This window comes from Callionymus lyra, chromosome 2, assembly GCF_982586985.1.
Source record: "Callionymus lyra chromosome 2, fCalLyr1.hap1.1, whole genome shotgun sequence".
Classification (NCBI taxonomy): Eukaryota; Metazoa; Chordata; class Actinopteri; order Syngnathiformes; family Callionymidae; genus Callionymus; species Callionymus lyra.
Genome location: NC_141819.1, coordinates 2061721 through 2133809, shown reverse-complemented (window position 1 = coordinate 2133809; position 72089 = coordinate 2061721). Strand labels below are relative to the sequence as shown.

The following is a 72089-nucleotide window of genomic DNA, read 5'->3' as shown; positions in this document are numbered from 1 at the left end:
ACAAACACTCGTCTAAATATGAAACAAACGTAAACAAACACTCGTCTAAATATTAAACAAACGTAAACAAACACTCGTCTAAATATGAAACAAACGTAAACAAACACTCGTCTAAATATGAAACAAACGTAAACAAACACTCGTCTAAATATGAAACAAACGTAAACAAACACTCGTCTAAATATGAAACAAACGTAAACAAACACTCGTCTAAATATTAAACAAACGTAAACAAACACTCGTCTAAATATTAAACAAACGTAAACAAACACTCGTCTAAATATTAAACAAACGTAAACAAACATTCGTCTAAATATGAAACAAACGTAAACAAACACTCGTCTAAATATTAAACAAACGTAAACAAACACTCGTCTAAATATTAAACAAACGTAAACAAACACAAGTCTAAATATTAAACAAACGTAAACAAACACTCGTCTAAATATTAAACAAACGTAAACAAACACAAGTCTAAATATTAAACAAACGTAAACAAACACTCGTCTAAATATGAAACAAACGTAAACAAACACTCGTCTAAATATTAAACAAACGTAAACAAACACTCGTCTAAATATGAAACAAACGTAAACAAACACTCGTCTAAATATGAAACAAACGTAAACAAACACTCGTCTAAATATTAAACAAACATAAACAAACACTCGTCTAAATATGAAACAAACGTAAACAAACACTCGTCTAAATATTAAACAAACGTAAACAAACACTCGTCTAAATATTAAACAAACGTAAACAAACACTCGTCTAAATATTAAACAAACGTAAACAAACACTCGTCTAAATATGAAACAAACGTAAACAAACACTCGTCTAAATATGAAACAAACGTAAACAAACACTCGTCTAAATATGAAACAAACATAAACAAACACTCGTCTAAATATGAAACAAACGTAAACAAACACTCGTCTAAATATGAAACAAACATAAACAAACACTCGTCTAAATATGAAACAAACATAAACAAACACTCGTCTAAATATGAAACAAACGTAAACAAACACTCGTCTAAATATGAAACAAACATAAACAAACACTCGTCTAAATATGAAACAAACATAAACAAACACTCGTCTAAATATGAAACAAACGTAAACAAACACTCGTCTAAATATGAAACAAACATAAACAAACACTCGTCTAAATATTAAACAAACGTAAACAAACACTCGTCTAAATATTAAACAAACGTAAACAAACACTCGTCTAAATATGAAACAAACATAAACAAACACTCGTCTAAATATGAAACAAACGTAAACAAACACTCGTCTAAATATGAAACAAACATAAACAAACACTCGTCTAAATATGAAACAAACGTAAACAAACACTCGTCTAAATATGAAACAAACGTAAACAAACACTCGTCTAAATATGAAACAAACATAAACAAACACTCGTCTAAATATTAAACAAACGTAAACAAACACTCGTCTAAATATGAAACAAACGTAAACAAACACTCGTCTAAATATGAAACAAACATAAACAAACACTCGTCTAAATATGAAACAAACATAAACAAACACTCGTCTAAATATGAAACAAACGTAAACAAACACTCGTCTAAATATGAAACAAACATAAACAAACACTCGTCTAAATATGAAACAAACATAAACAAACACTCGTCTAAATATGAAACAAACGTAAACAAACACTCGTCTAAATATGAAACAAACATAAACAAACACTCGTCTAAATATTAAACAAACGTAAACAAACACTCGTCTAAATATTAAACAAACGTAAACAAACACTCGTCTAAATATGAAACAAACATAAACAAACACTCGTCTAAATATGAAACAAACGTAAACAAACACTCGTCTAAATATGAAACAAACATAAACAAACACTCGTCTAAATATGAAACAAACGTAAACAAACACTCGTCTAAATATGAAACAAACGTAAACAAACACTCGTCTAAATATGAAACAAACGTAAACAAACACTCGTCTAAATATGAAACAAACATAAACAAACACTCGTCTAAATATGAAACAAACGTAAACAAACACTCGTCTAAATATGAAACAAACATAAACAAACACTCGTCTAAATATTAAACAAACGTAAACAAACACTCGTCTAAATATGAAACAAACATAAACAAACACTCGTCTAAACATGAAACAAACATAAACAAACACTCGTCTAAATATTAAACAAACGTAAACAAACACTCGTCTAAATATGAAACAAACGTAAACAAACACTCGTCTAAATATGAAACAAACATAAACAAACACTCGTCTAAATATGAAACAAACGTAAATAAACACTCGTCTAAATATGAAACAAACATAAACAAACACTCGTCTAAACATGAAACAAACATAAACAAACACTCGTCTAAATATGAAACAAACGTAAACAAACACTCGTCTAAACATGAAACAAACATAAACAAACACTCGTCTAAACATGAAACAAACATAAACAAACACTCGTCTAGATAAAACAAAGATAACATTCTACAAACACAAACTGCTACTTTATGAAACTCACTTCTTCACGAACACATTCAGATCCAAACGTGTAACATTAACTGGAGAAACAAACTTTTAAAGCGTGTTAAACTGTTTTCACTGGTGTCACACAAGTAACGGTCCTACGGAAACATGCAAAAAGGTTCCTAGCGAAAGCAATAATATCGCTGCAATAGTATAAAAGTCTATAGTAATAATAATAATAGTAATAAAACAACTTACATGCTCATCTTCCGAGCGTTGAATTCACTCTTCAGGCTCCACTGGTTTATAAAAAGTCAGGCGCTTATGTCACGATCCGATCAGGGCAGGAGACCCAGATGCGGAAGTCAATATATCCACGGAGGAGAAGTTCAGAAGAAAGTCTTTAATAAATCCAAAACGATCCGTAATAGGAATGAATAGGAACAAAAACAAACAGGCACTCGGTGTGTTGTCTTCGGTCAAGCTTCAATGAGCAGACGAGGCGTGATATCTGGTTTGTTAATATAAACTTGATTCTTTACTAACATGGAACCATTCTCTTGCTACCTTGAACAGACCAACAGGCGGGGCTTCCACGCATGCGCCTCACTGCTGTGGCATGCTGGGTAATGGAGTTCACATGTTATTATACTCATAACATCACATCTTTCCCCCTATAAAATAAATGATATATACCTCTTAAAACAAAGCCATGCTTTTTTCTTACCTTGGTATTTATCATTATTTTCAATCTTTATCGTAACTTTACTTGTAAACAACTTTTCTATTTAACCACTTTTTCTGCAATAGAAAAATAATAAAGTGCAAACTTTCTAAGCATCATAACACACCTAGAATCATGTCAACATTTTTTCTTTTTTTTTTTACATTAACATTTCTTTGAACTTAAACGTCCATGTTGCTTTTTCGTCTAGCAACTTGTAAACAAGAGTCCTTAGCAACTCTCGATCAGCCTCTTAGGGGCTGAACATGTCTTACAGGTCTGGACAGTCTTTCAACAGCTGGCGACGCAGACGCTGCTGTCAGATTACAGTCGGTGTGGTCAGTCCCACTGTTAGTTGACTCTGTAGATTCCGCCGTGTCCTGATGAACCATTTCCTGAGCTGTAGTGTCCTTTTCAGTCAGCTGTCGTTAAAGATCCGTGCGGTTCCTTCTCAGCGAAAATCCACTCTCTGTCTGGATCCTGTAGGAGCGTGGGGCAACTTCCTCCTCCACCCGTCCTTTTTGTCTCCATGCACCTGTAGAGATGTCTCTGAGTCGCACTACGTCTCCTCGCTTCAGCATAGCCAGGTGTTTAGCAGTTCTGTCATACAGCTGTTTTTGTTTCACTTTTTGTTCCTCCCTTGCGTTTCTGACTTTGTGTGAATTTTTCGGCGTCAGCAGGTCCTCATTTACTGGTAGGTTGGAGCGAATGCGTCTACCCATCAGCATTTGGGCTGGTGACAGTCCATTCTGTAGAGGTGTACTCCGGTAAATCAGTAAACTTGTCTGAAAGTCCTCTCTGTCCTCTGCTTTCTTCATCATTGTTTTTACTGTCTTTACAGAGCTTTCTGCCAAGCCGTTTGACTTTGGATAGGTTGGACTCGATGTAGAGCACATATGTCAAAGTCAAGGCCCGCGGGCCAGATCTGGCCCGCTAATTGATTATTTATGGCCCCCTGGATGATATTTAATTACTATTACAACCGGCCCGCAGGCCACAGCCGTCCGCTGGTGTTTTGCACGCACCAACACTACATTTCCCACAATGCAACGGTAGCCCGCGAAGTCACTGCAGCGCGCACAAGCGGCTTCATTATTCATCAGTAGTCAGAGCAGAGGTCAACTTTCTGATACCCCCCTCCTCAAAAATGGCTAAACGGAAGGTGGACGCTGAGAACAGGGGGTTTCAGGACAGGTGGGAGGCAGAGTACATGTTTACGGAGGTAAAAGGCAAACCTGTGTGTCTTCTGTGTGGAGAAAGTGTGGCTGTAATGAAAGAATTCAATTTAAGAAGGCACTATCAAACGTCTAAGAAACACACAGACAAAGACAAGAATATGGAATATGAACAAAAGCTACAGAAGGTGGAAGAATTAAAACGAGGCCTTAAGTCCAGACAGGCTATGTTCACATATGCTAAATCACAAAGTGAGGCTGCTAGGCTGCTGTCAAGGCTAGCTTTATTGTGGCAAAAGAGGTCGCAACATCAGCCCGGCCCTTTGCAGAAGGAGAGTTTATCAAAAACTGTATGCTTGAAGTTTGTGACGCAGTGTGCCCAGACAAAAGACAACTATTCGCAAACGTGAGCCTGAGCAGAAATACCGTTGCTGAGCGCGTAGACCAGCTTTCCACCAACATAAAAGAACAGCTTGTGAGAAAGGGAAAAGATTTCATCACATATTCTCTTGCTGTGGATGAGAGCACGGACACATCAGACATTGCCCAGTTGTCAATTTTTGTCCGTGGAGTAGACTCCAGTCTGAGCATAACAGAAGAGTTTTTGGCATTACGTCCTATGCATGGCACAACTACAGGACAAGATCTGTATGAAGAGGTATCCAGATGTGTAAATGAGATGGGGCTGCCTTGGGAAAAACTCGTGGGATTAACCACAGACGGAGCACCCGCAATGTGTGGGCACAGGAGTGGTTTGGTGGCAAGGATGCGGGAGGAAAACGTCACAGATGAGCTAACAGCGTATCACTGCATCATACACCAGGAGTCGTTGTGTGGCAAAGCCTTGAAAATGGAGCATGTAATGAGCACCATAACGCGAGCAGTTAACTTCATCAGAGCCAAAGGTTTAAATCACCGCCAGTTCAAGGCATTTCTGGAGAATCAGAATCAGAATCAGAAAACCTTTATTAGTCCCGCGAGGGGAAATTCGGTTTAACAACAGCAAGAGAAATAAAAACACCCAGAAATAAAAACGAGAAAGAAAATCTAAATAGAATAAAAGATAAATCTGCGTTATATAATATATACACAATCATATTTACATAAATAACAAGAGGTGCAGTTATATAGTTATCTTGGTGTGTTCTTGTTGTGGAGTCTGATGGCAGCAGGAGGTACTGCAGTACCTCTCCCTCACACACCTGGGATGGAGCATCCTATCACTGATGGAGCTCCTCAATGCCCTCAGTGTGTGCTGGAGAGGGTGAGACAAGTTCCTCCTCATGGAGCCCAGCTTGCTCCGCATCCTCCCTCCAGTCACTTCCTCCACAGGATCCAGGGGGCGCCCTAGGACGTAACCGGCCTTCTTAATAAGGCTGTCCAGTTTAGCCCTATCCTTTGCTGTCATGCTGCTAGATACAGCAGGAGTTAGATACAGAGTATGGTGACTTGCCGTATCACACAGAGGTGCGATGGCTAAGCCGGGGAAAGGTGCTTCAAAGATGTTTTGAGCTGCGTGAGGAGATCTGTCTGTTCATGGAAAGCAAGGGGAAAGACACAACAGAGCTCCGAGATGAAACTTTCCTGTGTGAAATGGCATTTCTCTGCGACATCACGAGCCATCTGAATGTGATGAATCTGCAGCTGCAGGGACGGGGACGTGTCATCTCTGATATGTACAGTACAGTGAAGGCCTTTAAAACCAAGCTGAGTCTGTGGGAGACGCAGATGCGGAAAGAAAACTTAAGCCACTTTTCCAGCTGCCAGACCATGAAAGAGAAGCTCTCTACCACCGTGTTCCCGTGTGCACAGTTTGCCGATAAACTCAGCATACTTGCCGCCGACTTCCGACGCCGATTTGCTGACTTTGAAGCCCAAAAAAGCAGGTTTGAACTGCTCAGCAATCCTTTTGCAGTTGATGTAGAAAGCGCACCACCAAATCTACAAATGGAGTCGATTGAGATACAGTGCAATGACACACTGAAGGAAAAATATGAGAGAGTGGGTGCTGCCGAGTTTTCACGTTCTATCCCCGACACAATGCCCCAGTTGCGCATCCAAGCCGCTCGGACGCTCTCCATGTTTGGCAGCACATACCTGTGTGAACAACTGTTCTCTTTGATGAAGCTAAACAAAACATCACAGAGGAGTCGTCTTACTGATAATCACCTTCACTCAATCCTGAGGATTTCCTCAGCTCAGAGCCTAACCCCGAACATTGATGAACTTGTACAAAAGATGAGACACCTCCAAGTATCAGGCTCAGCCTCAGACAAGTGAGCATCACAGAGCAGTAACATATTTTCAGTTTTTTAATTCAGTTACATGTTTACATTTGTTTCTACAAGACGTGATTTTTCTTTGAAGGAAGTATTGTTTTGTCTGTGTGCCATAATTTTTGTGGACTCAGGGAAAATTGCAGATAAGAGCCATGAGAAAGAATACAACTGATTTGATTTTTTTATTTATTTTAGTTTGAAGGTGTGTTTCCGTTTTTTGTACGTGTTCCTCTGTTTTGTCTTGACAGACGCTGGCAGGTGCGCGGCTGGTGATGATTGAGTGGCGGGTTCTTCCCACAGATAAGGAGCATCTCTAACCGGAAGAACTCGCCAGAGTATTCAGTTTCCTGACCAGGTTGGCATCTCAGATCTCTACGTGCTCGTGTTCTGAATGAACGATCTTTTGAGAACCCCTGACGTTGTCAGCTCTTTACTTTACTCACGTGAGTCTTTTTGTCTTTTTGTTTTTAGTTGCTGTTCGAGACCCCGATCTCCAGCCGTGCCCTGCCTCCGTCCCGAGCGTCTGTTTTGTTTTTTGTTCCGGTCCGTTCCGACCGTTTGGATCATTAAAAGACTTTATTCTGAGCTATTCCTCCGAAGGATTATTCGCACTTCCGCATCTGGGTCTCCTGTCCTGCTCGACTCATGACACATAGAGCAGCACAATAATACATTTTCAGTTTATAATGCATGCACTTTTATTTATGCATTTATCTTGATATTAAGAAACACATTTTGTTTTTAAAAACAATTTAATTTTTCGCTGTTTGGCTGTTGAAAATGTTTTCCCTTGAAGTTACTGACAGAGCCATAACAAAATATTGCCATATTCATTTAATCATTAAATAATGTACACTGTGTTAGGTCTTGGTTCAATAGGCTATGTGCAATCATTTCGATATGTTTTAATAAACATTGAACCAGTCCGGCCTTCGGCTTGTAGCACATTTGTTTTTTTGGCCCTCGGTGTGATTGACTTTGACATCCCTGATGTAGAGTGTTGAAACCCCCATTCTTTGGCAAAGGCAGCAAACTCGCAGCTAGAAAACTGGGGCAAATTATCCGACAACAGTTCACATGGGACACCATGTCTAGCGAAGACAGTCTTGAGGTAGCTGATAACTGCTTTGCTTGATGTTGACTGCAGCGCTCCAACTTCAGGATAGTTTGAGAAATAGTCGGTGACCACTATGTAACTCTTACCATCACAGTCAAACAGGTCAGTGCCAACCTTGTAGTAGGGTCTGCGGGGCACTGGATGCATCATCAGCGGCTCAGCTTGTTGTCTTGGCCTGTAGGTGCGACACAGTTCACATGACACTGTCGTCTGGCTTATATCTAAATTGATTCTCGGCCAGTACATCACTTCTCTAGCCCTGCGTTTACACTTGACTTCTCCAAGGTGGCCTTCGTGAATCTTTTGGAGCATTTGTTTACGTAGTGAGGATGGAATAACGTATTTGCTCCCTTTCAACACCATGTCATCCACCACTGTGAGCTCTGCCCTACAGTAGTCTTGTATTTGCACAGGGCAATCCTTTTTGTTTCCAGGCCAGCCTTTCTGTACTGTGCTCTTGAGTTCTTTCATTGTTTCATCTGCGTTAGTCTCTCTTCGTATTTGTTCCGTTCTGTCTGCAGTTACTGGCAGAGACGTCACAATCATGTCCACATATGCCTGTATGTCTGCACTGTTCTCACAGTCTGCAGGTTCCTCTTTATCCACTGCTCTAGACAAGGTGTCGGCGGTGAACATGTATTTTCCTTGTGTGTATATCATGTCGTACTTTTGCAGCCTGATCAGCATGCGCTGTATCCGTGCAGGACAGTTATTTAGAGGTTTGGCCATGATGGACACTAAAGGTTTATGGTCAGTTTCTACCTCAAAAGATTGACCATACACATATTGATGAAAACGCTCACATGCATACAAACTCGCTAACAGTTCTTTTTCCATTTGAGCGTACCTGGACTCGGCGCTTGTCAAGGCTCTGGATGCATAAGCGACAGGTAGCCACTGCTCCCAGGCCGTACTGTGACGCGTCTGCTGAGATCCTGGTACTCTTCTTTGGGTCATAGAACTTTAGCACGGGTTCCTGTGTGAGAGTCTCTTTCAGTTTCACAAAACATTGTTCCTGCTCATGGGACCAGATCCATTCATTCTTTTGTTCGAGAAGACTCCTGAGAGGTGCCGACCGTGTTGACAACTGTGGGACAAACTTGGCGAGATAGGTGACCATCCCTAAAAACCGTCTGACCTCATCTTTATTGTTTGGTCTTTCCATGTTGTTGATCGCTGATGTTTTTCTCGGGTCAGGCTTCACCCCCTATTCACTGAGAACATCTCCCACAAAGGTAAGTGTTTTTACACCAAACTCACATTTGTCTTTGTTAAGTTTCAGATGAACTTCTCTTGTCTTGTCTAGCACTTGTCTCAGTCTTTCGTCGTGTTCTTCTTGAGTAGCCCCCCAGACAATAACATCGTCCATCATCGTCTCTACTCCTGGAATGTGCTCAAAAATCATGTGAATAGTCTTATGGTATACTTCAGGCGCTGACAAGATACCGTACGGCAGACGAAGAAACCTGTACCTGCCCTCCAGGGTGTTGAACGTACACAGTCTCGAACTCTGCTCGTCTAGCCTCAGTTGCCAGAAACCTGACGAAGCATCTAGTTTACTGAACCATGTAGCTCCAGCAAACTGTGCCATGATTTCTTCTCTGGTTGGTAACTTAAAGTGTTCTCTTCTGATTGCTCTGTTGAAATCCCTAGGATCCAAACAAATCCTTAGAGCACCTGTTTTCTTTTGCACAATAACCAGCGAGCTGACCCATTCCGTTGGTTCATCTATTTTCTTGATGACCTCTAATTTTTCCATGCGCGCTAGTTCCTCTTTCAGTTTTTCCCGCAGGGCAAACGGGACTTTCCTGCAGAGATGCACAACAGGAGACACACCTTCATCCACACGTATCTTATGTTTTCCAGGTAGACATCCAAGTCCTTCGAAACAGTCTTTATACTCCTCCATGAGTGAGTCATGATCATTTGCAGTACCTGGTGATGTCACAACAAACACTCTTTTGACCAGACTGAGCTTTGTACATGCACTGAGTCCCAGGATTGGTTGTACGCTCATATCCACGATCAGAAGCTGTGCTCTTATCTGCCGCCCCTTGTGTTTGAAGGTTGCGATGCATCCGCCTTTAATAGGAACGTTCTCCGGTGTATCCAGTGATTTTTGTTTTTAAAGGATGAATTTTGCTCTTTACTGTCAGTGTTTTGTAGTCTTCCAATGACAGCAGGTTTACATGAGCACCTGTGTCTAACTTGAATGGTATTATTGTTTTATTCACCTCAATAGGCACAATCCATTCCTCTTTTTCAGTTGTACAAGCTTGCGCCACATCCACAATAAACTCATCATACTCCTCTTCTCCCTCATCGACTGTGTGAACTTTTTGTTTTAGAGCTGCTTTGCAACATTTAGCATAGTGATTGCTCCTTCCACAGTTGTTACGGGATTTTACAAATGCAGGACAAGATCTTGGCTTGTGGCTGCCTCCACATTTACCCCATTTGAACTCAGTTGATTTCTCATTTTGGTCTCTCTGTTTGGTAACTGTTTTCTTTTTCCATTGTTCTTTATTTATTGAATGCACAGTTGTCTCACCTCTCCGAAGCTCTTTTGCTTGTGCTCGAGTGGTTTCAGCTGCTCTGCACATACTGACACACTTGTCTAGTGTCAGTCCTGACTCTCTGAGCAGTCTTTCTCTGAGTGCATTATCCACTGTTCCACAAACGACCCTGTCTCTCACTAATGAGTCTCTTAAGGGGCCGAATTCACATGTCTTGCTTAGCGTGTGAAGCTCTGCTAAGTACTGGTCAAATAGTACGCCTTGCTTTTGGTCATGGGTGAAAAACGTGTACCTCTCAAAAGTCACGTTCTGTCTAGGCACAAAGTATTCTTCAAACTTTGTGTTAGATTGGAAATTATTCTACACTATACGTATACGCCATAAGTTAAATTAATGCTAAAAAGATGATCAAAATATAGAGTATAAAATACTAGCCTCATCTAAGAGCTTAAAAGTTTAAATACACATTCACAACCAACATTTCACTTTCATACTGATATACACTGTCTCAAGGGTAGCTTGAAACAGACTAGAGATTATTCAGCGATTTAATGAAGGACTGTCTGTCTGCTCTGTTCACACCTGTGGACGTGAAACAAAAGGGCAACACGGAACACACCCAAAAAAGGGGGGCTGGAAGACAAAGGAATCCGCCCACACAACAGGGAAGCAAGGATGTTGCTCTCCAGGTGACTCGAGACAGGAACTAACATCAAAGAACCACTGCCCCGGAACAGACGCCCCCTGGACAGGAAACTTTCCCTTAAATATAGAGAAGACCCATAACCCAGGACCGTCTTTCCCGGAGCTATCGACCTGTACAGCTGCCGGCAAAGAGCGAGTCCGATCGATCGTAAAAGTTTGTATGTTTGTTTGTTTTGAAGCGGTGAATAAACGACCGTACACTCTGAATTGATCCTTTTTTCTCCATAAAGCAAAGTATTAAGACCCGGAGGTGACGTCGTGTTGGAGCGACGGAAACGGACTCCGGTTTTATCCGTTTTATTTGTCATTAGCTCTGTCAAAGTCAGATTAGCTTCATTCAGCTGAAAGCTATTATATATGTCCAATGCATCTTCTCCCATAACATGCAAAAGAATGTGAGCTTTCAGTTTTTCATCATCACCCCCAGCTCCGCTTGCTGCTAGATATATATTAAATCGTTGCTTGAAACGCTTCCAGTCATCAGCAAGGTTCCCAGTCATTTGCATGGAAGTTGGTGGACTAAGCTTATCCATGACTGCACGTCGGGGTATCGGGACTTACACAGCCCTCTCCTGGTGCTGGTTATCCTCCAATACAGGTACGAGATCCTCTTCTACTTGTTCGATCCGTCCCTCGTCCTCGCTTTACTTCTTCTGCCGCTCGCAGCCATCACACACCGAAGCAAACTCTGTTAGCATGTAGCTTTATTAGCCCGTAGCACTCACGCGACCGGAAACTTTTTCTTCCTCTTTCCGTGGCAAATCTTCCGTCCGAAGCTGCTCACGGCCACTTCTGACACCATGTGTTGTCTTCGGTCAAGCTTCAATGAGCAGACGAGGCGTGATATCTGGTTTGTTAATATAAACTTGATTCTTTACTAACATGGAACCATTCTCTTGCTACCTTGAACAGACCAACAGGCGGGGCTTCCACGCATGCGCCTCACTGCTGTGGCATGCTGGGTAATGGAGTTCACATGTTATTATACTCATAACATCACACTCGGGACGAAGGCAGGGCACGGCTGGAGATCGGGGTCCCAACAGCAACTAAAACAAAAAGACTCACGTGAGTAAATAAAAGTGCTGACAACGTCAGGAGTCTCCAAAGGATCATCAAAGTTCTGATTTAAAGGCGAGGAGCGAGATCGAAGGGAAACGCAATACTCTGGCGAGTTCTTCCGGGTAGAGATGCTCCTTATCAATAGGAAGAACCCGCCACTCAATCATCACCAGCCGCGCACCTGCCAGCGTCTGTCAAAGGAAAACACAGGACACATACAAACGGAAAACCACCTTCAAAATAAAACAGGAAGAACATAAACATGACAGCTTAGACGGACTTCAGGAGGATATGATGAACATCAGCAGAAAGGTTTAATAATTGTGTTATTAATGCTGCGATATCATTAAATAAAGTGATCATGTCAAAAATAACATGACAATCCAAACATTTGTATTAAACTGCCGGAGATGAAGTATTGATTTAACAACTTTATTTTGAAGTTGCTTAAAAAAGGGGCGGCATCCTGTGTAATCAAGTTCTCTTACACGCACTACTAGATCTGTCACACTTACTATCAAGTCCTCATGCACTTATTTACAAGATCTCTTACACTCACGATCAAATACTCGTATACGTACAATCAAGTACTTATACACGTACTATTAAGTGCTAATAAAGAGTTTGAAAGTAGATGTGAGCAAGTTTGATAGTAAGTGTGAGAGGTCTTGGTAGTACGTGTGTTTTTTTAAAGCGAATCATTTTCAAATTTTACACGTAAAGTTTTATATTTTTATTCCAAAAATGAATACAATATTTTGATGAACTCAATATACTCAGTACGTTTTTTTAATTAAATGTAAACATGTAGGTATAATAGTGTAAAATAGTATAATAGTGGTGTATTTCGAAGTTGATCAAGTACCTCAGAACTCAAAAATAACATTTTGAATTATTGAAAAAAACAAAAAAATTGTAATATTCTATATGAATAATACACATTTTAATGGAACTAATATCACTCATTCATTATTTATTTATATGACATTTTATGGCAATGTCTCATTTTTCAAAAAAATTAATGTTTTTAATTCATTCCAATTATTATTATTTTTTATATTTGTTTATAGTTTTCTGCTTGTGATTCATAGTAACGGAACATATTGTTAAGTTCACAACATCATCCTCTGAACACACCACAGTGTGTTGATCGTTCACAGAGAGAATAAGAAACATTAGTTCAAACTTGAGGACGGAAGTCAATCAGTGTCAGAATATTGAACGCTTTCATGTTTCAAATGTTGACACTTTGAATTTTATTCTTGAAATGTTACTATTTTAAAGCTTTTTTAAGATTTGAATTAAATATGTTTTACATTGAAAGGTACATTTTGTATATAAATATATATAATATATATAATGGACAAAATAATCTAACATATTTATCTTCTTAATTAAGACTTATATTCTATACAAAAACATGTTTATACATCAGAACCAGAATTATTATTATTTCAATTGCTAGTGAATTGTTCCACCAACAGTAAAAAAAAACAACGTTAAACCTAAATAAAAATGTAATTATGTATAAAGTGCAGAAAATGTGCAAAATGGAAAGTATGGACTGTTGCACTAATTTTGTGTTATTTGTATTAATTAATTCATTATTAACATGTACTTTTGTGTTATTTGTATTAATTAATTCATTATTAACATGTACTTTTGTGTTATTTGTATTAATTAATTCATTATTAACATGTACTTTTGTGTTATTTGTATTAATTAATTCATTATTAACATGTACTTTTGTGTTGTTTGTATTAATTAATTCATTATTAACATGTACTTTTGTGTTATTTGTATTAATTAATTCATTATTAACATGTACTTTTGTGTTATTTGTATTAATTAATTCATTATTAACATGTAATTTTGTGTTATTTGTATTAATTAATTCATTATTAACATGTACTTTTGTGTTGTCACCACATAATATCCACGCTTGTGTTTACAACAATAAAAGTAGTTTTGATTGTGATCTTAGAACGATAGGTGTAAGAAAGTACATATAAAGATGTCGATGTTATATTGAATAAAACAAAGAATATTGCATTTAGAAAATGTGTTTTTGAATTATTGGAATTAGAATATTGAACTCAATGTGTCAAATATATATATAATCTATATATTGATATATTTAGAATAAATGATTCAAAAAGATAATTCATTGATTTAGATTAACATTTCAATAAGAACAAATAATCAATCAATCAAGTTTATTGATAAAACACTTTAAAAACAACAGTCGATACAAAGTGTAGTACAATGACATGAAAGTACTAAGAAAGCAGTTAAAACACAAAAATAAAACAATGTCCAATAAAACAAGTCAAAAGCACTAAAAACAGCTCAGAGTCTCACGCTGTGTTAAAAGAGAATAAAAGTGTGTTTTAAGAGGAGATTTGAGTGAATAAAAATCAATGTTTCTATATGTACATTTTTAAAATACAGCATAACTCAACATAACACTGAATCCAAGGATCTGGTTTCTCTGATACAAGATATAGTTTGTGTTGAACTTTCATCTTTACTTCTTTGGAGAAAATCTTTTTTTCACAAAATCCAATTCCTTTCAGACTGTAATATTGAATCAAACAAATGTACATCAATTCATCAATTCATTATTCAATAACATCCAATGAGATACTGTAGTAACCAGGATATATTTGTAGTACTGTGGAGTACTTGAGTAACGACTGCTGCCATCATCACCGGATCATGAAGGTGTTTATTAAAGAAGATTTAAAGAAGACTCGTCATCATCAGGAACAATCCAATCACAGAGGTTCTAATCCAGTCACATGACGTCACTGTGTCTTCACTGCGGCACAAACGACAAACGTTCTCAGAGACGTTCATCCAAACATTGAAGCTTCATGTGATGATGTCACTCCTGGAGACTCACAATCTCACTGGCGTCTACTTCAGCTTCACAAACTCACACGAGGACCAAACATAGACTCCAGCATGAAGAGGTTGAGAGAAGCTGGTCTGGACTCTGTGGAGGAGAGTCATGGTCTCAGAGACGCTGTAGAAGGACAGAAGACCTGCAGAGTGATCCAGGTTCACCCCCACTGTGGAGGGTCTGACTCTGGAGACTTCAGTTCTGATGTTGTTGTGTGTAAATAAACAACCAGAGTCGTAACAATATAAACTCCAAGATTTGTCATTCCATCCAAATATACTTTCTATTCCTGATCTGCTGATGTTCTTGTATGAAACTGATACATCAACATCTCCTTCTGTTCTCTTCACCTCCCAGTAACAACGTCCAGTCAGAGACTCTTGACTCAAGACCTGATAACAATAATTTTTGAATCTGTCTGGATGATCAGGACGAGGCTGACGTTCTTCCATGTTTGTCACTTTCTTGTTTCCTTCAGACAACATCAACCATGAGTTTGCAGTGTTTGGATCCAGAGTGATGTCCTGTGAGTGTGTGAGGAACTGCTCTCTGGTCTCTGGAAGGAACATCATGGAGATGTTGGTCCACATGTCTCTCAGAAGGTCCTGGACTTGGTCTCTGCAGGCTGACACGGCTGCTGTTACTTCCTGGAAGCGACGGTGAGTTTGCTCAAGGGTCGTGGAGGAGGTCGTGTCTTCACTGACCTCTGAGAGTGAGGTCGTGTCTTCACTGACCTCTGAGAGTGAGGTCGTGTCTTCACTGACCTCTGAGAGTGAGGTCGTGTCTTCACTGACCTCTGAGAGTGAGGTCAGGTTCTGCAGGAAGATGGTGTGACTGTCGGTGAGTGACAGCTGCTGCAGCTCAGCCTCTTTCTTCTTCAGCTCAGAGATCTCCTGCTCCAGCTGCTCCTGAAGTCCTCGGACTCGAGCGTCTTCAGTCTCCTGCAGAGATCTGATCTTCTGCTCCACGTCAGGCATTCTTCTCTGGATCATCTGGATCATCTGGACGAGGGTCTCCTGACTGTCCTTCACTGCTTCCTCAGCAGAGACTCTGATGTTCTTCTGCTCCTGCTGGAGCAGCTTCACTTCCTTCTCTCTCTTCTGGATCTTCTGCTGGATCCTTCCTAGACTCTGATCCAGGTCTTTGTCTCTCTCCCTCCTCTCTGCTGTGGTCGAAACGATGTCATGATCTTTGTGTTGGTCCTCAGCACAGAGATGACAGATGACCTGCTGATCAGAACGACAGAACATCTTCTTCTCCTCCTCGTGTTCAGAGCAGATCATCTCCTGGAGCTGCTTGGACGGCTGGACCAGCTTGTGTGTCCTGAAGGCCGGAGCTTCTCGATGAGTCTGGAGGTGAAGGTCACAGTAGGAGACCAGACACATCAGACAGGACTTGAGGGCTTTCATCTTCCTCCCAGTGCAGGCGTCACAGGTCACATCTTCAGGTCCAGCAGAGCAGAGGTCCTCAGCTGCTCCAGTCTTCTTCAGCTCCTCCACTAACTCTGCTAACACAGTGTTCTTCTGGAGGACAGGTCTCTCGCTGAAGCTCCGTCTGCACTGAGGACACTCGTAGATGTTCTTCTCCTGCCAGTGACCTTCAACACAGATCTTACAGTAGTTGTGTCCACAGTGAAGAGAGACTGGATCCTTCAGTAGATCCAGACAGATGGAACAAGATCTCAGATCAACTCTAGTCTCCATGTCTCTGCGACTGAAACACTCCTTCACAGGTGAACTCTTTTATAGTCTCAGTCACAAGTCTCTGCCACGATCTGCTCCAACCTGTTGATCCACATTATTAAACTTCCTGGAAAACACCTGTTGTTCAGGACAAAGACACACCTTGATTCTAACACACACACACACACACACACACACACACATACACTCAATCACACACACACACATATCACACACACACACACACACACACACACACATACACTCAATCACACACACACACATATCACACACACATATACACACACACACACACACACACATACACTCAATCACACACACACACATATCACACACACACACATATACACACGCAAACACACACACAGACGCACCCACAGACACACACACACACACACACACACACGCACACACACATACACACACACCCACACACACACACATACACACACATGCACACACACACTCACACATACACACACGCACACACACACACACACACATATACACACAATCACACAGACACACACACACACTCACACACACACACATACACACACACACACACACATACACACACACGCACACACACACACACACACACGCACACACTCCCACACACACACACTCACACACGCACACACACACATATACACACGCACACATATACACACACACACACATACACACAATCACACACACATATACACACACTCACACACATATACACACACGCACACACACACATATACACACACACACGCACACACACACACACACATATACACACGCACACACACACACACACGCACACACAGACGCACACACACAGACACACACACACATACACACTCCCACACACACACACAGACACACACACACACACACGCGCACACACACACACACACAGACACACACACACACACATATACACACACACGCACACACACCCGCACACACACACGCACACACACACGCACACACACACACACACACATATACACACAATCACACAGACACACTGTAAATCTTTTTTTTTTTAAGATTTGTATTAAATATGTTTTACATTGAAAGGTACATGTTGTATAAACACAGTATATATAATGGACAAAACAATCTAATATATTTAGAATAGAATAGAATAGAATAGAAAGGCTTTATTCATCCAGAGGGAAACACACTTTCACAACAGCGCAGTTTAAAAAAATAAAGTGCAAGGGAAAAGAAATAATAAAAGAGATAATACAAAATAAAAATAAAAACGATCTTAAGAATATACAATTATTTACAAAATTAGAAATTTAACACTATTAACAAAATAAAATAGAATAAAAATAAAAACGGAGAAAAAAATAAAAAATAAAAAACACACGAGAAGAAAAACACACTACGGATTAGCACCAGGATATTTAAAGTAGAGAGTTAAATATCCTGACACCAGTTGGGATGAAGGACCTTCTATAACGCTCCGTCCTACACTGGGGGTGCCTGAGCCACTGAAGGAGCTGCTCCTCCACGGTCAGGTGCAGTGGGTGGAGAGCGTTGTCCCTGATGGAGGAGAGTCTGGAGAGTGTCCTCCTCTCTCCCACCTCCTCCACCGAGTCCAGCGAGCGGCCCAGGACAGAGCCGGCCCTCGTGACCAGCCTGTTCAGTCTCTTCCTGTCCCGGTCCGTGCTGCCTGCTCCCCAGCAGACCACAGCGTAGTGGATAGCAGAGGCTACCACAGAGTCATAAAAGGTCCTTAAAAGTGGTCTGCACACTCCGAAGGACCTCAGTCTCCCCAGGAGGTGGAGGCGACTTCGGCCCTTCTTGTACACGGCGTTGATGTGTGTGGACCAGTTCAGTTTATTGTTGAGGTGAACACCCAGGTATTTGAAGCTGTCCACCAGCTCAATGTCCGAGCCCTGGATGCTCACCGGTTGATGTGGTGGGGACTTTTTCCTGAAGTCAATCACCATCTCCCTTGTCTTCCCGGTGTTTAAGCAAAGGTAGTTGCTCTCACACCAGTCAACAAAGTCCTTGATGACTGACCTGTACTCCAGCTCACCCCCCCCAGACACGCAGCCCACAATGGCCGAGTCGTCAGAAAACTTCTGGAGGTGACAGCTGCTGGAGTCATAGGTAAAGTCCGCCGTGTAGAGGGAAAAAAGGAAAGGTGACAGCACTGTCCCTTGAGGCACCCCGGTGCTGCAGATGGTCACCTCAGACCTGCAGTCCTGCAGCCTCACATACTGCGGCCTGTTGGTGAGGTAGTCTATCGTCCATGCTGCCAGCTGTGTCCCAACTCCTGCGTCCTCCATCTTTTTCCTTAGCAGCGCCGGCTGGATGGTGTTGAAAGCACTTGAGAAGTCAAAGAACATGACTCTCACAGTGCTACCGGCGGCTTCCAGATGAGACAGTGCCCGGTGCTGCAGGTAGATGACGGCGTCATCCACCCCCATCTTTGGCCTGTAGGCGAACTGCAGCGGATCCAACGCAGAGCTCACCGTCGTGCGTAGCTCGCGGAGTACCAGCCTCTCCAAGGTCTTCATCAGATGGGAGGTCAGGGCGACTGGTCTGAAGTGGCTCGGCTCCTTCGCATGTACCGCCTTGGGAACCGGAACCACACAGGAGGTCTTCCACTGGACCGGGACCTTCTCCAGTTTGAGGCTCAGGTTGAAGATGTGTGTGACCAACTCACAAAGTTGATCAGCACAATCCCTGAGCAGTCTGGGGCTGAGTCCATCTGGTCCAGCAGCTTTCCTGATCTTCAGTCGCCTTAATTCTCTCCTCACCTGTTCCGATGTAACAGAGAGAGGTGGCTGTGGGGGGTTGGGCAGCTGAGGCAGTAGGGCTTGTTGGGGTGGAGAAAGGTGGCTTGGAGGTGAGAACAGTTGGGGGGAGGGGGCTGAAGCAGGGGAAAAACAGCTTTGTGAAGAGTGAGGGGCAGAGGTGGAGGGGGGAGGGGGGCCCTGATCAAACCGGTTGAAATACTGGTTCAGTTCAGTGGCCCATCTTTGGTCTCCCCCTGCTGTGGCTCTGGCTCCACTCTGGCCATGACCTGAGATGTTCTTCAGGCCTTTCCACACATCCCTAGTGTTGCCCTGCGCCAGTTGCTCCTCCAGTTTCCCCTTGTATTCGTCCTTGGCCATCCTGATCGCCTTCTTGAGTTCACGCTGGACCTCCTTAAGCTCCTCTCTGCTCCCTGAAGCAAACACCCTCTTCTTCTTGTTCAGCAGAACTTGAAGTTGAGGGGTCACCCATGGCTTGGTGTTGGCAAAGCACCGCACCTTGCGGGTCGGTGTGACGTTGCCCTCACAGAACTTTATGTAATCTGTGGAATGGTCATTGAAGGTGTCGATGTCATCACCATGAGAGAACACGCTCCAGTCTGTAGACTCAAAGCAGTCTCTCAGCCTCTCCTTGGCTTCATCATTCCACATCTTAACAGTTCTTTTCTGTGCAGGCTGTCTCCTCACCATGGGAGTGTATTCAGGTCGCAGACGTATCAGGTTGTGATCAGAGCGGCCGAGGGGGGGCAGGGCGGTGGAGGTGTAGGCACCTTTTACGTTTGCATATAAAAGGTCCAGAGTCTTGTCCTCCCGGGTGTGGCACTTCACGTATTGTGTGAAAGTGGGAAGAATGGAGGAAAGTGAGGCATGGTTGAAATCTCCGTTAATGAGCAGGAGAGAGTTCGGGTGTTTGAGCTGCAGGTCCGACACTGAGGCGCTCAGCCTCTCGCTCGCTGCGGCTGCGTCCGCAGAGGGAGGAATGTAAACAGTGAACACAATCACATGTGAGAACTCCCTCGGGATGTAATACGGGCGGATGCCCACCGCAACGAACTCTATGTCCTTAGTGCACACTTGTTCTTTAATGGAGACATGAGCGGGATCGCTCCATCTCTCATTAATAAACACCGCCACTCCTCCTCCTCTCCTCTTTCCATCCATGTCCCGGTCCGCACGCACCATCTTGAACCCCTCCAGGGAAACAACAGAGTCTGGGATCTTCTCCGTCAGCCAGGTCTCCGTGAAACATAGAAGGCTGCTCTCCTGGAAGTCTCTCTGATGCCGGGTCAGCGCAGCGAGCTCGTCCGTTTTATTCACGATCGAACGTACATTTCCCATGATGATCGATGGAATAAAGGGATGGAACCTACGTTTCTTCTCTTGTTTCATCCGACCTGCTCTGCATCCGCGTCTTTTTCTCTTGATTTCCACGGGAATCGTCCATTCCGCGCTGAGAGAGAGAGCGGTGTTGCGCAACCCCAACAGCTGATCCCTTGTGTAAACAATAGACCCGCTGAGCGTGTCTGCCGACGGAGTTCCCAAAAGTGACGAAAATAGCAGAAAACCGTATGCAAAAGTTGTAAAAGTGGTCTCGTTTTGTGCACAACGGCAACAAGATCCGACCACTCTAAAGAAAAAATGAAAAAGACGCCAAAAAAAAGGAAAAAGTGTAATAAAAAGTAAGAAGAAAGAGGGAGCTGTTGTAACCAGCTGCTGCTCGTGCGGCGCCATCTTGTCACAGTATCTCATTCACGGCACGGTTGAAACCAACATCTTCTCAAGAAAAATCTCACTTAGAAAAGTCTATCCATGACCTTGACCAACAATACTCTAAATTTAAAGATCCCGACATTTATTAAAAAACGAATTGAAGCTAAAACCAAATTCGACTTGCCAACAACACATTCAGCTGAAAACCTTTTACTCAAAAATAAAACATTGTTTTACATGCACGGAGAAAAATCAGATAAGATACTGGCCAACCAATTAAAGGGACTAAAAGCACAACAAAATATTTCTAGAATCCAAACTGCGACAGGCAAACTAACATCTGACCACACACAGATCAACAGAGAATTGAAAGATTATTATTTCAAATTATACTCCTCAGAACATCAAACGGACCATGACAAAATAAAGAACTTTTTAAATTCCCTTAACATGCCAACAGTTTCTAGAGAGGGCATGAAGATACTGGAGGAGCCCATCAAACAATCAGAAATTGAGTTGGCCATTTGCTCACTACAGTCTGGAAAGGTCCCGATGGCTTCCCAGCCGAGTTTTATAAGAAGTTCTCGTCAACTCTCAGCCCGCATTTGTGCGTGGTTCTAACCGACTCCTGTCGCCTCGGCCACCTTCCACCATCATTTTCAGAGGCCTGCATCACCCTCATCGGCAAAAAAGATAAAGACCTAACTGATTGTGCCTCGTACAGGCCCATCTCCCTACTCAACACTGACACAAAAATACTGGCAAAAGTCCTGGCACACAGACTAGAAAACATACTCCCTACAATAATATCTACTGACCAGACTGGATTTATTAGAGGCAGAAATTCCTATTTTAACATTCGACGACTGCTTGACATCCTTTACTCCGGGAGAGGCTCCAGAGTGTGTTGTCTCTTTAGATGCCGAAAAGGCCTTTGACCGTGTAGAGTGGGATTACCTATTTGCAGTCTTAGAAACATTTGCTTTTGGTCATAACTTCATTCACTTCAATTCAATTCAAAGTGTTTATTGTCATATACATCGAGAAACACGTTTCCCTATGCAATGAAATTCTTTCTTTGCCGTCCCTCCACAAATATCGGCATAACAAAAAAATAAAAATAAATATACATAACAAAAAAAGTCAAGATAAAATAACAATAAAAAATAATAATATAAGAGAGGTAGGGGAACTGTACATGTGATGGATTTAAAGTGACAACAGTGCAGTGTTCAGCTGTTCATGATTCTTATTGCAGTGGGGTAGAAAGAGTTTCTCAGGCGTGTGGTCCTGCATTTTGCACTCCTGTACCTGCGTCCCGAGGGCAGGAGTGTAAACAGTCCATGTTGTGGGTGGGAACTGTCCTTGATGATGGTGGCAGCTCTCCTGTGGACTCTGTGGTGGTAGATGCTGTGCAGAGAGGGCAGTGGAGACCTGGTGATCCTCTCCGCTGTCTTAACCACTCTCTGCAGACGTTTGCGGTCCATGGCCGTAGAGCTGCCGTACCACGCAGTGATGCAGTTGGTCAGACTGCTCTCCACGACACAGCTGTAGAAGTTTCTGAGGATCTTTGTCGACATGCCAAACTTCCTCAGCCTCCTCAGAAAGTACAGCCGTTGCTGTGCCTTCTTGACCAGCTGTGTTGTGTTGGTGGCCCACGTTAAGTCCTCAGTGATGTGGACCCCGAGGTACTTAAAGCTGCTCACCCGCTCCACTTCAAGATCCCGGATAAACAGTGGTTGGTGAGGTCTCCTCTCCTTCCTCATGTCCACTATCATCTCCTTTGTCTTGTCTGTGTTGAGGGTGAGGTTGTTGTCCTCACACCAGGAAACCAGACTGTCCACCTCTGTCCTGTAGGCCGCTTCGTTCACCGCGGTGATGCATCCTATCACCGCGGTGTCGTCAGCAAACTTTAGGACGGTTCATCTCAATGATTAAACTGCTTTATAAGCGACCGACAGCCTCCATCCGTACAAACTCACAACAGTCCACGCAGTTTGAACTTGGTAGAGGAACTCGTCAGGGGGGCCCTCTGAGTCCTCTGCTATTTGACCTGGCCATAGAACCTCTGGCCACAGCCCTGCGTGACTGTAATGAGGTGTCTGGGATCCGAGGAGGAAACACAGAACACAAAGTGTCATTATATGCAGACGACCTCCTGCTCTATATCTCAGACCCCATCACCTCTCTGCCTTTGGCTTTGTCCCTTTTAAAAGCATTTGGCAAACTCTCAGGACATAAATTGAATGTACAAAAGAGTGAGCTATTTCTATGAAATAAAAACGACTCTGACTTAATATCCAAGCTGCCTTTCAAGATAGCAGAAAACAATTTCTCATATTTAGGTATAATGGTTACGCGAAAATCTAAAGAGTTATTCAAAGAAAACTTTTTAACTTTGACAGCGGAAATTAAACAGACCTTGGCTAAGTGGTCCCCACTCTCCCTGACACTTATTGGTAGGTTAATTCAGTAAAAATGACAGTCTTACCCAAATTCTTATATCTTTTCCAGAATCTTCCAATATTCCTGCCAGCCTCATTTTTTCAGCATTTGGATTCTCTGATATCATCCTACCTATGGAACGGCAAACACGCCCGCCTTAACAAGACTCATCTTCAGAAAGCAAAGACTTTAGGTGGTTTAGCTCTTCCCAACTTCCGACTTTACTATTGGGCCGCGAACCTGCGCTGTCGGACCTCCTGGACCTTCTACCACAAACAGAGCGAAAAGCCAGCTTGGGTAGAACTAGAGTCACAGACAAGCGACCAAATATCACTGCCAGCCTTTTTTGGGCTCCGAGTTACCAACAACTTCTGGTAAATCAATTTCAAATCCCATAGTTAAACACTCCCTCAGAATTTGGTCTCAATTTAGAAAACATTTCAAACTTAATCGTTTTTCTCTTCTCAGCCCTATATTCTCAAACCATCTCTTTGAACCTTCCATGCAGGATTCAGCCTTCAAGGAATGGCACGAGAAGGGATTAGTTTACTTTAGAGACATTATTAAAGACAACACCGTTCTCTCTTTTGAACAACTAAGAACAAAATATAATCTTTACAGGTCAAACTTCTTCAGATACTTACAAGCAAGACACTACATTTCATCTAAATTGTCACCTCAAACTGTTAAGGAAAGGAAAATATGAGACGAGATTCTTTCTATGAACCCAACGAAGAAGGGATTTATTTCTGAAATCTATTCTGGCCTCTCTGAATTGACACAGAAACCTACAGATAAACACAAACAGGATTGGGAAGAAGACCTTGGCATCTCCCTGTCTGAGAACAATTGGAAAACTATTTTAGAACTGGTGAATAAATCATCTTTTTGTGCTCGTCACACTCTTCTCCAATTCAAAGTTGTTCACAGAGCTCATCTATCAAAAACCAAACTGTCAGGAATATATCCGGAGGTCAGTCCACTATGTGACAGATGCAAGATCCTAGAAGGCTCCTTAGGCCACATGTTCTGGACGTGTCAGAGCCTACAAAAGTACTGGGAAAACATTTTCAAGTCCCTATCAAAAATTGTGGAAACGGATATTAGACCAAGCCCACTCATTGCTCTTTTCGGTTTCACGGGAGAGATAAAAAACATAACAGCGAACAACCAGCGTCTAGTCTCTCTCTGCTCTCTCTTGGCACGAGGGCCATCTTGCTCAGGTGGGAAGACACTGCCCCGCCCACACATACTCTGGCTCAGAGATGTCAGGTCCTGCCTCAGAATGGAAAAGATCAGATATGTCTTGACAAAATCGAAGAAAGCATTCCACAACACATGGCTACTCTTTTCTCAAATGGTTTAACACCTTGTAAATGTCTGGAATTGGTTTTAACATCCATTAAGATACATGTCGATTGCAAAGAATAGCGATTTAGAGAGAGCAGTGACAAGGGGATTACTTTATTTATTTATTTATTTTCTTATTGTCATTTTTGTTACCATTTGTATTAAAGAAAAAAAAGAGCATATACACTGTGTGTAACGGATGTACCTGCGGGTCAATGTTGCTGCTTGATCATGCTCAATAAAAAATATTTTGAATCAAAAAACATGTTTATACATCAGAACCAGAATTATTAGTATTTCAATTGCTAGTGAATTGTTCCACCAACAGTAAAATAAATGTGCAAAATGGAAAGTATGGACTGTTGCACTAATTTTGTGTTATTTGTATTAATTAATTCATTATTAACATGTACTTCCGCTTCCGCTTAGTTTTTACTCTTGGCCTGGCCATTTCTAATGTATCTGTACATGATGTCCATCTGAGTGATCATTCTCTTGTTTAACCTGGACTTCATCCCTGAACCTAAGCCTTTGAAAGTTAGGTCTCAGAGGCGTGTCATCTCAGCCGATACTGCAGACAGTTTTTCTGCTATGTTTGACGCTCTTTCCTTTGATGACTGCACAGACGTGGACAGTTTGATTCACTGTTTCACTGATCATTGTGTTGAAATACTGGATCAAACCTGTTAAATCGAACTTGAAAATTCAGAAAAAACGGTGCCCTTGGACAAATGAAGATCTCCTGAGTCTGAAGAGACTTTGTCGAAAGACTGAGCGTCTCTGGAAGTCCACTAAACTTGAGGTGCACAGACTTCACCTCAGGGATCTGTTGACTTCTTACAATGAGATGGTGGAAACTGCTAGATCTGATTACATCAGAAAACTGGTAGCAGCAAATAGGAAAAACCCCAAAGTTTTGTTTGAAACCATTAATTCTCTTGTGTCTCCTGCTCCTCAAATCACGCCTGTCTTCTGTGAAGCTGACAGCAATGCATTGTTGAGATTTTTCATTGACAAAATTAAATTGATCAAAGAGAAAATCTCTCCCCCTTTGTTTGGAACCCCTACTGTCTCTGAGCCCATCTCCTCCTCTTGGTCCTCCTTCACTGCTGTATCTTTGGGTGATATTTCAGCACTAGTGAACAAGATGAAACCATCCTCTTGCTCAGATGACGTCCTTCCTTGTAGGCTTTTTATCAAAGTATTTGATGTAATTGGCCCCTGGGTTACCAATATGGTGAACCTCTCCCTTTCCACAGGGGTTTTTCCCAATGCATTTAAACATGCCATTGTGGAGCCTCTGCTCAAAAAACCAGGCTTACACCCAACTGACCTCAGTAATTTCAGGCCTATTTCTAAGCTCCCTTTCTTGTCCAAGATCTTGGAGAAGGTGGTGTCTGAGCAGCTGTCTTTGTTCCTGGATCAGAGCGACATCCATGAGAGGTTTCAGTCTGGCTTCCGTAAACATCACTCTACGGAGACAGCTTTATTGAAGGTGTCCAGTGACATCATGATGTTTTGGTTCTCTTGGATCTGTCCTCAGCCTTTGACACAGTTGATCACCAGATCCTGCTGAGAAGACTAAGGGATGAAGTGGGACTGTCTGGGTCTGTGTTAGAATGGTTCTCATCTTACCTTTCTGGGCGCAGTTTTAGTGTATCTGCCAATCAAATGAGGTCTGAATCGGCAGATCTGTTGTGTGGAGTCCCTCAAGGTTCTGTTCTGGGTCCTTTATTGTTTTTGCTGTACTTGATTCCCCTCGGTAAAATCATTCAGAGATTTCCAGATGTTTCTTATGACATTTTTGCTGATGACATCCAGCTCTACTGCTCTTTTGACCCAACTGAGCCCCAAAGGCTGAACAGCTTAGTCAATTGTTTGCTAGAAATCAAACAATGAGTGAAAACACTTTACAGCTAAATGTGGACAAAACTGAAACACTGGTGATTGCTCCTGATGATAAGATTCCAGGGTTGAGTCAGTACTTGGGTGACTTAGGTCAGTCTGTCAAACTGAGCCTGAGAAACCTGGGTGTTGTATTTGATAAAGACATGTCTCTTGTTCAACACTGAAGAAAACTGACCGGAAACTGTTTCCTTCAACTGAGAAAAATCTCTAAACTTAGGAAAATGTTGTCGGAACATGATCTGGATCTTATAATCCATGCGTTTGTTTCTTCTCGTCTGGACTATTGTAACAGTTTGTTTTCATGTCTTAACAAGAAGGATGTGTCTCGTCTGCAGTTGATTCAGAACTCTGCAGCCAGAATTCTGACCCGCTCTAGTAGAAGAACTCACATTTCTCCGATCCTTAAAACTCTTCACTGGCTTCCAGTTTCTTTCAGGATCAACTTTAAAATTCTGGTTCTTACTTTCAGATCTATTCATGGTCAGGCTCCTCCTTACATCACTGATCTGATCCAGCCTTACACCCCAGCTCGGTCTCTGAGATCTGTGGATCAGAATCTACTTATGGTTCCACGCACACGGCTCAGGACCAGAGGAGAGAAATCTTTTCAGGCTGTTGCTCCTAAGCTTTGGAACGATCTTCTCTCTCTTTGCTCTTGATGATCTACTGACTCCTTTAAGAAACATCTTAAGACGTTTATATTTGTTCAGGCTTTTCCTTGAATTTCTCGAACTCCTGTGTTGTTCTCAGTATTATCTTGATCTTTAAAGTATGTACTTTTTTTTTTTTTTTGAGTATTGTTTTGATTGTCTAAGCGCTTTGTGACCCTGGTCTCGAAAAGCGCTATATAAATAAATATTACTTACTTACTTACTTACTTACTTACTTTTGTGTTGTTTGTATTAATTAATTCATTATTAACATGTACTTTTGTGTTGTCACCACATAATATCCACGCTTGTGTTTACAACAATAAAAGTAGTTTTGATTGTGATCTTAGAACGAAGGTGTAAGAAAGTACATATAAAGATGTCGATGTTATATTGAATAAACCAAAGAATATTGCATTTAGAAAATGTGTTTTTGAATTATTGGAATTAGAATATTGAACTCAATGTGTCAAATATATATATAATCTATATATTGATATATTTAGAATAAATGATTCAAAAAGATAATTCATTGATTTAGATCAACATTTCAATAAGAACAAATAATCAATCAATCAAGTTTATTGATAAAACACTTTAAAAACAACAGTCGATACAAAGTGTAGTACAATGACATGAAAGTACTAAGAAAGCAGTTAAAACACAAAAATAAACCAATATCCAATAAAACAAGTCAAAAGCACTAAAAACAGCTCAGAGTCTCACGCTGTGTTAAAAGAGAATAAAAGTGTGTTTTAAGAGGAGATTTGAGTGAATAAAAATCAATGTTTCTATATGTACATTTTTAAAATACAGCATAACTCAACATAACACTGAATCCAAGGATCTGGTTTCTCTGATACAAGATATAGTTTGTGTTGAACTTTCATCTTTACTTCTTTGGAGAAAATCTTTTTTTCACAAAATCCAATTCCTTTCAGACTGTAATATTGAATCAAACAAATGTACATCAATTCATCAATTCATTATTCAATAACATCCAATGAGATACTGTAGTAACCAGGATATACTTGTAGTACTGTGGAGTACTTGAGTAACGACTGCTGCCATCATCACCGGATCATGAAGGTGTTTATTAAAGAAGATTTAAAGAAGACTCGTCATCATCAGGAACAATCCAATCACAGAGGTTCTAATCCAGTCACATGACGTCACTGTGTCTTCACTGCGGCACAAACGACAAACGTTCTCAGAGACGTTCATCCAAACATTGAAGCTTCATGTGATGATGTCACTCCTGGAGACTCACAATCTCACTGGCGTCTACTTCAGCTTCACAAACTCACACGAGGACCAAACACAGACTCCAGCATGAAGAGGTTGAGAGAAGCTGGTCTGGACTCTGTGGAGGAGAGTCATGGTCTCAGAGACGCTGTAGAAGGACAGAAGACCTGCAGAGTGATCCAGGTTCACCCCCACTGTGGAGGCTCTGACACTGGAGACTTCAGTTCTGATGTTGTTGTGTCTAAATAAACAACCAGAGTCGTGACAAGATAAACTCCAAGATTTGTCATTAAATCCAAATTCACTTTCATCTCCTGATCTGCTGATGTTCTTGTATGAAACTGATACTGAAACAGATCCTTCTGTTGTCTTCACCTCCCAGTAACAACGTCCAGTCAGAGACTCTTGACTCAAGACCTGAAGAGAATCTTTGAATCTGTCTGGATGATCAGGACGAGGCTGATCTTCTCCCATGTTTGTCACTTTCTTGTTTCCTTCAGACAACATCAACCATGAGTTTGCAGTGTTTGGATCCAGAGTGATGTCCTGTGAGTGTGTGAGGAACTGCTCTCTGGTCTCTGGAAGGAACATCATGGAGATGTTGGTCCACATGTCTCTCAGAAGGTCCTGGACTTGGTCTCTGCAGGCTGACACGGCTGCTGTTACTTCCTGGAAGCGACGGTGAGTTTGCTCAAGGGTCGTGGAGGAGGTCGTGTCTTCACTGACCTCTGAGAGTGAGGTCGTGTCTTCACTGACCTCTGAGAGTGAGGTCGTGTCTTCACTGACCTCTGAGAGTGAGGTCCAGTTCTGCAGGAAGATGGTGTGACTGTCGGTGAGTGACAGCTGCTGCAGCTCAGCCTCTTTCTTCTTCAGCTCAGAGATCTCCTGCTCCAGCTGCTCCTGAAGTCCTCGGACTCGAGCGTCTTCAGTCTCCTGCAGAGATCTGATCTTCTGCTCCACGTCAGGCATTCTTCTCTGGATCATCTGGAACATCTGGATCATCTGGACGAGGGTCTCCTGACTGTCCTTCACTGCTTCCTCAGCAGAGACTCTGATGTTCTTCTTCTCCTGCTGGAGCAGCTTCACTTCCTTCTCTCTCTTCTGGATCTTCTGCTGGATCCTTCCTTGACTCTGATCCAGGTCTTTGTCTCTCTCCCTCCTCTCTGCTGTGGTCGAGACGATGTCATGATCTTTGTGTTGGTCCACAGCACAGAGATGACAGATGACCTGCTGATCAGAACGACAGAACATCTTCTTCTCCTCCTCGTGTTCAGAGCAGATCATCTCCTGGAGATGCTTGGACGGCTGGACCAGCTTGTGTCTCCTGAAGGCCGGAGCTTCTCGATGAGGCTGAAGATGTTCCTGACAGTAGGAGACCAGACACACCAGACAGGACTTGAGGGCTTTCATCTTCCTCCCAGTGCAGGCGTCACAGGTCACATCTTCAGGTCCAGCAGAGCAGAGGTCCTCAGCTGCTCCAGTCTTCTTCAGCTCCTCCACTAACTCTGCTAACACAGTGTTCTTCTGGAGGACAGGTCTCTCGCTGAAGCTCCGTCTGCACTGAGGACACTCGTAGATGTTCTTCTCCTGCCAGTGACCTTCAACACAGATCTTACAGTAGTTGTGTCCACAGTGAAGAGTGACTGGATCCTTCAGTAGATCCAGACAGATGCAACAAGACAACAGATCAACTCTAGTCTCCATGTCTCTGCGACTGAAACACTCCTTCACAGGTGAACTCTTTTATAGTCTCAGTCACAAGTCTCTGCCACGATCTGCTCCAACCTGTTGATCCACATGAACAGATCCTAATATCATCTACTGTGAGGAGTAACTGAAGTATTAATATTTACCATGTGTCTCACCTGAGGAGAAATAGGACTGATCGAAACTTTCTACATTTGTCAACCTTTAGTTAATGAATGATTTGGTTTCTTTCTTTTCGAATGACATCAATCTGAAAAAAAAAAGAAAAAAGGATGAGAAGTTAGTTTTCCGTGTTAAAGTCACGTTTTAATGCTGTATTTGCAAACTAGGACTTAAAATTATTGATGCTATTTTAGATTCATGATAAATGATGAGACTGCGAGGGACGAGAGACGACGTTAAACATCAGAAACACGTCAGAGACAAACATGGATGTTGAAATAAAGATACATTTGGAAATATCTTCGACTTAATGCACCGAAGCGAACGTAAACAAACACTCGTCTAAATATTAAACAAACGTAAACAAACACTCGTCTAAATATTAAACAAACGTAAACAAACACTCGTCTAAATATGAAACAAACGTAAACAAACACTCGTCTAAATATGAAACAAACGTAAACAAACACTCGTCTAAATATGAAACAAACGTAAACAAACACTCGTCTAAATATTAAACAAACGTAAACAAACACTCGTCTAAATATGAAACAAACGTAAACAAACACTCGTCTAAATATTAAACAAACGTAAACAAACACAAGTCTAAATATTAAACAAACGTAAACAAACACTCGTCTAAATATGAAACAAACGTAAACAAACACTCGTCTAAATATGAAACAAACGTAAACAAACACTCGTCTAAATATTAAACAAACGTAAACAAACACTCGACTAAATATTAAACAAACGTAAACAAACACTCGTCTAAATATTAAACAAACGTAAACAAACACTCGTCTAAATATGAAACAAACGTAAACAAACACTCGTCTAAATATGAAACAAACGTAAACAAACACTCGTCTAAATATGAAACAAACGTAAACAAACACTCGTCTAAATATGAAACAAACGTAAACAAACACTCGTCTAAATATGAAACAAACGTAAACAAACACTCGTCTAAATATTAAACAAACGTAAACAAACACTCGTCTAAATATTAAACAAACGTAAACAAACACTCGTCTAAATATTAAACAAACGTAAACAAACACTCGATATGAAACAAACATAAACAAACACTCGTCTAAATATGAAACAAACGTAAACAAACACAAGTCTAAATATTAAACAAACGTAAACAAACACTCGTCTAAATATTAAACAAACGTAAACAAACACTCGTCTAAATATGAAACAAACGTAAACAAACACTCGTCTAAATATGAAACAAACGTAAACAAACACTCATCTAAATATTAAACAAACGTAAACAAACACTCGTCTAAATATTAAACAAACGTAAACAAACACTCGTCTAAATATGAAACAAACGTAAACAAACACTCATCTAAATATTAAACAAACGTAAACAAACACTCGTCTAAATATTAAACAAACGTAAACAAACACTCGTCTAAATATGAAACAAACATAAACAAACACTCGTCTAAATATGAAACAAACGTAAACAAACACTCGTCTAAATATGAAACAAACGTAAACAAACACTCGTCTAAATATTAAACAAACGTAAACAAACAATCGTCTAAATATTAAACAAACGTAAACAAACACTCGTCTAAATATGAAACAAACGTAAACAAACACTCGTCTAAATATGAAACAAACGTAAACAAACACTCGTCTAAATATGAAACAAACGTAAACAAACACTCGTCTAAATATGAAACAAACGTAAACAAACACAAGTCTAAATATGAAACAAACGTAAACAAACACTCGTCTAAATATGAAACAAACGTAAACAAACACAAGTCTAAATATGAAACAAACGTAAACAAACACTCGTCTAAATATGAAACAAACGTAAACAAACACTCGTCTAAATATGAAACAAACGTAAACAAACACTCGTCTAAATATGAAACAAACGTAAACAAACACTCGTCTAAATATGAAACAAACGTAAACAAACACTCGTCTAAATATGAAACAAACGTAAACAAACACTCGTCTAAATATGAAACAAACGTAAACAAACACTCGTCTAAATATTAAACAAACGTAAACAAACACTCGTCTAAATATGAAACAAACGTAAACAAACACTCGTCTAAATATGAAACAAACGTAAACAAACACTCGTCTAAATATGAAACAAACGTAAACAAACACAAGTCTAAATATGAAACAAACGTAAACAAACACTCGTCTAAATATGAAACAAACGTAAACAAACACAAGTCTAAATATGAAACAAACGTAAACAAACACTCGTCTAAATATGAAACAAACATAAACAAACACTCGTCTAAATATGAAACAAACGTAAACAAACACTCGTCTAAATATGAAACAAACGTAAACAAACACTCGTCTAAATATGAAACAAACGTAAACAAACACTCGTCTAAATATGAAACAAACGTAAACAAACACTCGTCTAAATATTAAACAAACGTAAACAAACACTCGTCTAAATATGAAACAAACGTAAACAAACACTCGTCTAAATATGAAACAAACGTAAACAAACACTCGTCTAAATATGAAACAAACGTAAACAAACACTCGTCTAAATATTAAACAAACGTAAACAAACACTCGTCTAAATATGAAACAAACGTAAACAAACACTCGTCTAAATATGAAACAAACGTAAACAAACACTCGTCTAAATATGAAACAAACGTAAACAAACACTCGTCTAAATATGAAACAAACGTAAACAAACACTCGTCTAAATATGAAACAAACGTAAACAAACACTCGTCTAAATATTAAACAAACGTAAACAAACACTCGTCTAAATATGAAACAAACGTAAACAAACACAAGTCTAAATATTAAACAAACGTAAACAAACACTCGTCTAAATATTAAACAAACGTAAACAAACACTCGACTAAATATGAAACAAACGTAAACAAACACTCGTCTAAATATGAAACAAACGTAAACAAACACTCGTCTAAATATTAAACAAACGTAAACAAACACTCGTCTAAATATGAAACAAACGTAAACAAACACTCGTCTAAATATTAAACAAACGTAAACAAACACTCGTCTAAATATTAAACAAACGTAAACAAACACTCGTCTAAATATTAAACAAACGTAAACAAACACTCGTCTAAATATGAAACAAACGTAAACAAACACTCGTCTAAATATGAAACAAACGTAAACAAACACTCGACTAAATATGAAACAAACGTAAACAAACACTCGTCTAAATATTAAACAAACGTAAACAAACACTCGTCTAAATATTAAACAAACGTAAACAAACACTCGTCTAAATATGAAACAAACGTAAACAAACACTCGTCTAAATATTAAACAAACACTGGTCTAAATATTAAACAAACGTAAACAAACACTGGTCTAAATATTAAACAAACGTAAACAAACACTCGTCTAAATATTAAACAAACGTAAACAAACACTGGTCTAAATATTAAACAAACGTAAACAAACACTCGTCTAAATATTAAACAAACGTAAACAAACACTCGTCTAAATATGAAACAAAATTAAACAAACATTCGTCTAAATATGAAACAAACGTAAACAAACACTCGTCTAAATATTAAACAAACGTAAACAAACACTCGTCTAAATATGAAACAAACGTAAACAAACACTCGTCTAAATATTAAACAAACGTAAACAAACACTGGTCTAAATATGAAACAAACGTAAACAAACACTCGTCTAAATATTAAACAAACGTAAACAAACACTGGTCTAAATATGAAACAAACGTAAACAAACACTGGTCTAAATATTAAACAAACGTAAACAAACACTGGTCTAAATATTAAACAAACGTAAACAAACACTGGTCTAAATATTAAACAAACGTAAACAAACACTCGTCTAAATATTAAACAAACGTAAACAAACACTCGTCTAAATATGAAACAAACGTAAACAAACACTCGTCTAAATATGAAACAAACATAAACAAACACTCGTCTAAATATGAAACAAACATAAACAAACACTCGTCTAAATATTAAACAAACGTAAACAAACACTCGTCTAAATATTAAACAAACGTAAACAAACACTCGTCTAAATATGAAACAAACGTAAACAAACACTCGTCTAAATATGAAACAAACGTAAACAAACACTCGTCTAAATATTAAACAAACATTCGTCTAAATATTAAACAAACGTAAACAAACACTCGTCTAAATATTAAACAAACGTAAACAAACACTCGTCTAAATATTAAACAAACGTAAACAAACACTCGTCTAAATATTAAACAAACGTAAACAAACACTCGTCTAAATATTAAACAAACGTAAACAAACACTCGTCTAAATATTAAACAAACATTCGTCTAAATATTGAACAAACGTAAACAAACACTCGTCTAAATATTAAACAAACGTAAACAAACACTCGTCTAAATATTAAACAAACGTAAACAAACACTCGTCTAAATATGAAACAAACGTAAACAAACACTCGTCTAAATATTAAACAAACGTAAACAAACACTCGTCTAAATATTAAACAAACGTAAACAAACACTCGTCTAAATATGAAACAAACGTAAACAAACACTCGTCTAAATATGAAACAAACGTAAACAAACACTTGTCTAAATATGGAACAAACGTAAACAAACAATCGTCTAAATATTAAACAAACGTAAACAAACACTCGTCTAAATATGAAACAAACGTAAAAACAAACACTCGTCTAAATATGAAACAAACGTAAACAAACACTCGTCTAAATATTAAACAAACGTAAACAAACACTCGTCTAAATATTAAACAAACGTAAACAAACACTCGTCTAAATATTAAACAAACGTAAACAAACACTCGTCTAAATATTAAACAAACGTAAACAAACACTCGACTAAATATTAAACAAACGTAAACAAACACTCGTCTAAATATTAAACAAACGTAAACAAACACTCGTCTAAATATTAAACAAACGTAAACAAACACTCGTCTAAATATTAAACAAACGTAAACAAACACTCGTCTAAATATTAAACAAACGTAAACAAACACTTGTCTAAATATGGAACAAACGTAAACAAACACTCGTCTAAATATTAAACAAACGTAAACAAACACTCGACTAAATATTAAACAAACGTAAACAAACACTCGTCTAAATATGAAACAAACGTAAAAACAAACACTCGTCTAAATATGAAACAAACGTAAACAAACACTCGTCTAAATATTAAACAAACGTAAACAAACACTCGTCTAAATATTAAACAAACGTAAACAAACACTCGTCTAAATATTAAACAAACGTAAACAAACACTCGACTAAATATTAAACAAACGTAAACAAACACTCGTCTAAATATTAAACAAACGCAAACAAACACTCGTCTAAATATTAAACAAACGTAAACAAACACTCGTCTAAATATGAAACAAACGTAAACAAACATTCGTCTAAATATGAAACAAACGTAAACAAACATTCGTCTAAATATTTAACAAACGTAAACAAACACTCGTCTAAATATTAAACAAACATAAACAAACACTCGTCTAAATATTAAACAAACGTAAACAAACACTCGTCTAAATATTAAACAAACATAAACAAACACTCGTCTAAATATTAAACAAACGTAAACAAACACTCGTCTAAATATTAAACAAACGTAAACAAACACTCGTCTAAATATTAAACAAACGTAAACAAACACTCGTCTAAATATTAAACAAACATAAACAAACACTCGTCTAAATATTAAACAAACGTAAACAAACACTCGTCTAAATATTAAACAAACGTAAACAAACACTCGTCTAAATATGAAACAAACGTAAACAAACACTCGTCTAAATATTAAACAAACGTAAACAAACACTCGTCTAAATATTAAACAAACGTAAACAAATACTCGTCTAAATATGAAACAAACGTAAACAAACATTCGTCTAAATATGAAACAAACGTAAACAAACACTCGTCTAAATATTAAACAAACGTAAACAAACACTCGTCTAAATATTAAACAAACGTAAACAAACACTCGTCTAAATATTAAACAAACGTAAACAAACACTCGTCTAAATATTAAACAAACGTAAACAAACACTCGTCTAAATATGAAACAAACGTAAACAAACACTCGTCTAAATATGAAACAAACATAAACAAACACTCGTCTAAATATTAAACAAACGTAAACAAACACTCGTCTAAATATGAAACAAACGTAAACAAACACTCGTCTAAATATTAAACAAACGTAAACAAACACTCGTCTAAATATTAAACAAACGTAAACAAACACTCGTCTAAATATGAAACAAACGTAAACAAACACTCGTCTAAATATTAAACAAACGTAAACAAACACTCGTCTAAATATTAAACAAACGTAAACAAACACTCGTCTAAATATGAAACAAACGTAAACAAACACTCGTCTAAATATGAAACAAACGTAAACAAACACTCATCTAAATATTAAACAAACGTAAACAAACACTCGTCTAAATATTAAACAAACGTAAACAAACACTCGTCTAAATATGAAACAAACGTAAACAAACACTCATCTAAATATTAAACAAACGTAAACAAACACTCGTCTAAATATTAAACAAACGTAAACAAACACTCGTCTAAATATGAAACAAACATAAACAAACACTCGTCTAAATATGAAACAAACGTAAACAAACACTCGTCTAAATATGAAACAAACGTAAACAAACACTCGTCTAAATATGAAACAAACGTAAACAAACACTCGTCTAAATATTAAACAAACGTAAACAAACACTCATCTAAATATTAAACAAACGTAAACAAACATTCGTCTAAATATGAAACAAACGTAAACAAACATTCGTCTAAATATGAAACAAACGTAAACAAACACTCGTCTAAATATTAAACAAACGTAAACAAACACTCGTCTAAATATTAAACAAACGTAAACAAACATTCGTCTAAATATTAAACAAACGTAAACAAACACTCGTCTAAATATTAAACAAACGTAAACAAACATTCGTCTAAATATTAAACAAACGTAAACAAACATTCGTCTAAATATGAAACAAACGTAAACAAACATTCGTCTAAATATGAAACAAACGTAAACAAACACTCGTCTAAATATTAAACAAACGTAAACAAACACTCGTCTAAATATTAAACAAACGTAAACAAACACTCGTCTAAATATGAAACAAACGTAAACAAACACTGGTCTAAATATTAAACAAACGTAAACAAACATTCGTCTAAATATGAAACAAACGTAAACAAACATTCGTCTAAATATGAAACAAACGTAAACAAACACTCGTCTAAATATTAAACAAACGTAAACAAACACTCGTCTAAATATTAAACAAACGTAAACAAACATTCGTCTAAATATTAAACAAACGTAAACAAACACTCGTCTAAATATTAAACAAACGTAAACAAACACTCGTCTAAATATTAAACAAACGTAAACAAACATTCGTCTAAATATGAAACAAACGTAAACAAACACTCGTCTAAATATTAAACAAACGTAAACAAACACTCGTCTAAATATTAAACAAACGTAAACAAACACTAGTCTAAATATGAAACAAACGTAAACAAACACTCGTCTAAATATTAAACAAACGTAAACAAACACTCGTCTAAATATTAAACAAACGTAAACAAACACTCGTCTAAATATGAAACAAACGTAAACAAACACTGGTCTAAATATTAAACAAACGTAAACAAACATTCGTCTAAATATGAAACAAACGTAAACAAACATTCGTCTAAATATGAAACAAACGTAAACAAACACTCGTCTAAATATTAAACAAACGTAAACAAACACTCGTCTAAATATTAAACAAACGTAAACAAACACTCGTCTAAATATGAAACAAACGTAAACAAACACTCGTCTAAATATTAAACAAACGTAAACAAACACTCGTCTAAATATGAAACAAACGTAAACAAACACTCGTCTAAATATGAAACAAACGTAAACAAACACTCGTCTAAATATTAAACAAACGTAAACAAACACTCGTCTAAATATGAAACAAACGTAAACAAACACTCGTCTAAATATGAAACAAACGTAAACAAACACTCGTCTAAATATGAAACAAACGTAAACAAACACTCGTCTAAATATTAAACAAACGTAAACAAACACTCGTCTAAATATTAAACAAACGTAAACAAACACTCGTCTAAATATGAAACAAACGTAAACAAACACTCGTCTAAATATTAAACAAACGTAAACAAACACTCGTCTAAATATGAAACAAACGTAAACAAACACTCGTCTAAATATGAAACAAACGTAAACAAACACTCGTCTAAACATGAAACAAACATAAACAAACACTCGTCTAAATATTAAACAAACGTTAACAAACACTCGTCTAAATATGAAACAAACGTAAACAAACACTCGTCTAAACATGAAACAAACATAAACAAACACTCGTCTAAATATTAAACAAACGTAAACAAACACTCGTCTAAATATGAAACAAACGTAAACAAACACTCGTCTAAATATTAAACAAACGTAAACAAACACTCATCTAAATATTAAACAAACGTAAACAAACACTCGTCTAAATATGAAACAAACGTAAACAAACACTCGTCTAAATATTAAACAAACGTAAACAAACACTCGTCTAAATATTAAACAAACGTAAACAAACACTCGTCTAAATATTAAACAAACGTAAACAAACATTCGTCTAAATATGAAACAAACGTAAACAAACACTCGTCTAAATATTAAACAAACGTAAACAAACACTCGTCTAAATATTAAACAAACGTAAACAAACACTCGTCTAAATATGAAACAAACGTAAACAAACACTCGTCTAAATATTAAACAAACGTAAACAAACACTCGTCTAAATATTAAACAAACGTAAACAAACACTCGTCTAAATATGAAACAAACGTAAACAAACACTCGTCTAAATATTAAACAAACGTAAACAAACACTCGTCTAAATATGAAACAAACGTAAACAAACACTCGTCTAAATATGAAACAAACGTAAACAAACACTCGTCTAAACATGAAACAAACATAAACAAACACTCGTCTAAATATTAAACAAACGTAAACAAACACTCGTCTAAATATGAAACAAACGTAAACAAACACTCGTCTAAACATGAAACAAACGTAAACAAACACTCGTCTAAATATTAAACAAACGTAAACAAACACTCGTCTAAATATTAAACAAACGTAAACAAACACTCGTCTAAATATGAAACAAACGTAAACAAACACTCGTCTAAATATTAAACAAACGTAAACAAACACTCGTCTAAATATGAAACAAACGTAAACAAACACTCGTCTAAATATTAAACAAACGTAAACAAACACTCGTCTAAATATTAAACAAACGTAAACAAACACTCGTCTAAATATTAAACAAACGTAAACAAACATTCGTCTAAATATGAAACAAACGTAAACAAACACTCGTCTAAATATTAAACAAACGTAAACAAACACTCGTCTAAATATTAAACAAACGTAAACAAACACTCGTCTAAATATGAAACAAACGTAAACAAACACTCGTCTAAATATTAAACAAACGTAAACAAACACTCGTCTAAATATTAAACAAACGTAAACAAACACTCGTCTAAATATGAAACAAACGTAAACAAACACTGGTCTAAATATTAAACAAACGTAAACAAACATTCGTCTAAATATGAAACAAACGTAAACAAACATTCGTCTAAATATGAAACAAACGTAAACAAACACTCGTCTAAATATTAAACAAACGTAAACAAACACTCGTCTAAATATTAAACAAACGTAAACAAACACTCGTCTAAATATGAAACAAACGTAAACAAACACTCGTCTAAATATTAAACAAACGTAAACAAACACTCGTCTAAATATGAAACAAACGTAAACAAACACTCGTCTAAATATTAAACAAACGTAAACAAACACTCGTCTAAATATTAAACAAACGTAAACAAACACTCGTCTAAATATTAAACAAACGTAAACAAACACTCGTCTAAATATTAAACAAACGTAAACAAACACTCGTCTAAATATGAAACAAACGTAAACAAACACTCGTCTAAATATTAAACAAACGTAAACAAACACTCGTCTAAATATGAAACAAACGTAAACAAACACTCGTCTAAATATTAAACAAACGTAAACAAACACTCGTCTAAATATTAAACAAACGTAAACAAACACTCGTCTAAATATTAAACAAACGTAAACAAACACTCGTCTAAATATTAAACAAACGTAAACAAACACTCGTCTAAACATGAAACAAACGTAAACAAACACTCGTCTAAATATTAAACAAACGTAAACAAACACTCGTCTAAATATGAAACAAACGTAAACAAACACTCGTCTAAATATTAAACAAACGTAAACAAACACTCGTCTAAATATGAAACAAACGTAAACAAACACTCGTCTAAATATTAAACAAACGTAAACAAACACTCGTCTAAATATGAAACAAACGTAAACAAACACTCGTCTAAATATGAAACAAACGTAAACAAACACTCGTCTAAATATGAAACAAACGTAAACAAACACTCGTCTAAATATGAAACAAACGTAAACAAACACTCGTCTAAATATTAAACAAACGTAAACAAACACTCGTCTAAATATGAAACAAACGTAAACAAACACTCGTCTAAACATGAAACAAACATAAACAAACACTCGTCTAAATATGAAACAAACGTAAACAAACACTCGTCTAAATATGAAACAAACGTAAACAAACACTCGTCTAAACATGAAACAAACGTAAACAAACACTCGTCTAAATATTAAACAAACGTAAACAAACACTCGTCTAAATATTAAACAAACATAAACAAACACTCGTCTAAATATGAAACAAACGTAAACAAACACTCGTCTAAATATGAAACAAACGTAAACAAACACTCGTCTAAATATGAAACAAACGTAAACAAACACTCGTCTAAATATGAAACAAACGTAAACAAACACTCGTCTAAATATTAAACAAACGTAAACAAACACTCGTCTAAATATGAAACAAACGTAAACAAACACAAGTCTAAATATTAAACAAACGTAAACAAACACTCGTCTAAATATTAAACAAACGTAAACAAACACTCGTCTAAATATGAAACAAACGTAAACAAACACTCGTCTAAACATGAAACAAACATAAACAAACACTCGTCTAGATAAAACAAAGATAACATTCTACAAACACAAACTGCTACTTTATGAAACTCACTTCTTCACGAACACATTCAGATCCAAACGTGTAACATTAACTGGAGAAACAAACTTTTAAAGCGTGTTAAACTGTTTTCACTGGTGTCACACAAGTAACGGTCCTACGGAAACATGCAAAAAGGTTCCTAGCGAAAGCAATAATATCGCTGCAATAGTATAAAAGTCTATAGTAATAATAATAATAGTAATAAAACAACTTACATGCTCATCTTCCGAGCGTTGAATTCACTCTTCAGGCTCCACTGGTTTATAAAAAGTCAGGCGCTTATGTCACGATCCGATCAGGGCAGGAGACCCAGATGCGGAAGTCAATATATCCACGGAGGAGAAGTTCAGAAGAAAGTCTTTAATAAATCCAAAACGATCCGTAATAGGAATGAATAGGAACAAAAACAAACAGGCACTCGGTGTGTTGTCTTCGGTCAAGCTTCAATGAGCAGACGAGGCGTGATATCTGGTTTGTTAATATAAACTTGATTCTTTACTAACATGGAACCATTCTCTTGCTACCTTGAACAGACCAACAGGCGGGGCTTCCACGCATGCGCCTCACTGCTGTGGCATGCTGGGTAATGGAGTTCACATGTTATTATACTCATAACATCACATCTTTCCCCCTATAAAATAAATGATATATACCTCTTAAAACAAAGCCATGCTTTTTTCTTACCTTGGTATTTATCATTATTTTCAATCTTTATCGTAACTTTACTTGTAAACAACTTTTCTATTTAACCACTTTTTCTGCAATAGAAAAATAATAAAGTGCAAACTTTCTAAGCATCATAACACACCTAGAATCATGTCAACATTTTTTCTTTTTTTTTTTACATTAACATTTCTTTGAACTTAAACGTCCATGTTGCTTTTTCGTCTAGCAACTTGTAAACAAGAGTCCTTAGCAACTCTCGATCAGCCTCTTAGGGGCTGAACATGTCTTACAGGTCTGGACAGTCTTTCAACAGCTGGCGACGCAGACGCTGCTGTCAGATTACAGTCGGTGTGGTCAGTCCCACTGTTAGTTGACTCTGTAGATTCCGCCGTGTCCTGATGAACCATTTCCTGAGCTGTAGTGTCCTTTTCAGTCAGCTGTAGTTAAAGATCCGTGCGGTTCCTTCTCAGCGAAAATCCACTCTCTGTCTGGATCCTGTAGGAGCGTGGGGCAACTTCCTCCTCCACCCGTCCTTTTTGTCTCCATGCACCTGTAGAGATGTCTCTGAGTCGCACTACGTCTCCTCGCTTCAGCATAGCCAGGTGTTTAGCAGTTCTGTCATACAGCTGTTTTTGTTTCACTTTTTGTTCCTCCCTTGCGTTTCTGACTTTGTGTGAATTTTTCGGCGTCAGCAGGTCCTCATTTACTGGTAGGTTGGAGCGAATGCGCCTACCCATCAGCATTTGGGCTGGTGACAGTCCATTCTGTAGAGGTGTACTCCGGTAAATCAGTAAACTTGTCTGAAAGTCCTCTCTGTCCTCTGCTTTCTTCATCATTGTTTTTACTGTCTTTACAGAGCTTTCTGCCAAGCCGTTTGACTTTGGATAGGTTGGACTCGATGTAGAGCACATATGTCAAAGTCAAGGCCCGCGGGCCAGATCTGGCCCGCTAATTGATTATTTATGGCCCCCTGGATGATATTTAATTACTATTACAACCGGCCCGCAGGCCACAGCCGTCCGCTGGTGTTTTGCACGCACCAACACTACATTTCCCACAATGCAACGGTAGCCCGCGAAGTCACTGCAGCGCGCACAAGCGGCTTCATTATTCATCAGTAGTCAGAGCAGAGGTCAACTTTCTGATACCCCCCTCCTCAAAAATGGCTAAACGGAAGGTGGACGCTGAGAACAGGGGGTTTCAGGACAGGTGGGAGGCAGAGTACATGTTTACGGAGGTAAAAGGCAAACCTGTGTGTCTTCTGTGTGGAGAAAGTGTGGCTGTAATGAAAGAATTCAACTTAAGAAGGCACTATCAAACGTCTAAGAAACACACAGACAAAGACAAGAATATGGAATATGAACAAAAGCTACAGAAGGTGGAAGAATTAAAACGAGGCCTTAAGTCCAGACAGGCTATGTTCACATATGCTAAATCACAAAGTGAGGCTGCTGTCAAGGCTAGCTTTATTGTGGCAAAAGAGGTCGCAACATCAGCCCGGCCCTTTGCAGAAGGAGAGTTTATCAAAAACTGTATGCTTGAAGTTTGTGACGCAGTGTGCCCAGACAAAAGACAACTATTCGCAAACGTGAGCCTGAGCAGAAATACCGTTGCTGAGCGGGTAGACCAGCTTTCCACCAACATAAAAGAACAGCTTGTGAGAAAGGGAAAAGATTTCATCACATATTCTCTTGCTGTGGATGAGAGCACGGACACATCAGACATTGCCCAGTTGTCAATTTTTGTCCGTGGAGTAGACTCCAGTCTGAGCATAACAGAAGAGTTTTTGGCATTACGTCCTATGCATGGCACAACTACAGGACAAGATCTGTATGAAGAGGTATCCAGATGTGTAAATGAGATGGGGCTGCCTTGGGAAAAACTCGTGGGATTAACCACAGACGGAGCACCCGCAATGTGTGGGCACAGGAGTGGTTTGGTGGCAAGGATGCGGGAGGAAAACGTCACAGATGAGCTAACAGCGTATCACTGCATCATACACCAGGAGTCGTTGTGTGGCAAAGCCTTGAAAATGGAGCATGTAATGAGCACCATAACGCGAGCAGTTAACTTCATCAGAGCCAAAGGTTTAAATCACCGCCAGTTCAAGGCATTCCTGGAGGAGTTAGATACAGAGTATGGTGACTTGCCGTATCACACAGAGGTGCGATGGCTAAGCCGGGGAAAGGTGCTTCAAAGATGTTTTGAGCTGCATGAGGAGATCTGTCTGTTCATGGAAAGCAAGGGGAAAGACACAACAGAGCTCCGAGATGAAACTTTCCTGTGTGAAATGGCATTTCTCTGCGACATCACGAGCCATCTGAATGTGATGAATCTGCAGCTGCAGGGACGGGGACGTGTCATCTCTGATATGTACAGTACAGTGAAGGCCTTTAAAACCAAGCTGAGTCTGTGGGAGACGCAGATGCGGAAAGAAAACTTAAGCCACTTTTCCAGCTGCCAGACCATGAAAGAGAAGCTCTCTACCGCCGTGTTCCCGTGTGCACAGTTTGCCGATAAACTCAGCATACTTGCCGCCGACTTCCGACGCCGATTTGCTGACTTTGAAGCCCAAAAAAGCAGGTTTGAACTGCTCAGCAATCCTTTTGCAGTTGATGTAGAAAGCGCACCACCAAATCTACAAATGGAGTCGATTGAGATACAGTGCAATGACACACTGAAGGAAAAATATGAGAGAGTGGGTGCTGCCGAGTTTTCACGTTCTATCCCCGACACAATGCCCCAGTTGCGCATCCAAGCCGCTCGGACGCTCTCCATGTTTGGCAGCACATACCTGTGTGAACAACTGTTCTCTTTGATGAAGCTAAACAAAACATCACAGAGGAGTCGTCTTACTGATAATCACCTTCACTCAATCCTGAGGATTTCCTCAGCTCAGAGCCTAACCCCGAACATTGATGAACTTGTACAAAAGATGAGACACCTCCAAGTATCAGGCTCAGCCTCAGACAAGTGAGCATCACAGAGCAGTAACGTATTTTCAGTTTTTTAATTCAGTTACATGTTTACATTTGTTTCTACAAGACGTGATTTTTCTTTGAAGGAAGTATTGTTTTGTCTGTGTGCCATAATTTTTGTGGACTCAGGGAAAATTGCAGATAAGAGCCATGAGAAAGAATACAACTGATTTGATTTTTTTTTTTTATTTTACTATTTGAAAGCAGTGATCGGTAGATCATAGAGCAGCACAATAATACATTTTCAGTTTATAATGCATGCACTTTTATTTATGCATTTATCTTGATATTAAGAAACACATTTTGTTTTTAAAAACAATTTAATTTTTTGCTGTTTGGCTGTTGAAAATGTTTTCCCTTGAAGTTACTGACAGAGCCATAACAAAATATTGCCATATTCATTTAATCATTAAATAATGTACACTGTGTTAGGTCTTGGTTCAATAGGCTATGTGCAATCATTTCGATATGTTTTAATAAACATTGAACCAGTCCGGCCTTCGGCTTGTAGCACATTTGTTTTTTTGGCCCTCGGTGTGTTTGACTTTGACATCCCTGATGTAGAGTGTTGAAACCCCCATTCTTTGGCAAAGGCAGCAAACTCGCAGCTAGAAAACTGGGGCAAATTATCCGACAACAGTTCACATGGGACACCATGTCTAGCGAAGACAGTCTTGAGGTAGCTGATAACTGCTTTGCTTGATGTTGACTGCAGCGCTCCAACTTCAGGATAGTTTGAGAAATAGTCGGTGACCACTATGTAACTCTTACCATCACAGTCAAACAGGTCAGTGCCAACCTTGTAGTAGGGTCTGCGGAGCACTGGATGCATCATCAGCGGCTCAGCTTGTTGTCTTGGCCTGTAGGTGCGACACAGTTCACATGACACTGTCGTCTGGCTTATATCTAAATTGATTCTCGGCCAGTACATCACTTCTCTAGCCCTGCGTTTACACTTGACTTCTCCAACGTGGCCTTCGTGAATCTTTTGGAGCATTTGTTTACGTAGTGAGGATGGAATAACGTATTTGCTCCCTTTCAACACCATGTCATCCACCACTGTGAGCTCTGCCCTACAGTAGTCTTTGCACAGGGCAATCCTTTTTGTTTCCAGGCCAGCCTTTCTGTACTGTGCTCTTGAGTTCTTTCATTGTTTCATCTGCGTTAGTCTCTCTTCGTATTTGTTCCGTTCTGTCTGCAGTTACTGGCAGAGACGTCACAATCATGTCCACATATGCCTGTATGTCTGCACTGTTCCCACAGTCTGCAGGTTCCTCTTTATCCACTGCTCTAGACAAGGTGTCGGCGGTGAACATGTATTTTCCTTGTGTGTATATCATGTCGTACTTTTGCAGCCTGATCAGCATGCGCTGTATCCGTGCAGGACAGTTATTTAGAGGTTTGGCCATGATGGACACTAAAGGTTTAGGGTCAGTTTCTACCTCAAAAGATTGACCATACACATATTGATGAAAACGCTCACATGCATACACACTCGCTAACAGTTCTTTTTCCATTTGAGCGTACCTGGACTCGGCGCTTGTCAAGGCTCTGGATGCATAAGCGACAGGTAGCCACTGCTCCCAGGCCGTACTGTGACGCGTCTGCTGAGATCCTGGTACTCTTCTTTGGGTCATAGAACTTTAGCACGGGTTCCTGTGTGAGAGTCTCTTTCAGTTTCACAAAACATTGTTCCTGCTCATGGGACCAGATCCATTCATTCTTTTGTTCGAGAAGACTCCTGAGAGGTACCGACCGTGTTGACAACTGTGGGACAAACTTGGCGAGATAGGTGACCATCCCTAAAAACCGTCTGACCTCATCTTCATTGTTTGGTCTTTCCATGTTGTTGATCGCTGATGTTTTTCTCGGGTCAGGCTTCACCCCCTATTCACTGAGAACATCTCCCACAAAGGTAAGTGTTTTTACACCAAACTCACATTTGTCTTTGTTAAGTTTCAGATGAACTTCTCTTGTCTTGTCTAGCACTTGTCTCAGTCTTTCGTCGTGTTCTTCTTGAGTAGCCCCCCAGACAATAACATCGTCCATCATCGTCTCTACTCCTGGAATGTGCTCAAAAATCATGTGAATAGTCTTATGGTATACTTCAGGCGCTGACAAGATACCGTACGGCAGACGAAGAAACCTGTACCTGCCCTCCAGGGTGTTGAACGTACACAGTCTCGAACTCTGCTCGTCTAGCCTCAGTTGCCAGAAACCTGACGAAGCATCTAGTTTACTGAACCATGTAGCTCCAGCAAACTGTGCCATGATTTCTTCTCTGGTTGGTAACTTAAAGTGTTCTCTTCTGATTGCTCTGTTGAAATCCCTAGGATCCAAACAAATCCTTAGAGCACCTGTTTTCTTTTGCACAATAACCAGCGAGCTGACCCATTCCGTTGGTTCATCTATTTTCTTGATGACCTCTAATTTTTCCATGCGCGCTAGTTCCTCTTTCAGTTTTTCCCGCAGGGCAAACGGGACTTTCCTGCAGAGATGCACAACAGGAGACACACCTTCATCCACACGTATCTTATGTTTTCCAGGTAGACATCCAAGTCCTTCGAAACAGTCTTTATACTCCTCCATGAGTGAGTCATGATCATTTGCAGTACCTGGTGATGTCACAACAAACACTCTTTTGACCAGACTGAGCTTTGTACATGCACTGAGTCCCAGGATTGGTTGTACGCTCATATCCACGATCAGAAGCTGTGCTCTTATCTGCCGCCCCTTGTGTTTGAAGGTTGCGATGCATCCGCCTTTAATAGGAACGTTCTCCGGTGTATCCAGTGATTTTTGTTTTTAAAGGATGAATTTTGCTCTTTACTGTCAGTGTTTTGTAGTCTTCCAATGACAGCAGGTTTACATGAGCACCTGTGTCCAACTTGAATGGTATTATTGTTTTATTCACCTCAATAGGCACAATCCATTCCTCTTTTTTCTGTTGTACAAGCTTGCGCCACATCCACAATAAACTCATCATACTCCTCTTCTCCCTCATCGACTGTGTGAACTTTTTGTTTTAGAGCTGCTTTGCAACATTTAGCATAGTGATTGCTCCTTCCACAGTTGTTACGGGATTTTACAAATGCAGGACAAGATCTTGGCTTGTGGCTGCCTCCACATTTACCCCATTTGAACTCAGTTGATTTCTCATTTTGGTCTCTCTGTTTGGTAACTGTTTTCTTTTTCCATTGTTCTTTATTTATTGAATGCACAGTTGTCTCACCTCTCCGAAGCTCTTTTGCTTGTGCTCGAGTGGTTTCAGCTGCTCTGCACATACTGACACACTTGTCTAGTGTCAGTCCTGACTCTCTGAGCAGTCTTTCTCTGAGTGCATTATCCACTGTTCCACAAACGACCCTGTCTCTCACTAATGAGTCTCTTAAGGGGCCGAATTCACATGTCTTGCTTAGCGTGTGAAGCTCTGCTAAGTACTGGTCAAATAGTACGCCTTGCTTTTGGTCATGGGTGAAAAACGTGTACCTCTCAAAAGTCACGTTCTGTCTAGGCACAAAGTATTCTTCAAACTTTGTGTTAGATTGGAAATTATTCTACACTATACGTATACGCCATAAGTTAAATCAATGCTAAAAAGATGATCAAAATATAGAGTATAAAATACTAGCCTCATCTAAGAGCTTAAAAGTTTAAATACACATTCACAACCAACATTTCACTTTCATACTGATATAAACTGTCTCAAGGGTAGCTTGAAACAGACTAGAGATTATTCAGCGATTTAATGAAGGACTGTCTGTCTGCTCTGTTCACACCTGTGGACGTGAAACAAAAGGGCAACACGGAACACACCCAAAAAAGGGGGGCTGGAAGACAAAGGAATCCGCCCACACAACAGGGAAGCAAGGATGTTGCTCTCCAGGTGACTCGAGACAGGAACTAACATCAAAGAACCACTGCCCCGGAACAGACGCCCCCTGGACAGGAAACTTTCCCTTAAATATAGAGAAGACCCATAACCCAGGACCGTCTTTCCCGGAGCTATCGACCTGTACAGCTGCCGGCAAAGAGCGAGTCCGATCGATCGTAAAAGTTTGTATGTTTGTTTGTTTTGAAGCGGTGAATAAACGACCGTACACTCTGAATTGATCCTTTTTTCTCCATAAAGCAAAGTATTAAGACCCGGAGGTGACGTCGTGTTGGAGCGACGGAAACGGACTCCGGTTTTATCCGTTTTATTTGTCATTAGCTCTGTCAAAGTCAGATTAGCTTCATTCAGCTGAAAGCTATTATATATGTCCAATGCATCTTCTCCTATAACATGCAAAAGAATGTGAGCTTTCAGTTTTTCATCATCACCCCCAGCTCCGCTTGCTGCTAGATATATATTAAATCGTTGCTTGAAACGCTTCCAGTCATCAGCAAGGTTCCCAGTCATTTGCATGGAAGTTGGTGGACTAAGCTTATCCATGACTGCACGTCGGGGTATCGGGACTTACACAGCCCTCTCCTGGTGCTGGTTATCCTCCAATACAGGTACGAGATCCTCTTCTACTTGTTCGATCCGTCCCTCGTCCTCGCTTTACTTCTTCTGCCGCTCGCAGCCATCACACACCGAAGCAAACTCTGTTAGCATGTAGCTTTATTAGCCCGTAGCACTCACGCGACCGGAAACTTTTTCTTCCTCTTTCCGTGGCAAATCTTCCGTCCGAAGCTGCTCACGGCCACTTCTGACACCATGTGTTGTCTTCGGTCAAGCTTCAATGAGCAGACGAGGCGTGATATCTGGTTTGTTAATATAAACTTGATTCTTTACTAACATGGAACCATTCTCTTGCTACCTTGAACAGACCAACAGGCGGGGCTTCCACGCATGCGCCTCACTGCTGTGGCATGCTGGGTAATGGAGTTCACATGTTATTATACTCATAACATCACACTCGGGACGAAGGCAGGGCACGGCTGGAGATCGGGGTCCCAACAGCAACTAAAACAAAAAGACTCACGTGAGTAAATAAAAGTGCTGACAACGTCAGGAGTCTCCAAAGGATCATCAAAGTTCTGATTTAAAGGCGAGGAGCGAGATCGAAGGGAAACGCAATACTCTGGCGAGTTCTTCCGGGTAGAGATGCTCCTTATCAATAGGAAGAACCCGCCACTCAATCATCACCAGCCGCGCACCTGCCAGCGTCTGTCAAAGGAAAACACAGGACACATACAAACGGAAAACCACCTTCAAAATAAAACAGGAAGAACATAAACATGACAGCTTAGACGGACTTCAGGAGGATATGATGAACATCAGCAGAAAGGTTTAATAATTGTGTTATTAATGCTGCGATATCATTAAATAAAGTGATCATGTCAAAAATAACATGACAATCCAAACATTTGTATTAAACTGCCGGAGATGAAGTATTGATTTAACAACTTTATTTTGAAGTTGCTTAAAAAAGGGGCGGCATCCTGTGTAATCAAGTTCTCTTACACGCACTACTAGATCTGTCACACTTACTATCAAGTCCTCATGCACTTATTTACAAGATCTCTTACACTCACTATCAAATACTCGTATACGTACAATCAAGTACTGATACACGTACTATTCAGTGCTAATAAAGAGTTTGAAAGTAGATGTGAGCAAGTTTGATAGTAAGTGTGAGAGGTCTTGGTAGTACGTGTGTTTTTTTAAAGCGAATCATTTTCAAATTTTACACGTAAAGTTTTATATTTTTATTCCAAAAATGAATACAATATTTCGATGAACTCAATATACTCAGTACGTTTTTTTAATTAAATGTAAAAATGTAGGTATAATAGTGTAAAATAGTATAATAGTGGTGTATTTCGAAGTTGATCAAGTACCTCAGAACTCAAAAATAACATTTTGAATTATTGAAAAAAACAAAAAAATTGTAATATTCTATATGAATAATACACATTTTAATGGAGCTAATATCACTCATTCATTATTTATTTATATGACATTTTATGGCAATGTCTCATTTTTCAAAAAAATTAATGTTTTTAATTCATTCCAATTATTATTATTTTTTATATTTGTTTATAGTTTTCTGCTTGTGATTCATAGTAACGGAACATATTGTTAAGTTCACAACATCATCCTCTGAACACACCACAGTGTGTTGATCGTTCACAGAGAGAATAAGAAACATTAGTTCAAACTTGAGGACGGAAGTCAATCAGTGTCAGAATATTGAACGCTTTCATGTTTCAAATGTTGACACTTTGAATTTTATTCTTGAAATGTTACTATTTTAAAGCTTTTTTAAGATTTGAATTAAATATGTTTTACATTGAAAGGTACATTTTGTATATAAATATATATAATATATATAATGGACAAAATAATCTAACATATTTATCTTCTTAATTAAGACTTATATTCTATACAAAAACATGTTTATACATCAGAACCAGAATTATTAGTATTTCAATTGCTAGTGAATTGTTCCACCAACAGTAAAATAAACAACGTCAAATATAAATAAAAATGTAATTATGTATAAAGTGCAGAAAATGTGCAAAATGGAAAGTATGGACTGTTGCACTAATTTTGTGTTATTTGTATTAATTAATTCATTATTAACATGTACTTTTGTGTTGTTTGTATTAATTAATTCATTATTAACATGTACTTTTGTGTTATTTGTATTAATTAATTCATTATTAACATGTACTTTTGTGTTTGTATTAATTAATTCATTATTAACATGTACTTTTGTGTTATTTGTAATAATTAATTCATTATTAACATGTACTTTTGTGTTATTTGTATTAATTAATTCATTATTAACATGTACTTTTGTGTTGTCACCACATAATATCCACGCTTGTGTTTACAACAATAAAAGTAGTTTTGATTGTGATCTTAGAACGAAGGTGTAAGAAAGTACATATAAAGATGTCGATGTTATATTGAATAAACCAAAGAATATTGCATTTAGAAAATGTGTTTTTGAATTATTGGAATTAGAATATTGAACTCAATGTGTCAAATATATATATAATCTATATATTGATATATTTAGAATAAATGATTCAAAAAGATAATTCATTGATTTAGATCAACATTTCAATAAGAACAAATAATCAATCAATCAAGTTTATTGATAAAACACTTTAAAAACAACAGTCGATACAAAGTGTAGTACAATGACATGAAAGTACTAAGAAAGCAGTTAAAACACAAAAATAAAACAATGTCAAATAAAACAAGTCAAAAGCACTAAAAACAGCTCAGAGTCTCATGCTGTGTTAAAAGAGAATAAAAGTGTGTTTTAAGAGGAGATTTGAGTGAATAAAAATCAATGTTTCTATATGTACATTTTTAAAATACAGCATAACTCAACATAACACTGAATCCAAGGATCTGGTTTCTCTGATACAAGATATAGTTTGTGTTGAACTTTCATCTTTACTTCTTTGGAGAAAATCTTTTTTTCACAAAATCCAATTCCTTTCAGACTGTAATATTGAATCAAACAAATGTACATCAATTCATCAATTCATTATTCAATAACATCCAATGAGATACTGTAGTAACCAGGATATACTTGTAGTACTGTGGAGTACTTGAGTAACGACTGCTGCCATCATCACCGGATCATGAAGGTGTTTATTAAAGAAGATTTAAAGAAGACTCGTCATCATCAGGAACAATCCAATCACAGAGGTTCTAATCCAGTCACATGACGTCACTGTGTCTTCACTGCGGCACAAACGACAAACGTTCTCAGAGACGTTCATCCAAACATTGAAGCTTCATGTGATGATGTCACTCCTGGAGACTCACAATCTCACTGGCGTCTACTTCAGCTTCACAAACTCACACGAGGACCAAACCCTGACTCCAGCATGAAGAGGTTGAGAGAAGCTGGTCTGGACTCTGTGGAGGAGAGTCATGGTCTCAGAGACGCTGTAGAAGGACAGAAGACCTGCAGAGTGATCCAGGTTCACCCCCACTGTGGAGGCTCTGACACTGGAGACTTCAGTTCTGATTTTGTTGTGTATAAATGAACAACCAGAGTCGTAACAATATAAACTCCAAGATTTGTCATTAAATCCAAATATACTTTCATCTCCTGATCTGCTGATGTTCTTGTATGAAACTGATACATCAACACGTCCTTTTGTTATCTTCACCTCCCAGTAACAACGTCCAGTCAGAGACTCTTGACTCAAGACCTGAAGATAATCTTTGAATCTGTCTGGATGATCAGGACGAGGCTGATGTTCTCCCATGTTTGTCACTTTCTTGTTTCCTTCAGACAACATCAAACATGAGTCTGCAGTGTTTGGATCCAGAGTGATGTCCTGTGAGTGTGTGAGGAACTGCTCTCTGGTCTCTTGATGGAACATCATGGAGATGTCGGTCCACATGTCTCTCAGAAGGTCCTGGACTTGGTCTCTGCAGGCTGACACGGCTGCTGTTACTTCCTGGAAGCGACGGTGAGTTTGCTCAAGGGTCGTGGAGGAGGTCGTGTCTTCACTGACCTCTGAGAGTGAGGTCGTGTCTTCACTGACCTCTGAGAGTGAGGTCGTGTCTTCACTGACCTCTGAGAGTGAGGTCGTGTCTTCACTGACCTCTGAGAGTGAGGTCCGGTTCTGCAGGAAGATGGTGTGACTGTCGGTGAGTGACAGCTGCTGCAGCTCAGCCTCTTTCTTCTTCAGCTCAGAGATCTCCTGCTCCAGCTGCTCCTGAAGTCCTCGGACTCGAGCGTCTTCAGTCTCCTGCAGAGATCTGATCTGCTGCTCCACGTCAGGCATTCTTCTCTGGATCATCTGGATCATCTGGACGAGGGTCTCCTGACAGTCCTTCACTGCTTCCTCAGCAGAGACTGTGATGTTCTTCTGCTCCTGCTGGAGCAGCTTCACTTCCTTCTCTCTCTTCTGGATCTTCTGCTGGATCCTTCCTTGACTCTGATCCAGGTCTTTGTCTCTCTCCCTCCTCTCTGCTGTGGTCGAGACGATGTCATGATCTTTGTGTTGGTCCACAGCACAGAGATGACAGATGACCTGCTGATCAGAACGACAGAACATCTTCTTCTCCTCCTCGTGTTCAGAGCAGATCATCTCCTGGAGCTGCTTGGACGGCTGGACCAGCTTGTGTCTCCTGAAGGCCGGAGCTTCTCGATGAGTCTGGAGGTGAAGGTCACAGTAGGAGACCAGACACACCAGACAGGACTTGAGGGCTTTCATCTTCCTCCCAGTGCAGGCGTCACAGGTCACATCTTCAGGTCCAGCAGAGCAGAGGTCCTCAGCTGCTCCAGTCTTCTTCAGCTCCTCCACTAACTCTGCTAACACAGTGTTCTTCTGGAGGACAGGTCTCTCGCTGAAGCTCCGTCTGCACTGAGGACACTCGTAGATGTTCTTCTCCTGCCAGTGACCTTCAACACAGATCTTACAGTAGTTGTGTCCACAGTGAAGAGTGACTGGATACTTCAGTAGATCCAGACAGATGCAACAAGACAACAGATCAACTCTAGTCTCCATGTCTCTGCGACTGAAACACTCCTTCACAGGTGAACTCTTTTATAGTCTCAGTCACAAGTCTCTGCCACGATCTGTTGATGCAGGACAAAGTCCTCGACACACCTTGATTCTAACACACACACACACACACACACAGACGCACCCACAGACACACAGACACACACACACACAGACAAACACACGCACACACAGACGCACCCACAGACACACAGACGCACAGACACACACACAGACACACACACACACACACACAGACGCACCCACAGACGCACACACACACACACACAGACGCACCCACAGACACACACACAGACACGCACACGCACACACACACACACACACACAGACGCACCCACAGACACACACTCACACACAAATATACACACACACACATATACACACAATCACACAGACACACTGTAAATCTTTTTTTTTTTCAAGATTTGAATTAAATATGTTTTACATTGAAAGGTACATTTTGTATAAACACAGTATATATAATGGAAAAATAGTCTAATATATTTATCTTCTTAATTAAGACTTATATTCTATACAAAAAACATGTTTATATATCAGAACCAGAATTATTATTATTTAAATTGCAAGTGAATTGTTCCACCACCAGTAAAAAAAATGTGCAAAATGGAAAGTTTGGACTGTTGCACTAATTTTGTGTTATTTGTATTAATTAATTAATTATTAACATGTCATTTTGTGTTGTTACCATATAATATCCACGCTTGTGTTTACAACAATGAAAGTAGATTTGATTGTGATCTTAGAACGAATCAGAATCAGAAATCCTTTATTTGTCCCGCGAGGGGAAATTCGGTTTAAACAACAGCAAGCGCAATACCTCAAATAAAACACCCAGAAATGAAATAATAAAAAGAAAAGAAAAATCTAAATAGAATAGAATAAAAATCTGCCCTATATTATATACACAAAATATTTACAAAAATAACAAGAAGAGGTGCTGTTAAATATTATCTGGCTGTGTTCTTGTTGTGGAGTCTGATGGCAGCAGGAGGTACTGCAGTACCTCTCCCTCACCCACCTGGGATGGAGCATCCTATCACTGATGGAGCTCCTCAATGCCCTCAGTGTGTGCTGGAGAGGGTGAGATAAGTTCTTCCTCATGGAGGCCATCTTGCTCTGTATCCCCCTCCCAGACACTTCCTCCACAGGATCCAGGGGGCGCCCTAGGACGTAACCGGCCTTCTTAATAAGGCTTTCCAGTTTAGCCCTATCCTTAGCTGTCATGCTGCTCCCTCAGCAGACCACACCGTTGAAGATGGCAAAGGCCACTACTGAGTCATAGAATGACTTCAGGAGTGACCCCTGGACACCAAACGACCTCAACCTCCGGAGCAGGTAGAGTCTACTCCACCCTTTTTTATAAAGAGCAGCAGTGTTATCCACCCAGTCCAGGCGGTTGTTGAGGTGAACACCCAGGAATTTGTAAGACGTGACAATCTCAATGTCCTGTCCCTGGATGTTCAGTGGTGAGGGGGAGATGGAGGTGGAAATCCACAATCAACTCCTTAGTTTTGCTGGAGTTGATGTGGAGGTGGTTTTTGAAGTAGTCGAGCAGATTCGTTGGATCCTTTGGGTAGAGAGACAGAGTCCGGTCCGTGAAGTCAGGCAAAAAGGTTTATTAAGAAGTTACACAAGATGTATAACAACGAGAGGTGCGCAGAGCTCTGAGTTACGAGAAAACGCACATATATTCTTACAAGGCCGTTGTCTGTCTACTGTTGCACACAAGTCCTTATAAGGTAACATTCAGTTGGTGTTATGTCTGACTAATGGGGTGAAAGTTACAGACAGAAGTTATTGACACGTTTCCTGAGTGTTCGGGCTTGACCTTTATTGAATAGAACACTCAGTGCGTGTCACCCGAACAAATACAGGTGATAAGGTTATGCAAACAGATTGACAGAAATATAATGAGGCTTCAACTTCCCCTTTTGGCCTCTGAAGGAGGACAACAACCAAGAGATAAAAACGGATAAAAAACGGAATACAAAATTGCTACAAATTTTAAAACCCTTTAAAATTATCGCCTGAGAAACATGCAAGCGTATTACATGTCGAGGAATACTGGTAGCCATGGGTAATACTAAGTGTGCAACAGCTAAATTATTAAAAATGCGAGAGAACGTAACGAAACTCAGAGAGTGCAAAATGAAACAGCGGATTCAAGGAGGTCTTGCACCTTTTCTTGATCAGGACAGTGTTCAGTGCTCAGTGTGTGGGCAAAAACCTGCGGCAGTTGTTGATGCAGGGAAAATTCCTCACAAGACTCTTGGTGCCATGCCAAGCAGTCAGACGTTAGACAGTGATGACGGGGGTGATGAAGGATTGTCCAGGTTGACGGGGACGACGTTGGTGGGGGGCAGGGTTGTAGATGGGGTGTGGGCGTTGACGTTGAGGAGGGGTTTGTCACAGCTCTCGGGGTCAGCTGCACACTGCGTCAGGTGGAACCAGGTGTCTCCTTTGCCTTCCAGCCGGAGGGCGTGAGATGTCCTTTCCAGTACGCGATGAGGACCAGTCCAGCGTGGTTCCGTCCACTTTCGCTTGAGCACCTTCAGGTAGACACACGGGGTGACCTGCAGTGGGACAGGTTGCTTGGGGTCCTCTTCAGTCTGCTTGGAGAACCTGGAGCCAAGACACAGTTGTCTCAACACAGATACAGTTGAGACAAATGGCGTGTGTGTTGTCTTACCCTTTAGGTTTGATATTGGTAATGGAGCGTGGGGTCCTGGAAAACAGCGACCTGTGTGGAGTTCGAATGGAGAGTAGCCCGTCCGGGTATTAACAGACATTCGAACACTTATCAGTGCCATTGGTAGTGCCGCGAGCCAATTGACTCCAGTACTTATCATGACTCGGTTGAGGTTGTCCTTTAATGTCCTGTTCATTCTCTCCACCTGTGCCTGTGACTGGGGGTGGTAAACAGAACCAAACTTGTGTTTGAGGCCCAATTGGCGCTCCACCTGTTGTAAGTGGGTGTTCTTGAAATGCGAGCCATTGTCACTTTTCAGACAATGGGGAAAACCATGAGTTGGAATGTAATGGTTAACCAAATGTTTAGAGACGCTTTTTGCATCTTCTTTCCGGCAAGGATATGCTTCTGGCCATCCTGAGTAGGCGTCCACCATCACCAACAGGTACCTGTATCCAGAAACTGGGACCAACATGTCAGTATAGTCGATAACAACCATTTGTCCTGGAAAGAAAACTGAAGGGTGTGTTAGTCCTGGTAATGGTTTAAGAGTAGGCCTAATTGCAGCTTGATTGCAAACATTACACGAGATTAGTGCTTGTTTCACCATTTGGTTTTTAAATGGATGCCACCAATTGTCCAATCTTCGAATTGTTTCTTCTCTACCTACATGTGTAGGACCATGTGCCTCAAGGATTAGAGATTTCAGATAGGCTACTGGTGCAGCCGGGCGTCCCCTTTTTGTTATGTTCTGCGATGCTGAACCCAAGAGCAGACAGAGGCGAAGTTCCAGAGAGTACAAAAGGGGTTTATTGAACGAAGGGGAAGCAGGTAGTTGAAGGGGAAGCCGGAGGGAGAGCGAGATCGGCGAGCTGGAGTGAGGGATCCGAGTTACTGCAGGCAGAGGAACAAAAGTTAGCTGAGGTCCGAAAAAACAACGAGAGACTTCAATACGCGAACGAGGTAACACATAAACTGAGCCAGTCACGTATAGTTACCACGGTAGAGTAGAGTACGATCTGGCGCCGACCGCGGGGAATCCAAGGGTAGATGAAGGGGGTTGATTGGGGATCAGGAACAGGTGAGTGTGATTGGTGATGAGGACCAGGTGTGAGGTGAGGCGACAGGAGGAGTGGCAGACCAGGGGGAGGGGAACACAGCAGGCTGCTGTGACCACAACAGTACCCCCCCCTCAAGGGACGACTCTAGGCGGCCTAGGCCTCTCTGGGTGAGCCTGATGGAAGTCACGGATGATGGAAGGGTCGAGGATGAGACCCCGCGAAACCCAGCTCCTTTCCTCTGGCCCATAACCCTCCCAATCCACGAGGTATTGATGCCCCCTGCCCCGACGACAAACGTCCAACAACCGCCGAACTGTGAAAGCTGGGTGACTGTCAATCAAACGGGGAGGAGGGGGGAGGGGGAGAGAGAGAGCTGACGGAGACTGGCTTAAGGCGAGATACATGGAAGGTGGGGTGAACGCGCATGGCTGGAGGCAGCTTGAGTGTGACAGCTGAGGGGTTGACGATGGACACAATAGGGAAGGGGCCAACAAAACGAGGGGTTAGCTTCTTGGAGCCAGTCTTTAGGGGGAGATCCTTTGAGGACAGCCACACCTGTTGGCCCACCCGATAGGCAGGAGCGGGAGCCCGGTGGCGGTCGGCAATGCGCCGGTTCTGCTCGGCGGAGCGCAGCAGAGCGGAGCGTGCGACCCTCCACATCTTGCGGCAACGGCGGAGATGGTGTTGAACCGAGGGGACAGAGATATCCTCCTCCTCGGCGGGAAACAAGGGTGGCTGGTACCCCAGGGAACACTCAAATGGAGACATGCCGGTGGCAGCGCAGGACATGGAATTGTGGGCATACTCAATCCAAGAGAGATGGTCGCTCCATGCAGAGGGGTTGCGCGCAGCCACACAACGAAGTGCAGTCCCCAGGTCCTGGTTAGCTCTCTCCGCCTGCCCATTCGTCTGTGGTTGGAATCCTGAAGACAGGCTGACAGAGGCTCCAAGTGCTTGGCAGAAGGCCTTCCAAACTTGGGAGATGAATTGAGGGCCACGGTCGGAGACGAGGTCAGTGGGAATCCCGTGGAGGCGGACGACATGCTGCACAAGCAGCTGGGCAGTCTCTGTGGCACTGGGGAGCTTGGGGAGGGCAATGAAGTGAACTGCCTTAGAAAATCTGTCCACCACCGTTAGGATCACAGTGTGGCCCCTAGAGGGAGGAAGACCGGTCACAAAGTCCAGGCCGATGTGAGACCAGGGCCGACCAGGAACGGGAAGGGGACGTAGCAGACCAGCAGGAGCTTGATGGGAGGACTTGGCCTGAGCACAAACCGTGCAGGCGAGCACGAATGCCCGAGTGTCGGCGTCCATCGCTGGCCACCAAAAGTACCTCTTCAGGAGGGACAGGGTGCGGACCACGCCAGGGTGACAGGGGAAGCGTGATGTGTGGACCCACACCAGAACTTGGGAGCGAACCGCACTGGGCACGAAGAGACGGTTAGGAGGACCGTTACCCGGATCTGGTTCTGTGACTTGGGCTTCCCGGATGAGGGACTCAATTTCCCAGGTGACGGCAGCGATCCGGAGGCAAGAAGGGGAGAGGATCGTGTCAGGGGAGGCCGGTGCGTCCTCAGGGTTGAACTGACGAGAGAGGGCATCAGGCTTGACGTTACGAGAACCCGGACGGTAAGTGAGGGTGAAATTAAATCGCCCAAAAAAGAGGGCCCATCGGGCTTGGCGGGAATTAAGACGCTTCGCTGCCTGGATGTAGGACAAGTTCTTGTGGTCCGTCCAAACCACGAACGGTTGTTCAGCCCCCTCAAGCCAGTGGCGCCATTCCTCCAACGCCAATTTCACAGCCAACAACTCTCTGTTACCAACATCATAGTTGCGCTCAGCAGGTGCCAGCCGCCGAGAGAAAAACGCGCAGGGGTGAATCTTCTCGTCAGAGGCAGAGCGCTGGGACAGGACTGCCCCCACCCCTGTGTCAGACGCATCGACCTCCACGATGAATTGCCTGGAGGGGTCGGGTTGGATGAGAATGGGGGCAGACGAGAAAAGTCTCTTTAGATCAGAGAAGGCAGTCTCCGCCTCGGGTGACCAGGCAAATGGGAGGGCAGGAGAGGTGAGACGAGTGAGAGGGGCTGCAACCCTGCTGTAGTTCCGGATGAATCTCCGGTAGAAGTTAGCAAACCCCAGAAACTGCTGCAGTTTCTTGCGGGAATTGGGGATGGGCCAGTCTGTCACCGCACTGACCTTCTCGGGGCAGGTCCTCACTTGTCCGCTCGCTACGATGAACCCAAGGAAGGATACCGAGGTGACACTGAACTCACACTTCTCGGCCTTAACATAGAGTTTGTTCTCCAACAGCCGCTGAAGAACTTGTCGGACGTGCTGGCAGTGCTCCTCCTCGTTCCGAGAAAAAATAAGTATGTCGTCCAGATAGACAAAAACCGAGCGGTTGAGAAAGTCCCGGAGGACGTCATTTACGAGGTTCTGGAACACTGCAGGGGCATTAGAGAGACCGAAGGGCATGACCAGGTATTCGAAATGGCCAAGGGGGGTGTTAAAAGCAGTCTTCCACTCATCCCCTTCACGGATGCGCACCAGGTGGTAGGCATTGCGTAGGTCCAATTTTGAGAAGACTGTAGCGCCCTGCAGTGGCTCGAACGCGGAACTGATGAGGGGCAGGGCATACTTGTTCTTGATCGTAATGTTGTTGAGTCCCCTGAAGTCGATACAAGGACGAAGAGACTTGTCCTTTTTGGAGACGAAAAAGAAGCCAGCACCAACAGGGGAGGAGGAGGGTCTTATGAGGCCAGCCGAAAGAGAATCTTTGATGTACTTCTCCATTGCCTCCCTCTCTGGCCGGGACAAGTTATACAGGCGACTACTGGGCAAGGGGGCGCCGGGGAGGAGATCAATGGGACAGTCATAGGGGCGATGAGGGGGCAGGGTGAGCGCACGACACTTGCTAAACACCTCTCCTAGGTCGTGATAGGCTGGGGGAACCAAGGAGAGGTCGGGGGGTACTTGGGGCGAGGGAACAACTCCCTCTGCTGGAGGTAGTGCAGATTGAAGGCATGTGGAATGACAGAAGGTGCTCCAACTCACCACCTTGCCAGACGACCAGTCGAAATGGGGGTTGTGCAGCTTGAGCCAGGGGTAACCCAGGACCAGAGGGGTACGAGGAGACTGGATAACGTGAAACTGAAGTTTCTCATGGTGATTACCAGAAACAATTAATTCCAGGGGCTTGGTACGATGAGTAATAAGGGCCAGGTGGCGGCCATCTAAGGCGTTAGCGTTAAGGGGCGAGGGTAATTTTTCGAAAGTGATGCCAACCTGAGAAGCGAACTTGGCGTCAATGAAGTTTTCGTCCGCTCCTGAGTCCACCAGGGCGGGTACTGGCAAGGGACGTCCGAGGAACAGAAGAGTGGCATCCAGGAGAGAGCGTGAACCGAGAGGAACGGGGACGGAAGGAGGGTGGCTCAGCAGGGCCCCGAGTCTCACTGCTGGGCCTTGTCTTTTGGCAGTGACAAACAGGTGGAGATGAGATGTCCGGGTTGTGCACAGTACAAACACACCCCATTCTTTAAACGACGGGACCGCTCAGCTTCGGTGAGACGAGTGCGCCCCAGCTGCATGGGTTCCTCTTCGGGCACAGCACATCTCACGGGGGCAGAGGGGGTAGCTCTCGGGAAGTGTGAGGAATGGATAGTAGAGAGTGCTGGGGATATGGAACTCCCTGTCCTCTCCCTACGCCGCTCACGTAGGCGGTTATCCAGCCGGATAGAAACGGAGATAATTTCGTCCAGAGTCTCAGCCTCCTCCCTAGTAACCAGCTCATCCTTGATGGACTCACTGAGACCAGAAAGAAAAATCCCACGTAGAGACTTATCATTCCAGCCCGATCTTGCTGCATAAGTCCTAAACTCTACGGAGAACTCAGCTACACTGCGGGAGCCCTGGCGTAAGGAAATAAGGCGTTTGGCGGTGTCCCCTCCCTCCACGGGGTGATCAAAAACCTTCCTCATTTCCGCAACAAAAAGATCAAAATTATCCCTGACTGGAGAATCACTGTCCCATACTGCTGAGGCCCACGCTAAGGCATTCCCCTTAAGTGACCCCATAATGTAAGCTATCTTAGCCTTCTCAGTGGGGTAGGTGAGGGGTTGTTGACTGAAGACTAGGGAACACTGAATCAAAAAGGCCCTGCACGTACCCATGTCCCCGGCGTAGCGTTCGGGCGCAGGAATGAGAGGTTCTCGGGCTCGTGGCAGGTGTGCTGGGGAAGTGGGGGCAGGCGGAGGAGTCGTAAGCAGTGGGGGTTCCGGTGTGTGGGGAACCAATGCATCCAGTTGTGCGGCCATCAGAGTGACTCGGGTGGCGATGTTTTTGAAGGCTTCCATAGCGTCCCGGAGGGCTTGGCTGTGCTCGGCAATCTGAGTGCCTTGAGTGGCGAGAGCTCCGTGGACTTTTGCCATGTCCGCTGGGTCCATCTTGGCCAGATCGTTCTGTTATGTTCTGCGATGCTGAACCCAAGAGCAGACAGAGGCGAAGTTCCAGAGAGTACAAAAGGGGTTTATTGAACGAAGGGGAAGCAGGTAGTTGAAGGGGAAGCCGGAGGGAGAGCGAGATCGGCGAGCTGGAGTGAGGGATCCGAGTTACTGCAGGCAGAGGAACAAAAGTTAGCTGAGGTCCGAAAAAACAACGAGAGACTTCAATACGCGAACGAGGTAACACATAAACTGAGCCAGTCACGTATAGTTACCACGGTAGAGTAGAGTACGATCTGGCGCCGACCGCGGGGAATCCAAGGGTAGATGAAGGGGGTTGATTGGGGATCAGGAACAGGTGAGTGTGATTGGTGATGAGGACCAGGTGTGAGGTGAGGCGACAGGTGGAGTGGCAGACCAGGGGGAGGGGAACACAGCAGGCAGCTGTGACCACAACACTTTTACACCAGACACCTTCTTCTGTTTTCCCTGAGCCTTGATTTATCCACATTGAAATTTCTTCAGGTGATGCTTGAGATTGAATGTGAAGAATTTTTCACCAAGATGACCATCCATTTCTTCAGCTGGAACCACCATCATTTGCCCTTGTGGCTGATAACCCGCGGTTTGTTTTGCCAATGCATCTGCCGCGCGATTACCTTTTGATATTTTGTCAAGTCCGATTGAATGTCCTTTTAAATATATAACACCACTATGTTCCTTCTTTTAGCATTAAGTAAAGTCTTATTAGTTTGAGGGAAGTTGTATTTATCTTAAATCATGATTTCTTGTGTTTGTTAATTTACACATCTTAACTATATCACCACATGTCCAAAGAGTAGTTTCCTAAACTACATTTAAACTTGCTAGTCAAGTTTTAGCTTTACTCATGCTGGCTCATGTTTCTTGTTTACCTTCTATGATATATTTAAGTCTGCAGTGGACAGTGGCTTCTTATTTCTCCCTCTCTGGAGCTTCTCAACACCACCTCTGACAGGATAAGAATGATCAGAAGTTATGAGAAGGTCAGTTTTGAATCTATTCAGGTGATGATGAGGATATTGTGTGTGTGTCACGAGTTGTGTATTCATAACTTTGATCTGTGGATGTCTGTTAAAGTTTGTCATGTGTTTTTTTTTTTTTTTAATAAACCTTGAAGTTAGCAGAGAGTTCAAATGATCAGTATGTTTTGACTTCATGGTGAAGAGAGAAACCGAGGCGGAGGTTCGAGGGAATTCTTTCTTCTCTCACACACACACACACACACACACCCACACACACACACACACACACACACACACACACATACACACACACACACACACACACACACACACACACACACACACACACACACACACACACACACACACACACACACACACACACACACACACACACACACACACACACACACACACACACACACACACACACACACACACAGGGAGCAGGTCGTAGCAGAGACACCTCTTTATCTTATTCAATTTAAATTGAAAACATCATGTGTTTGTTTGTTTATCTCTGAGCTCAGTGTGTTATTTGTAATATCTATGTGAATGTCTGAGAGTATTGTGTGAGTTCAAATGTGTTTTATGAATGTAATGGTTAATTAGATCAGGTGTCAGTCAGAGCTCTTTAATTATTTACCCACAACAGAAATACAGTATCTATTCTAGATTACTCTTTTGCTTATCTTAACTAGTTTCAAATATTCACTTCAAGGAGATTTCCTATTAGTCTATAGTTATTTGGTTTATTCTTCTAGAGAGAAGAATGTCATATTTATATTTCTCAGTGTTTCTTTTAATTTATCTCTTAATCTATTTTTTTTTCTTTGACCTTTCCTCCTACAGTATTTTAGTCTCTATAGTCTAGTCTCTGGAGGTGACAAGTCAGCAGCTCTAGACAGAGTCACTTTTAATTAGTTTAAATAAAATTCTGCATCAGTCGACCACACAAGTTTTTGTTTAGTTTTCTTAAGGCTGCTTTCATCATAGCTCTGAGTGGAGCAATCAGAGGATGTTATTCTGGGATTAACTTTTTACTGTTACATTTTAGACTCAGGAAGATATGTCTCTTACAGGCTAGATTTGTCTACTTTTTCGTCAAATCACAAACAACTTTGCATTTCTTAATCATTTATCTCAGGGCCCTGTTATAATATCTATATAATATATATATATATAATATATAGAACCTAGCTTCTCCACCAGCAACCACAGCAAGAGCAACACGAGGGACAGAAGTGTCAGAGAGCATAGAGAACCTTGTTCAGTTGTTAGTTCAGCAGCCACACCATCAGGACCACAAAAATGTCGCCGCAGACAAGAGTCAAGTTCATGTTTGCGACCAGATCGTGCCATTTGTCTTCATAATCACGTTCATCATCATCCCAGACATAGTTCTTAGTGCAGTGTGGGGGGTCCAAAGGTGGATCATAGGAATGAAGTCTCAAAAGTCTTTTCAAGATCAGAGAAATCAGATGTTCAATCCCGTTGAACCAGTACAGCTCCTCCCTCTCTGGAGCAGAAGTTCATTCTTGGTGGAGAGTTGTTGAGGTTGAGATCTTGTTTGTTCAGCTCAGAAAGATTGCTTCAATTGTAGGTGTCACCAATAGGGAACTGGACCAAAGTTCCTGGACTAAAAGCCAAAAATGCGCCATTGTTGACCAAAATTCTTTGTTTGTTTCCATCCCCTCGTCCTCTTCTCCTGCCACACCCATGCACTCCAGCCAGTGGCCAATAGGGAGCTATGATAGGAGCCTAGAACTATCATCAACTATCATCTATGATAGGAGCCTAGAACTATCATCAACTATCATCTATGATAGGAGCCTAGAACTATCATCAACTATCATCTATGATAGGAGCCTAGAACTATCATCAACTATCATCTATGATAGGAGCCTAGAACTATCATCAACTATCATCTATGATAGGAGCCTAGAACTATCATCAACTATCATCTATGATAGGAGCCTAGAACTATCATCAACTATCATCTATGATAGGAGCCTAGAACTATCATCAACTATCATCTATGATAGGAGCCTAGAACTATCATCATCTATCATCTTCTCTATTTTTTAGAGAAGCTCTTTTAAGTCTTTAAGTTGAATCCTAATTAGCTGTATCTGGCTCAAGAGCTCAATAAGGGCACTTTGTGTAATTAATTACCATTAAGTTAAAACAGAGTTTAAAGTTTCTTATTTTTCTTCCCTGTCAGGAGCTTTAACTTGTCACCTGTAGTAATAGTTACTTTTGTCTTGTCAATAAATGAATAGAACAAATTAATAATAATATTAATGATATTAATAATAATGCTAAAAATAATAATAATAATAATAAGTAAAGAAGCGATTATCAAAAAATAATTAAATGAAAATATAAACGAGGAAGAATTTAAAAATCTAAATTAAGAACCAAAACTTCAATTAACTAATTAAAATCCATTATAAAATCCGAGATAATAATAAAAATAAAACAAATAGTAAGCTAAGATATTAATAATAAAAAAAATAAAAATAAAATGGAATAATTTGAAAATAATAAATGCAATTAGATCTAATCACATATATACTAATTAATTAAAATGATTCAAGTCAAAACAATTGTCAATTAACAACTTAGTATTTATTTTTTATTATTTATTTAACTTCCTAATTAGTTGCATATATATATATAGCACAATTGACAAAGAGGAATAAGAGTGACTGTCTAAAGACCAAATACAACATCTAACTTAATATTCCTCCAATAATTAAAAGATAAAAATCCAATCCTTAATTTACTAAAAATAGTAAATTTATGACTAATTGTTAAAATAATAAAATTGATTTAAAGTAATAATTGAAAAATTAAGAAAACAGAATAAACTGCAATTGATTAAATTAATTAGTAATTAAATAATTACACCAATTGAGTCAGAACAGAAGTCAATTAAGAAGTAAACAAAGAGCAAACCAGCAGGGGGCAGCATAGCAAATACAACACCAAAGATCAGAAATTGAGAGAAGAAGAAGAGAAAACAGGAACTAGATATCAACAAACGTACACGCGTGCAAGCAGTCAATGACACACTTGTTTCTGATAAGCAGTATTAGCAACACAAAACACCAAAGTTACACGCAATGTGACCAATTGTGAGTTGATCGATTGACGATGTAGCAGAAGAAGGAGAAAATTGAAATGTGAGTTGGTTTGTTTTTCTTCTTAAACCCATTATACCACTAATTAACTGTATATTCATATATACCATAATTAAGTAATCAAACCCAATAGTGAATAGAATTCAAGATGACGTAAGAATGTGTGTGCGTTTAGAGAACACATGAATACAACGGGAGGGTCGGTGAGGAAAAGTAGGAAGTCTTAGAAGTTCAACCTCCAAGCGAAACCACTCCCACCAACAAGGAAACTGTCTTTCGGAGCTCATTCGAACTTGAAGCAGCTGACAAGTAACAACGTCTGCCAAGAAGCAGTGTTCTTATCAGCAAGAGATAGTGTCCAAAGACACACGAACCTGGACTCTCAGCTGAGTCACAGAAAGTCAGAGATCTCACACAAATGAATGCTAATATTTACAAGTATCGCAGTGAGAAAAATATTATTCAAAAGATACAAACATACAGACACAGACAATTTAAACAAACAACACGACGACAACAGTATTTTACCAAAACAGGCCAGAGAGACAAACTATGCTACGTGGAACGAGACTCTTACCAGCCTGTCGTGTCTAAAGTGTTGAAGTCATAATGGCAGGAGCCCCTCGACCGCTCAATTAGCTTCCAAACACCCTGGATAGGAGACCCCTCAACTCATCCATTCTATTTCAACCCCCGTCCAACTAACTCTAAACTAATCACCAATGAGAATTTATCGATCACCGTGATGGTTCGGAAAAATTAACTAGCCCTAACTATACTGCCAAATTTTTGTGGAGACCCCTCAACACCGAACACAATGATATCTAACTGGCCTACACACCGGCTGGCAGAGTCTTCAGAACAGGATATTGGGAGAGACCCCTCCATCACCACATATCCCCCAATTTATGATAGCTACTTGGCTTACTGAAAAAGTACGTCTACCATAATCACCGATTGGCCAAGCATCCTAACTAGTTTAGGAATCTGGAAAAACGTCAGATGCCCTGTAGAGGGAGCCAGCTACACTCCACCCCTACTCAGAATTCCCCAGGGTTACCCGGTCGTGTAACCATCTCCTCTGCCCATCAATTCAACTTAAAATCTAATCAACGTTTTTTTTTTTTTCCTTTTTTCAACGATGCTTCTTCTTCCGGGGACACGATAATGTCGTCTACACTTAATACAACAACAAACAACACTGACCATGCAATACCCCAAAAAACGAGCATCAGCTTGAGAAAGCACTATTGAAAAATATAATCTAAATTTGTGACAGAACCAGAGACTTACGTTTATTCTTCCAGGCAACCAAAACTAATATAAAATATATATGTAATCTTTTCCTAACCAAATATAAACTTAATTTTAGATTATAAATCTATGAGGAAAATAAGATAAAATCTTTCTCACCTGATTCTTGAAGTAAGGTATAGTGGGATCCCTGGTTGCCTGGAGAACAATCAGCTCAGAGTTCGTCTCGGAATCGAAAAGGCCTTGTTTCAACTTTCCTTTCCAATCTTCCCCCGCCTCTTTCTCAGAGGGCGGGATTGACTCCACCCCTTTGATACCAGCAGCTGTACTTCCTGTAACTGATTTAGTCACAAGCAGAGCAGTGGACAGATGCAACCATCTTACCAAACATTTTGTGTCTTGAAGATTTTTCACTCTTCCTGCTCTATTTCTCCCTTTCAATGTTAATTTCGAAGTGCCTTCCGCCTCCATTTAGTTTATTCTTCCGATAAGCTTGTGTTCAACTCTATTCAACACATCAGTTAGAAGATGAATGGAACTGTTTTGAGGAAGGTAACCTGCATTTTGAGTCTCTGTAAACCATTTCACCATTTTTGCTTTTTTTTCATCTCGTTCATTTGGCGCAAAATTTCCACTATAGACCTGAACTGCGGCCTGTAACTGATCTGACAAAGACATTTTTTGAGGATGCGGGACACATCTCGACCAATCAATCCAATCTGTGGAAAGAATAAATTCTTTCTGTAATTTACTCGACATTTTAGTTTGGATTTATTTTTATAGTACTTCTAAAATTTTAACAGTTTTTCTTAGTCTAGTTATGATACCAATGAGACCAGTATTTCCGGACTACGCCCTAGTTCCTGTTTTTTTTTTTATGTTCAAAATTGTATATTTATCCTACAATTATTTTCACATACAACAATACAATATTTAAAAACCTTTTATTTATCAATTTGTCCCCCGACCACGACGGTATTCAACACGAGAATTACGGAACAAGCCAACACCTCTAATCTTCTATTCAATATTTTTCAACAATTGTTCACCTCGAGGACTTCTAAAAATTTAAAAAACTTGCCACAATAATACTTGTACCACTATTCCAACACGAGGATATAGTATTTTCTTTAAAACCTGTTAAAACAACACTTGTACCACTATTCCAACACGAGGATATAGTATTCCCACTACTCCAACACGAGGACGTAGTATTTTCAAAAACACAAGAAGTCTTCACAACTATTCCAACACGAGGATATAGTAATATTTCACAATTCTCACTACTCCAACACGAGGACGTAGTATTTTTCAAAAACACAAGAAATTTTCACAACTATTCCAACACGAGGATATAGTAATTTCTAGGACGTAACCGGCCTTCTTAATAAGGCTTTCCAGTTTAGCCCTATCCTTAGCTGTCATGCTGCTCCCCCAGCAGACCACACCGTTGAAGATGGCAAAGGCCACTACTGAGTCAGAATGACTTCAGGAGTGACCCCTGGACACCAAACGACCTCAACCTCCGGAGCAGGTAGAGTCTACTCCACCCTTTTTTATAAAGAGCAGCAGTGTTATCCACCCAGTCCAGGCGGTTGTTGAGGTGAACACCCAGGAACTTGTAAGACGTGACAATCTCAATGTCCTGTCCCTGGATGTTCAGTGGTGAGGGGGAGATGGAGGGACACCGCCGGAAATCCACAATCAACTCCTTAGTTTTGCTGGAGTTGATGTGGAGGTGGTTTTCCAGGCACCAGTCAACAAAGTCCTGGACAAGTCCCCGGTACGACCCGTCATCCCCGTCCTTAATGAGGCCGACGATGACGGAGTCGTCCGAGAACTTTTGCTGGTGACTGGTGGGAGAAAGGTGTTGGAAGTCTGCAGTGTACAGTGAAAAAAGGAAAGGTGCCAACACTGTTCCCTGGGGGACCCCTACACTGCACAGTACAGTCTTCGAAACACCATCCCGGGTCCTCACGAACTGTCGACGGTTGGTGAGGTAGTCCACAATCCAGTCCGTGAGGTGAGTGTCCGCTCCAGACAGCTCCAGCTTGTCCCTCAGGATGTCTGACCTGATGGTATTGAAAGCACTGCTTAGATCCAGGAAAAGGATCCTCACAGTGCTTCCAGGGAACTCCAGGTGAGAAAGTGCTCGGTGGAGAAGGAAGATGATGGCGTCCTCCACGCCGATGTCAGGTTGGTAGGCAAACTGCAACAGATCCATGGAGGAGCGCACCAGAGGACTCAGGTGACTAAGGACCAGCCGCTCCAGAGCCTTCATAAGGTGGGATGTCAAGGCCACAGGTCTGTAGCAGCTGGGATCCTTAGGGTGCTGAGTCTTCGGCACCGGTACCACACAGGACGTCTTCCACAGTAGTGGAACTCTTCCCAGGGTCAAGCTCATGTTGAACAGAAGTCCAACAATTTCACTTAACTGGTCAGAGCACGTCTTGAGTACTTTGCCACCGATGCCGTCTGGTCCAGGGGCCTTTGTTGTCCTGGTTCTCCTGAGCTGATTTCTCACCTGGAGAGGTGTGAGGGACAGGCTGGGGTGGGGGAGTCAGCGGGGGGGCTGAAACAATACAAGCTCGGGGGGGAGGAGAAGGTAAATGTAGAGGTGTGAATGGTGTAGAAGCAGGGGGGGGAGCCGACACCTCAAACCTTGAAAAATAACTGTTTAAGTTGTCGGACCATTTTAGATCCCCCGCCGCTACAGAGAGCCTGGTCTGATGTCCGGATATGGATTTTAAACCTCTCCAGACATCTCTGGTGTTGTAATTGGCCAGACTCTCTTCCATCTTCCTCCTGTACCTCTCCTTTCCCTCCCTGATCGTCAATTCACTGACGAATAAGATCGACGAGCTGTCTGCCCTCAACAACCAGCGGATCTATTGAGAGATGTTGATCTTCAAAGAGACGTGGCTCACGCAGCTGACTCCGGACGCACACGTGGACCTGCCTGGTTTCAGCACCGTCAGAGCGGACAGAGACGCAGACGCCTGTGGGAAGCGCAGAGGAGGAGGTCTGATCATGTACGTGAATAAACGCTGGTGTAGTCCGGGACACGTTACTGTGAAAAAAGTCTTGTGTTGTCAAGATTTAGAACTGTTGGTTGTCAGCATGCGTCCATATTATCTACCGCGTGAGTTCAGTCACGTGATCGCGCTGTGCGTTTACATTCCTCTGAGCGCTGCGGCTGCATCTGCCTGTGAGAAGATCCACACAATGACAGCTCGACTTCAGAATCAACATCCTGACGCATTTATCATCATCTCTGGAGACTTTAATCATGCCAACCTGGACTCTACTCTGCCTACTTTCCATCAGGCCGTGGATTGTCCCACCAGGAAAAACAGGACAATTGACCTTCTTTATTCCAACTTGAAGGACGCCTACAGAGCCAAACCTCTCCCTCCACTTGGAAGGTC

At 40.8% G+C, this 72089-nt stretch overlaps 4 protein-coding genes and 1 pseudogene across 9 annotated transcripts; 2 read left to right on the top strand and 3 right to left on the bottom strand.

Moving 5' to 3' along the window:
- The first annotated feature begins 4360 nt into the window (after window positions 1-4360).
- LOC148085058 (general transcription factor II-I repeat domain-containing protein 2-like) lies at window positions 4361-6668 on the top strand (annotated as a pseudogene).
- A 7649-nt stretch (window positions 6669-14317) lies between these two features.
- LOC148085057 (tripartite motif-containing protein 16-like) lies at window positions 14318-16711 on the bottom strand. Its single transcript, XM_087782086.1, has one exon. It carries the CDS (start codon window positions 16673-16675, stop codon window positions 14987-14989), a length of 1689 nt encoding a protein of 562 aa, XP_087638212.1. The 5' UTR covers window positions 16676-16711; the 3' UTR covers window positions 14318-14986.
- An 11373-nt stretch (window positions 16712-28084) lies between these two features.
- LOC148085056 (tripartite motif-containing protein 16-like) lies at window positions 28085-42444 on the bottom strand. Of its 6 annotated transcripts, none has more exons than XM_087783202.1 (3): window positions 42118-42444; window positions 30608-30711; window positions 28085-30562 (listed from the first exon to the last, which is right to left on the bottom strand). In XM_087783202.1, the coding sequence occupies exon 3, from the start codon at window positions 30456-30458 to the stop codon at window positions 28794-28796; it is 1665 nt and encodes a 554-aa protein (XP_087639328.1). In that variant the 5' UTR covers window positions 30459-30562; window positions 30608-30711; window positions 42118-42444; the 3' UTR covers window positions 28085-28793. The 6 variants fall into 6 exon arrangements, with proteins under 6 accessions (XP_087639328.1, XP_087639326.1, XP_087639325.1 ...); XM_087783200.1 differs by having other exon boundaries at window positions 28085-30539; XM_087783199.1 differs by having other exon boundaries at window positions 28085-30539; window positions 30620-30711.
- A 1286-nt stretch (window positions 42445-43730) lies between these two features.
- Window positions 43731-45545, top strand: LOC148085055 (general transcription factor II-I repeat domain-containing protein 2-like). Its single transcript, XM_087782073.1, has one exon. The coding sequence runs from the start codon at window positions 43731-43733 to the stop codon at window positions 45543-45545; it is 1815 nt and encodes a 604-aa protein (XP_087638199.1).
- Window positions 45546-52709: 7164 nt separating this feature from the next.
- LOC148085054 (tripartite motif-containing protein 16-like) lies at window positions 52710-55026 on the bottom strand. The gene has a single exon (XM_087781445.1). It carries the CDS (start codon window positions 55024-55026, stop codon window positions 53341-53343), a length of 1686 nt encoding a protein of 561 aa, XP_087637571.1. The 3' UTR covers window positions 52710-53340.
- Between the last annotated feature and the right edge of the window lie 17063 nt (window positions 55027-72089).

Bases quoted from the DNA above. Each gene is read 5' to 3' on its own strand.
- LOC148085054 (XM_087781445.1), bottom strand. From the start codon at position 55,026: ATGGAGACTAGAGTTGATCTGTTGTCTTGTTGCATCTGTCTGGATCTA.
- LOC148085055 (XM_087782073.1), top strand. From the start codon at position 43,731: ATGGCTAAACGGAAGGTGGACGCTGAGAACAGGGGGTTTCAGGACAGG.
- LOC148085057 (XM_087782086.1), bottom strand. From the start codon at position 16,675: ATGGAGACTAGAGTTGATCTGAGATCTTGTTCCATCTGTCTGGATCTA.
- LOC148085056 (XM_087783198.1), bottom strand. From the start codon at position 30,458: ATGGAGACTAGAGTTGATCTGTTGTCTTGTTGCATCTGTCTGGATCTA.